General features: G+C 39.2%; 1 protein-coding gene across 3 annotated transcripts; it reads right to left on the minus strand.

Annotated features, from left to right (window-relative positions):
• Nucleotides 1-30986: 30986 nt before the first annotated feature.
• HACD1 (3-hydroxyacyl-CoA dehydratase 1) lies at nucleotides 30987-60069 on the minus strand. 3 transcript variants are annotated; one of them, XM_036459290.2, is made up of 8 exons: nucleotides 59716-60069; nucleotides 42921-43038; nucleotides 42721-42739; nucleotides 42556-42644; nucleotides 39840-39961; nucleotides 38957-39157; nucleotides 34552-34730; nucleotides 30987-31163 (listed from the first exon to the last, which is right to left on the minus strand). In XM_036459290.2, the coding sequence occupies exons 1-8, from the start codon at nucleotides 59970-59972 to the stop codon at nucleotides 31081-31083; spliced, it is 1068 nt and encodes a 355-aa protein (XP_036315183.1). In that variant the 5' UTR covers nucleotides 59973-60069; the 3' UTR covers nucleotides 30987-31080. The 3 variants fall into 3 exon arrangements, with proteins under 3 accessions (XP_036315183.1, XP_045443809.1, XP_036315194.1); XM_045587853.1 differs by having other exon boundaries at nucleotides 38954-39157; XM_036459301.2 differs by lacking the exon at nucleotides 38957-39157 and having other exon boundaries at nucleotides 59716-60067.
• Nucleotides 60070-60948: the final 879 nt, after the last annotated feature.

The following is a 60948-nucleotide window of genomic DNA, read 5'->3' on the forward strand; positions in this document are numbered from 1 at the left end:
AGTAATACAATCGATCTATTTATATTACTTTATTCTAAGGAAATAATTTAGTAGAAGAAAGACTAGACGAAAGTGTTCACTCAGGAATTATTTATACAATAATACAACTATATAATTATAAAAAAACAATTCTACAGATAAAAAGCTGCAGAAGTTGCTCACTGTGTCCTTATTTATAAAAGTGGAGGGGGTCATAAGGATATAAAGCACAGCTTAAGGAATGTAGTCAATAATATAATAACTATCAATATGTGTGGTGGCAGGTGGGTACTAGACTTATCAGAGGGATCATTTTGTAAGGTATATAAATGTCTGACCACTGTGCTGTACACATAAAACTAACCAAATAGTGAATGTCAACAATAAATAATTTTTTTAATTTTTAAAAGAAATCAGAAAGGGAAGCCTAAAATCAAATCAATATCCAAAAAAGAGAAGTTATATAAATAATATGGGTTCCATGACATGATATGGCTATTTTAAATAATCATTCCAATTTCTGTACATAAATATGAGAATGATATAAGTAAAAATATAGGTGACCATGAATATATTACAGAGTGGAATTGTGGGCTTTTTTCTCTTCAGATTTTTATTTAAAATATTTTTTAAAAAGAAAAATAAGGGCTCTTTTACAAACAGCTACCAATCCACAGGCACCTTTTAGTAAAAGCCAATTTGTGTATGTCTATTTTCCTTGAGAAATAAGAAAGTTCTTCACCAACTTTTTTCCTCCTCCTGGGCACCAGCATCCTTCACAATTTGCTTTGCTTCTGTGACTGTTTTTGCCAGTGGAATATCCGTGAATGCCACTGCCATCAACAATTACCACATGCAAATCTGATGTCTCTTCTGCTCTGCTGCCTCAATATACAAAGGCACACTGACCTTGGAAGTCATGTGAAATATGGCACAGCCGTAGGATGGAAGTCCCCTGGGACCCCAAGTCACCGGAGTGAGCTGCACATCAATCCTGTGTGTGTGTTTATTGTTTAAAGTTTTACAATTGTCTCCTTTTTTCCCTGATTGACTCCCCTCCCCTAGCACCAAACCAATTTTGACTGTGAGGTGAGCTGCTGAGACTTCTGGATATATTGACATTGGTGAGAGTAGCTACCTTTACTGCTCCCTGGCCTGCAGTTTGATGATTTCCAATTAGCTTTAGCAAGGAATTAAAGGCAACAAGCTCAGTCAGGCAAACATTCCAGTTAGAACTTTGTAACTCCCACACAGATAACCCTGACTCTGTCTTTCAATAAAAACCTTTCGTTCTGTCATCTGTCACTTCCCCTTCTTTCAGTTTAGACTTTATTTTTTCACCTAAGCAAAAACTCATAATTTTGGTGTCAAATTATCATATCAATAAGCATTTGAAAGCAGCCTACTTCATGTCATCTGGAGGAAGGAGAAGTATAGCCAATGGCATAGGTGGGTGTTGGGTGGACAGAAGTGCAGCTGAAGATTAAGCTGAGGGAAAGGAAGTGTAAGAGCTTATGGCCAACCGTGGCTGGGCGGAGCGATTGTTTGGAGCATTGTCCAGCACACCAAAACAGTTCGGGTCCGATCCCTGGGTAGGGGAGCCTCTGGGAGGCAATCAATATATCCCCCCCCCCTTAAAAAATAGCTTATGGCCATGGGTGCATGCATATGCCAAAATTCAGTCCCTGTGTCTCATGGTTCAAAAGTTTAAAGTCAATGTGATTACCAGATTTCCAGAGTTCAAAGGCTTTGGGGAGAAGGTGAACAAGAGTTTTTGAATTGTCAGAATATGTCATCATCATCAGGGAAGGCAATACTTAGAGACGGGCCAGCACTGGCTCTCTCACGCCCGTGCAGGTATCGCTAATGATCTTGGCATTCTTTCTGGCCGATTCTGCATCCTGGGCACAGAGTCCTCGCAGCTGCTAACAATCAATCAGTTGGATGGTGACATCAGAGATTCTTGTCCTGCTACAAAGGCTGAGAATTTCTCTAAGGATCTTGCAGTTGTAGTTCAAGACTGCTTGCCCTCAGATAGAAGCAGGGACAAAGGAAGTGGCCTTGAAAAGGAGTAAAGAATAAGAAATACAAACTCTTGAACAGGAAAAAGTACATATTTTCTTAAACCTTAAAAATCACAAACTGTACCATTAACTTTACTGGTACAAATAAAATAGGAGTGTGTAAATTTCAGTCTATAGCTATCAATACAAATAATCTAATCAGAAATGATTTGTGATCAGAATCAAAGTTTAGTTTGTTCTTAGCTTAACCTATACTACTTGAGAACTTTTTTTTTTTTTAATATATTTTATTGATTTTTTAGACAAGAAGGGAGAGGGATAGAGAGTTAGGAACATTGATGAGAGAGAAACATCAATTAGTTGCTTCCTGCACACCCCTTACCTGGAATGTGCCCACAACATGCCCTTGACCGGAATCAAACCTGAGACCTTTCAGTCCGCAGGCCAACGCTCTATCCACTGAGCCAAGCCAGCTAGAACTATTTGAGAGCTTTTTAAGAAAAACCATTAATAAATGACACCTGGAATTAAAGGTGGACTTTAATATGGCAACATACATGCATTGTCTGGCCCTCTCCTCCTGACAGGTCCCCGTTCTAGCATAAGGTACCCTGATTGGAATGACCATCACATATGTGTCTTCTGTCTCCTTCTACTTTTCCCTCTGGGCCCTGCCTGTGTTACCATTTTTCATGCCTTTTTAGAAGATACCTTGCGTACCAGCCATGCAGAACTTTCTGGAGTTTCCTACCGCAAACTCCTCTGAACTGCCTGACCCTGCTCAAGCCGTCTCTTCTGCCCAGCACACCCAGCCCCACTCTTCCACACACATGGTACCACATAGCCCGTCAGGTCACCCCCAGCCTGGCTTTTGCAGACTCTTCCCCAATAGCCGTCCCTCTTCTGTGTTCCCATAGCATAAATACAAAGCACTTGGCACTCATTTTTACCTGTAGGCTGACTTCTTGTTGTTGTTGTTGTTTTTTAAACAGATTGTAAGCCCTTAAAGACAGAATCAACCTTTCATTTTTGCATGCTCAGGGCACAGTATTGGCATATAAGAAGCTGTTTAATAAATGTGCCATATGTTGGATGGAGTGAATTCTGCAGCTTATAGCTATTTTGAAAAAGAATGCGAAGATCACCTGCTAACCCAACCCCACGCTTCAAAGCCTTTTAGTTTGTGGAACACAGTCGAGTAATATGATTACTAAAGTATAGTGGAGATTATATTTGTTGAAACTATACTTTTTTGTGTGCTTTGTTATAGCTTATAAATTGTTTACTGGAAATCCTAACAAGTTGCTCATCTTACATATCAGATGCTGTTATTACAGGCACACATTAGCAATGGAAGTGTCTAGTATATACTTGTGGAATTCAGCCTTCTGTTGATAAAAAACACTCATTCATTCATTCAATAAACATTTAATGCCCATTCTATGTGGAGCTCTTCTAGGTGTTGGAGATGCAGCGATGAAAGAAAATAAAAATACCAATAAGCCTATCCTCATTGGTTTACATTCTACATAAGGGAAGACACAAACCATACCAATTGTATTTTGTCACACGTTATGAAAAATATTAAGTGGTGGATCTAGACTGTAGCACAAGAAAGAAGGTTACTATTTCACGAGGTAGTCAGGGAAGGCCTCGCTGATAAAGTGACATTTTGAACAAAATCTAAATGGGAGGAAAGGGGCAGCAAGTGCAAAGGCCCTGAGGCAAGAGCGTGATTGGCATTTTCTAGGGACTGCAGGGTGTCAGTGTGGCTGACACCCTGAGGAAAAAGACAAGGCAGAAGGAGACTGAGGTGGGAGGGGGGGATAGGAGCTTATGCTTATGCAGGGCTTCTAGATTACTAGTATAGGCAGAACTTTGGCTTTCATTCTAAGTGGGGAATTACTAGGAGGTTTTGAGAAGAGGAATGTCATGATTTTACTTATGTCTTAAAGATAATTCTGACTGCCATTAAGAGCAGATGACAGGGAGCCAGGAGTGAATTGGGGAAAGTAGTTAGGAACTACCGCAATGACACAGGCGAAACAAAATTGTGGCCAAATCCAGAACGGTATCAGTAAAGGCAGGATGTAGTTTGAAGGTTAAGTCAAGGAACTGTGAGGTGTGAGAGAAATGATGCATCGCTGGCAAATGCAGGGTGAGGGGAACAGAGCAGATTCACCATTAGCTGAGGTGTGGGATTTCATGATGTGTGACTTTGGGGGAAAAACAGACCATGTCTTCTGTAGTTTTTCTGTTAGGAAAGGTCATACTTATTTTATATGCTTAATTTTCTGAGGATTATTTGAGGGTGTATCTTTTCCTCTTTTATTTTTTCACAGTCATCAAACCTTGAAGTTTGTCCCTCCACATCTCAAAATGTCTCAGCCACCTGGACCCTTTCTCTCACGTCCCCCCAGTTAAGGTTCTCAGCACTTCTGGCTTCCAATCATGCAGCAGCCTCCTAACTGGTCTCCAGCCTTCAGTCTAATGTCTCCAGTCTCCCCCATGATAATGGAAGCACAGATGACAGTGTCCCCATCTTGTTAAAATATCTGATGGCCTTTGCATTTTGAAAAAGTCGTATCTCCACTGGACAAGAGTCCACACAGTGTGCTTTTGTGGCTTTGCATCTATGGCATGGCCTACCACTCATCCCTGGTTTCTGTTGAATATTCTCCTGGCTTCTCAGTTATATTGACTTGCATTATTCCCTTTTCCAAACCAGCCCCAGCCTCTTTCTTAAAAAAAAATGTTTTTATTGATGAGAGAGAAAGAGGGAGGAAGAGAGAGTTTTGTTGCTCCACTTATTTATGCATTCATTGATTGATTCTTGTACATGCCCTAACCAGGGATTGAACCCACAACCTTGGCATATCAGGATGACACTCTAATCAACTGAGCTACCAAGCCAGTGTCCAAACTCACTTCTAAGTGTTCTTGTTGGAATGTTTCCAGTTTTTTAATACTCACCATTCAAATAAAGCCTTCAAGCTTCACCTAAGGAACTAATCTTTCTTCCCCTACATCCTCACACCCTTTGGCCTCTGCTTAGCATTCTGTATTGTTTATATATATAAGTTTCTATATCTTGGAGAAACCAAGATGGCACCATAGGTAAACATCTAATTGCAGCCTCACACAACAATCTCAAAAAATACAACTAAAATACAAAATGGACATTACCCAGTGCTACAAAGTTGACTGACTGGAAATTTTACAACTAGAAGGAAAGAGAAAACAAGAAGAAAATCAGAGGAACTGTAAAAGCCTAAGGTATGGAGACACGGTGCATGCATGGGGAGAGGACAGAGCCAGAGAGGAGGGGGAGGCTGAGTGCCTGGCTGGCATTCCCTAGCGGAAGGAGATAAAAGCTCCGGACTATGCTGAACCCCAATTCCGACAGCACTGAACCCCAGTTCTGGACAAGACCCTGGGGACCCAGGCTCATACAGATGAAATCTGGGCTGTAAGGCAGAAAGAAACTCAGGGGAACGGCGAAAGGCAGTCCCAGACGCGCATACATTGCGCGCAGACTGTTGACTGTGCCACTGGATTGCAAAAGCTCCATACTGCTCTGAACCCCACTTCCAACCCCACTTCCAACTGCACTGAACCCTAGTTCCAGGCTCATTGGGGGAAAGACTAGAGGGCACCTTTCTCTCAGAGGTGCTTGCAGCGAGTACCAAAGGCCAATGAAAAACACTGAGACTCAGGAACCTCATAGGGCGGGGCTGATGGAAGCCAAGGCTGTAGGCTCCACCCTGAAACTCTGCCCCATCCACGCTGAGCACAGAGGCTTTTGCAATTTTCCAAGTTTAGTCGAATAAGGCTGTCACCTGGCATAGACACAGCTGATCTTCACGGCCAATTGACCTGGAGGTCAGTTCCTCTCAATGATACCAACAACAATCAAGACTTAACTACAACAAGGCTGTACACACAGTCCACAAAGGGGTGCACCAAGAGTGTCCACCTCAGGTATTAACTGGGAGGCCAACCCACTGAACCATATAGGACACCTTAGCACACAAAGCCACCCTACCAACTCAAGGAAGCAGTGAAAATGCCAAGACAAGGAAACAGATCACAAATGAAAGAAATGGAGGACAAGTGACTGGATATAGAGTTCAAAACCACGCTTATAAGGTTTTTCAAGAATTTACTAGAAAAGGCCGATAAAATAAACAAGACCTATGAGGATATAAAAAGGGATCAACTAGAAATAAAGAATACATTGTCTAAAATAAAAAATATTATACAGAGTCCTAAAAACAGAATTGAAGATCACAAGAATCAAGTCAAAGATATGGAACATAAAGAGTCAGAGGACACACCTCTGCAGAAGCAAAAAGACAAGAGAATCCAGAAAATTGAAGATAATGTAAGAAACCTCTGAGACAACTTCAAACAAACCAACATCAGAATTATGGAGGTCCCAGAAGACACCAAAACATATTGGAAGAAATAGTGACAGAAAACTTCCCCTACCTAGTGAAATAAATAGACTTACAAGTCTAGGAAGCACATAGAACCCCAAACAAAAGGAATCCAAAGAGGACCACACCAAGACACATCATAATTAAAATTCCAAGAGCAAAAGACAAAGAGAGAATATTAAAAGCAGCAAGAGAAAAGCAGGTAGTTCCTATAAAGGAGCACCCATACGATTGTCAACTGATTTCTCAACAGGCAGGCCAGATGGGAATGGCGAGAAATATTCAAGGTGATGAGTAGCAAAAACCTACAGCCAAAAATACTCTACCCAGCAAAGCTATCACTCAGAATCAAAGGCCCGATAAAGAGCTTCACTAATAAAAAAAAGCTAAAGGAGTTTATCACTGCCAAACCAGAATTATATGAATTGCTGAAAGGGGTTCTTTAGGAAGAGGAAGAAAATAAAGATAAAAATTATGAACAACAAATATGTAACTATTAACAAGTGAATCTAAAAACAAAGGGAATTAAAAAATCTGATGAACAATATTAACTGGTGAATATAATAGAATCAGAGGTATGGAAGGGGAGTGAGCTGACGATTCTCAGGGAAAAGAGGAGTGGGGGGTGCGGGAAGAGACTGAACATAAACTGCACCTATGGATGAGAACAATGAGGGGTGGGTAAAGGGCAGAGGGTGGGGTGGGAACCTGGTGGAGGGGAGCAATGGAGGGGAAAAAATGAGGAACATTTGTAATAATATGAACAATAAAGATTTATTTTTATTTTTTAAAAAGCTTCTATATCTCCTCTTGGACAGTGGCCTATTGTGTGAGAATGCAGACTTTGTTTTATTAACCACATCTCTATAATTCCCAGCAGCCTGCTGCTCAGAAGAGTTTGTCAATAAATATTTGTAGGAGGTTTAAATAGTAAATTGCTACTGCAATGAGAACAGTCTTAATTTTGAAAAAAGATTTGCAGAATTTGGTTGATCTCCATGCATAACCAGTACATACACATACATTATTTTTTAAATGCATTTTCTTTTATAGAGTATCATTATTGTAGTCTGTTTAAAACAACAATTTCACCAAAACAATTTATTTTAAAGGTCATGTTCAAAGACTCATCATAAAAATATGCCTCTCTGGAGAAATATTTAGAACACATTGTGAAATAGATTAAATATTTTGTTTCTCTGAGGTCAAGCATGTTTTCATTTTTGTGTGCAAATAAAAAAATATTGATTTTTCTTTATGGAAAAAAGTCCTTTAAAACATACTAGTCAAATGGCTGATATGCTGCAGCAAGCCAGGTGTCTAAGGGCACTGAAATAGATAAATTAGAACCACCTTTCTTAAGGATATCTGAAAGGAAAACTGATGAATGTTGTGATTTGGCAACTTGAGGCTAGCTGGATATTCTGTTTAATATCGCAAGTGCCTCCAAAACCCATCGCACTGCTGTATATCAATATTATTGGTATAAATGTCTTTTCCTGCTAGGCTGCTACCCCCAGAGCCACACTCATGCACCGCATGTATTTAAATTATTGGTATTTTTTTTCCTTCACTAGATGAAAAATTCCTAGGAAGATATATTCACTCAAGTTATTGGAACTTATAAATGAGCTTTCCCCCACTAGACTTTATGTTCCTGGAGGGCAGGAACTGTCCTGTATGTGCCACCAGCTCTTCCCACAGAGCCTGGCACATAGCATTCACTCAACAGATGTGACACTCATCTTGCCTCTTGGTTGTCTCCTCCATGTGACTTGGTTTCTTTGCTCAAGGACACTGCAGCCTATCCTTCACTCAGAATCCTGTATTACTTCTAATTTGGGTTCAGAAGCTATAAGCCGGCTTCAAAATGACAGCAGTTTTGCCGAAACCGGTTTGGCTCAGTGGTAGAGCGTCGGTCTGCAGAATGAAAGGTCCCAGGTTCGATTGTGGTCAAGGGCATGTACATTGGTTGCGAACACATCCCCGGTTGGGGGTGTGCAGGCGGCAGCTGGTCGATGTTTCTCTCTCATCGATGTTTCTAGCTCTCTATCCCTCTCCCTTCCTCTCTGTAAAAAATCAATAAAATATATATATTTTTTTAAATGACAGCAGTTTAAACAATCGAGGTATAAGCTTGCCAAGATTTGCTCCTCCTGTCCAGTCCACCATTGCAGGTGGCTCTGGATTACCATGAGATGTACAGTGCACCAACCCCCAGGGGACCCATTCTCACTGTGGTCTATGGGAATGGTGCCTGCTGTGCTAAAAAAGACAGAAACTGCACAGCTGTATTCAACAGCCCTGTGGCTGCTCCCTGGTAGTGGAGATCCATGCTCCTTTTGCCTATTGCCCCACTGTTCCCAGGTAGTCCCAAGGTGCATCACGCTCCACGATGGATCACTGCCACCACATTCACATTCTGTTAAGAGCTTACTGGAAGTTGCATGTGTCACTTCCACTCACATTCCATTTCCTAGAATTAAAGTTACACAGCCACGCCTAGCAATAAGGGAGAATGGAAAATATCTTTATTTTCAGTGCCAAGTTGTCACTCAAGGGCTCCATAACTATCAAAGTTGAGAGTAGATTTGGAAGATAACTAGAAGTCTCTATCACAAACCACCTTTCATATTGTCACTTACATTTCTATTTTGGCAACCTTTATTACAACTATCACTTCTTTATTTCTGATAATCAGGAATGCCTTATTTGATGTCTGAACTTTTGCAATATCGTCTGTGAATAATGACCGCTTTGTGTTTTTCTTCCTCATCCTCATGCACTCCCTCAGAATAAGGTAGAACTGAAAATGTACCAATGAACACATTTGTCTTGTTGTGATAAGGGAAACAGGTACTAGACCACCCCTGCTGTAGTAGATACTAATTATTACATTAAGGAAATCCCTTTTATTCTCCACTTGAGGGATAGGGCCTATCTCGGGACCAGCATGACATTTTTACCCTATCCCCTTCCCCCGAGTCCCCAGGTGATGAGCTGACATCGAATGAACAACAACAATAAAACTATGAAGGAAGGTGGGGGAGGGGTGGTGGTGGTGGTGAGGGAGTAAGAGATCAATCAAAGGACTTATATGCATGCATATGAGCATGACCAATGGACACAAATTGAGGGGTGGAAGGGGAGGGGAATGAGGGTATGTACTGAGGGGTAAGGGGCAGCCTGGGAGAGGTCAATGAGGGAAAAACGAGACTTATGTAATACTTTAAACCACATGTGTCAAACACAAGGCCCACGGGCCAAATCCGTCCCACCAGGCCTTGCAATGTGGCCCGCACTGCGCTGTCATCACTGCACTCCGCTGCGTTTCCATCACAATGACAGTTTATGACTGTTCAGTAAACCATTCGGCCCACGATTTAGGCTGGATTTTAGATTTTGGCCCCTTCTCTGATTGAGTTCAACACCCCTACTTTAAACAATAAAGAATTTAAAAATAAATAAATAAAAACTATCCAGCTGAACCCATTCAACTCAGAGGAGGAGGATGAGGAGGAGGAGAAGAAGAAGGAGTGAGAGGAAGAGGAGGAGGAGGAGAAGGAGGAGGAAGAGGAGAGAGAGAGAGAGAGAGAGAGAGAGAATTGTTTAAAGCCGCTGTTTGGCACTACTCCTTTGTGTGTAAAATTAAAAAGAGATTTCTGGCTTGTGTGGACACCAAGGAAAGGGTGTCACTAATATCACTACTAGCCCCTGGGAGAGGTGCAGAAAATGTACCGTATTTTTCGGACCATAAGACTCTCCAGACCATAAGACGCACCAGTTTTTAGAGAAGGGAAATGAAGAAAAAAAGATTCTGAAACAAATAGTGTCCTAAAATATTTTATGTGCATTAAAACCCAACATCACAGTCATAAACACATGTAATCAACCCTGTAAAGTAAACAGCAGCATTTAGAACCATTTTAGAGCCGGGCAAGCACACAGAGACCACACAGAGCCGGGCAAGTAAAAAAAAAATTTTTTTAAGTATATGTGTAGGCTATATTTGGACCATAAGACGCAGTGACTTTTCCCCCCACTTCTGGGGGGAAAAAGTGCGTCTTATGGTCCGAAAAATACGGTAACTAAGACCTGGTCCATAGAAAAAGAATGGACAGCCAATATAAAATGGAATTGCCATGGCCTAGAACAAAGAATATCCTTACATGATATTATTCTACAATGTCATTAAAATTTTCCCCCAGATTTGAGTTACCCCAATTATTGGGGCAACTAAGTAATTGCGGGTTTCACACATATATGGCTTCAGTTGAATTTTTAGGTTTGCAGACGTAGTACAAATGTAAAACACATTTTGTTATTTGATAGTTGGCTATTCAGCTGTTAATCAGTAAAAAAAGTTTTTTGATCTGTTTTGTAGTTTTCGTTTGGCGTTCGTTGAAAAATGGAAAATCAAAAGGAACATTGTCGTCATATTTTGCTTTTTTATTTCCGCAAAGGGAAAAATGCATCGCAAGCTCATAAAAAATTATGTGCTGTTTATGGTGACGAAGCCTTAAAAGAACAGCAGTGTCAAAATTGGTTTGCCAAATTTCGTTCTGGTGATTTTTCACTCAAAGATGAAAAACGCTCTGGTCGTCCAGTTGAAGTTGATGACGCCCTAATCAAAGCAATAATCAATTCGGACTGTCACAGTACAACACATGAGATTGCAGAGAAGCTTCATGTATCACATACATGCATTGAAAATCACGTAAAACAACTTGGCTATGTTCAAAAACTCGATACATGGGTTCCTCACGAACTGAATCACAGTTAACGCAACGCATTAGCAGCTGCGATTTGCTAAAGAAACGTAATGAAAATGATCCATTTTTAAAACGACTGGTAACTGGCAATGAGAAATGGGTTGTTTACAACAATATCAAGCGGAAAAGATCGTGGAGCAGGCCAGGTGAACCAACTCAAACGACATCAAAAGCTGATATTCATCAAAAGAAGGTTTTGTTATCAGTTTGGTGGGATTACAAAGGAATTGTCTACTTTGAACTCTTACCACCCAACCGAACGATCAATTCTGATGTCTACATTGAACAACTAACGAAATTAAACAATGCAGTTGAAGAAAAGCGGCCCGAATTGACAAATCGAAAAGGTGTTGTATTCCATCATGACAATGCAAGGCCACACACATCTTTGGTCACTCTGCAAAAATTAATGGAGCTTGGTTGGGATGTTTTGCCACATCCACCATATAGTCCTGACCTTGCACCATCTGATTACTTTTTGTTTCGATCTTTACAAAACTCCTTGAATGGTAAAAAATTCAATAATAATGATGATGTCAAATCGTACCTGATTCAGTTTTTTGCTAATAAAAACCAGAAGTTTTTTGAACGTGGGATTATGATGCTGCCTGAAAGATGGCAAAAGGTCATTGATCAAAATGGGCAATACATTACAGAATAAAGTTATTTAGTTCCATGAAAAAATTGTCTTTGCTTTTCTTTAAAAAATCCGCAATTACGTAGTTGCCGACCCAATACTTATAATAGTACCTGGAACCCTTGGAGATCAATAAAAAAATCATCTTTTTGGTGCTTGGAGACAAAGGTAGCACATCTCTTGATATTCTAAAATTACAACAGCATAATATACAATTATCCCAAGCAAACTTACAAGTTAACTCTTTGAATGTCTGGCAGCAATTTTAAAAGGACATGAAAGGATTTAATCCCTGCCATTGTGTAGAGGGCCCCCTGGGAAGGCACCTGAGCATTCTATATTGGCCCCTCTTGCTGTTTTGGCCAAGAAGAACCCTCTTCTCACAATCCAATTGCCACAGCTGTTTCCTGAGCTTTCCGTTCATGTCGAGGTTGAAGCCTCGTGATGACTGGTACCATGGATCTGTCTCTCACCCAGTGGGGTGAGCTGGGCCCTCCCTGGAGAAGATATCTGGCTTCCCCAAGATATGTGATCAGTGTTGGGTCCCCACCAGCAGGCGAGGGGATCCTAAGGCAGGAGCTGGACATGGAGGCCACAGGGGCATAGGCTACCAAGGAGACAGAACTGAACCTCACATCACCCTGCTTGGCCCCAGAGGATGGCTGGTTAGCCAGTGATGGGTAACATTCCTCAGGGAAGGAACAACCTAACACAGGCACAATCGAAGAGGGGCCATAAGGAGAGAACTTGGGGGTCAACTGAGGTGGGGCACAGACCCTCACCCCCCCAACTTTGCAGGGGCCTGAAACCTCACCCCTGCTGAGGGAGTCTCCTGCCCCAATGGCTGCTTAACTTCCCATGCCCAGCTCAAATTGGGACCAGGTAAAAGCCAGAGACTTGGCTGACAGCAGCTGCCCTCGCACTATAACAAGACTTGTTTGAGTTGTCTTTTACCCATGGTGTGGGGAAGTGGGTTTTTTATATTTAAATCCAGCCTATCACCAGAAATCTTCAGGGCCTACTCAAGAAGGTAAATAATGCTCTCCCCTAATATTTATGTGGTAAAATAAAATTTGACAGTAAAATAGTAGACAAGTTTTCAGGCTAATTTAAATTGGCTAATTGAAATAAGCGAATATTCTAGAAAAACTAATTACACTGGACAAAAAGCTATTCTTAAAGTGTTAACTAAAATCTTTATTGGTAGTATATCTAAGGATAAAATCTCACAATAGGAAATGAACCTAAAGTAGTCATATTACAGTGCAAAAAAAAAATTAGAAGCTATCAAGACTACATTATAAAATTTTCAAAAGCCTCCTAATATTTAAATCAAAAAGGGGGAAAGTAAAAAATTTTTTAAATTTTTTAAAAAGGGGGGAAAGTAGAATACCATGTAAGGAAAAATATCCTGAAAGTATAATAAATTACATCTAGAAAATTTGTACTTTAGAAAATTAATTGTAATGCTAACAGCAAGACACCCATGAAAAACACACATGCTGTCAAAACAAGCCAGAGGAAAATCATTTGGGCAAAAAATGAAAAAGGATCCCAAGTCAAAATTATAGAAAATATTCCTTTATTAACTTTTGGTCAAGAATATGTTTGTATATTTTCAGAAAACAACTCTGAGACCATGTGGGTTCTGGCAACAGAGAGGAATTGACAGGACTACTTCAACCATGAAGACAGAAGAGAAGCAGTCCAGAGATGGAAGATGCTGATGATGCCTTGCCATAATAGCAGTCAGCAGCTGGGTATCACTGCAGGTTGCCCAGGACCAAACCAGAGAGGGTTGGACCTGCGTTACCACCATTTGCCCACTATCCAGAACTGAAATACCATTGCTGGCATGTGCACATAAGGAACTGTTTGACATTGAAATTGGATCTCAAAAAACTGGTGGCCCAGAAAGAAGCTCACTGCAGACTGATTCATATGCCTTTCAGCATAACCATTATTGCTTGTCTCATTTTTTATTCTTGTAAGTATATTTCCAGTAGGACATGATCTCACTCATCTGGAGGAAATGGTAAACAACATAGACTGATGAACAAGAACAGACCCAGAGATAAGGAGCCATGGGTCAGACTGTAGGACCTCAGAGGGAGGGTGGGGATAAAAGGGAGAGATCAACCAAAGGATTTGTGTGCACACATATGAGCCTAACCAGTGGTCAAGGACAATAGGGGGGTGGGGGCATGAGTGGGAGGGGTAGGGAATTGGAATGGGGAGCTGAGGATAAATATGTGATACTTTAATCAATAAAGAAATTTTTAAAAATATATTTTTAAAATAAAAATAAATTAAAAATATATAGACCAATAGAAAAATAAAATAAGATATAAAGCCACTGTTTGGCAGTGCTTTCTTAATTCAGAAATGTATTCTAGAAAAATACTTCTCATTCACATTGCAATTCACTGCATGCAGTCTTGCATCTTCCACCAACTCTCCAAAGAATCTGTTCCAGTAAAGCTCATAATGTAACAAATCATGGGGAAACCTAACAGGCTCCTTCCCATTCCTGCCTTACTAAAACGTCTGACATGTTTAATGACTGACCGCACCTCCCTCTTTATTAAAAAAAGAATATGAGTAATACTTCAACATTGTTCAAAATCTAGATAGTTTAAAATTGTTACCAGCAAAACATCTCCCTCTATTTCTCTCCATGCCTGGCTAGATCCACTCCCACTTCTGCCCATAATAGAAAAAACTATCCTTATTTTCTTAGATATCTTTCTAGAGTTTGTATTATTTACATACAAATACACATTTCTCCTCCTACTGTTTTTTAAATAAGATATATACCTTATACACACTGTTCCACCCCTTGCTTTTTTCCCCATTAATGATATATCTTGGGGATTTTCATATGTAGGAAACTCAATTTTATAATCATATTTCTTAAAAAAGAAAAAGAAAGAAAGAAAGAAAGAAAGAAAGAAAGAAAGAAAGAAAGAAAGAAAGAAACTTCTACCATATTGCTAGTTCTAAATTAAAATGCTGTTTGTCCCACTAAAGGATTTCTACACAGTCCATCAAAAGATAAGAAATTTTAGGATATATGTGGTTCTCTTCTATCTCTAGAATCAGAAATGAATAAATATACCATTTCTCATTGAGATCTGCCCTTATAAGAAGAAAAAATAATCAACAAGTAGATCTTTAATGGATTTTTCCTATAATTAGTTCTGATTGTTATGTAAGTGGGTGGCATTAAGTTTTTGATTGCTGAGACTTCCATTTCAAAGACAACCATCTTGTATATACACAACCTGCCACTCCACCCATGAAGTTCCACTTTTTATCAAATCCTAGGTGAGTCAGATAACTGACCATTTGACAACTTGCTTTTCATTTCCCATGCTTTCATTTCTGTTTGTTTTAAACTCACCAATGAAGAGTAAACCCTCAAAATCCTAGGGTTCTAGGAGGAACCCCTGGTCCGGGCTCTCTCTCTTTGTGCATGACCTTCCTGAGTGGCCTACAGGGCTTGTTTTTATCAAACTTCCCTAGTGGTTGTTACTGGGAGGCAACTTGCAGTCATGATAAGAACCACCTCAAGCCGAGACCAGTTTGGCTCAATGGATAGAGCATTGGCTTGGGGACTGAAGGGTCCCAGGTTCAATTCCGGTCAAGGGCATGTACCTTGGTTGCAGGCACATCCCCAGTAGGGCGTGTGCAAGAGGCAGCTGATCGATGACTCTCTCTCATCGATGTTTCTAACTCTCTATCTCTCGCCCTTCCTCTCTGTACAAAATCAATAAAATATATTTAAAAAAAACAAAAACAAAAACAAAGAACCACCTCAAGGGCCTGGTCCAGCCACATTGGCTCTGGGCAGGGTGCCCCAGGCATTTTAAACCGTTAGCATCACTCTCCATAAGTTGCCACACAAAACACACCTTCACCCAACAAGTATTTCCATTCTAAGTGAAGAGACTTGGAGACAAAAAATAGAGGAAAGAATGGGAAATGAAACACACAGATCCCCTACACCTGTGACAAGTCCAAGAATCTTTTCCTTTGTCTCATAATAAGAATTGTACATTCAAGTAACTTTGGAATGAATGGTCCCCCTGACACGCATCACAGGCAACATTTCACTTCAGTGAGAGAAAAGCTGCATTCAATGAATACTGCTATAAAATAGGGAATTCATGCAGGTGAAAAATACATAGATCCCTACCCTACACTGTAACACTCAAAATTTCCAAAGAAAAGAAAGTTAAACAACCCATAACAAGTATAGGAATAAAAGAAAATGTACTTAAGATTTTGAGGTAACTAAGTTTTTTTAAAGCAAACTATAAAACCAATGAAAAGATTGGCAGATTTGGTACATAAAAATTTAAATCTTCTATAAGACAAAATCCATCATAAACAAAGCTAAACATAAGCCCTTGGTGGAAACATATGACAAAGCATACATATACATGAATACAATTTTTATGCACCGACAAAGCAATAAAAAAGACTACCAATTCCACATAATTGTGGGAAAACAATATGAAAAGGCAATTCACAGAAATATACAAATAACCAATAAGCATAAAATATATTCATTTATAATAAACAAATAAATACAAGTTGGAAAACAGTTAAAAGATTTACACTATTTAGTGTAACAATATAAGAAAATAGGTGCTTCCACACTTTGATGTTAAGTTTGAATTGATAAAGTTTTTTGGAACACAATTTAGCAGAATTAAAAATGGTGAAATGTTCCCTTTCATCTGACTATCTTACACCTACAAATCTCTTACATGCATACAACTGTACAAAGGTACAATGTTCTTGGGCCTATTACTAACCTCTTTGAAACTAAAAATCTTCATTGATAAAATGTTTATTTTAATAGTGTATACTATATTTGGTTGTTAATTATGAAATAAATTAGCACATGCCTGGTACATACTTTCAATAAATGTTATCAGCTAATATTACTATTATTATAGTTACAACTTTATTATAACACTAGAGGCTCGATACACGAAATTCATGCATGTGGTAGGGGGTGTCCCTCAGCCTAGCCTACACCCTCTCCAATCTGGGACCCCTCAAGGGATGTTTGACAGCCCTCTCACAATCTAGGACTGCTGGCTCCCTGCCTGCCTTCCTGATTGCCCCTAACCACTTCTGCCTGCCAGCCTAATTACCCCTAACCATACCTATGCCAGCCTGATTGATGTCTAACTGCTCCCCTACCAGCCTGTTTGTCCCAAGCTACCATCCTCTGCCAACCTGGTCACCCCTAACTGCCCTCACCTGCAGAGTTGATTTCCTCCAACTGCCCTCCCTTGCAGACCTGGTCCCCCTCAACTGCCCTCCCTTGCAGGCCTGGTGCCTCCCAACTGCCCTCCCCTGCTAGCCATCTTGTGGTGTCTACATAGGGAAAGGAATTTTGACCACACGGGGGCAGCCATCTTGTGTGTTGAAGTGATGGTCGGATTGCTCTTTTATTAGATAGGATAGAGACCTGGTGCAGGGTGGGGGCCAACTGGTTTGCCCTGAAGGGTGTCCCAGATCAGGGTGTGGGTTCTCTTGGGATGTAGGGTGGCCTGGGCAAGGGGCTTGTGGTGGTTTGCAGGCCAGCCACAACCCCTGGTGACCCAGCAGAGGCCTTGGTATCTGGGATTTATTTATCTTCTACAATTGAAACTTTGTAGCCTGGAGCAGAGCCAGGCCTCCTGCTTGCTCCATGGCTGCAGCCATTTCTGTTTGGATTTGTTTACCTTCTATAAATGAAACTTTGTATCTTTGAATGGAGGCCTAGGCTGGCCAGGGCAGGTGGAAAGCTTGGTTTCCTCCATTGCTGGGGGCAACCCTAGCCTGTTCTCTAGCTCTGTGGCTGCTGCCATTTTTCTTGGGATTTATCTTCTATAATTGAAACTCTGTATCCTTGAGTGGAGGCCTAGGCTGGCCAGGGTGTGTGGAAAGCTTAGCTTCCTCTCTTGCTGGGGAAACACAAGCCTCTCAACTGCTCTCTGTGGCTGCAACCATCTTGGTTGGGGTTAATTTGCATACTCACCCTAATTGGCTGGTGGGCATGGTTGGTGGGCATAGCATAGTGATGTTAATTTACATATTACTCTTTTATTAGGTAGTATGCAAACAAAAATGTTCATCAACAGAGAAATACAATACATAACATGTACATATATGTGCATACTTGAATCTCCAAGACATTGTGAAAAATCATATGAAGTATGTATAGATTATTTCTATTTAATTCTCTGTGTGTGTATGTGCAAAGAAAAATAGAAAGGATGAATCTGTAATGATCTGAAGATACCAAGCTGTTACTAATGCTAGTATTGGAAAAAATGAAACAAGTGAAGAGAAGCTTACATGTTTTACCCTGTGTCATTCTATAATGTTTTAAATTTGACCTTTCTACCGAGACCAGTTTGGCTCAATGGATAGAGCGTCGGCTTGGGGACTGAAGGGTCCCAGTTCGATTCTGGTCAATGTCATGTACCTTGGTTGCAGGCACATTCCCAGTAGGGGGTGTGCAAGAGGCAGCTGATCAATGACTCTCTCTCATCGATGTTTCTAACTCTCTATCTCTCTCCCTTCCTCTCTGTACAAAAATCAATAAAATATATTTAAAAAATAAATAAATAAATTTGACCTTTCTGATCAGCCAAAAGAAGCTGCAATGTTCCTTCTAAACCAATGAACTCACCTCATCTGCAACCAAAACATCTGGGCCATATGACTTCAGTCAATTCTAGCCAATTTTTTCATCTAGTTTTTCAGATTAAAAACAATAGAAGATAACTTATCTATATTTTGCACACCATCTGAGATAACAGAGATATACATCTATTTTTAAAATGGGGACATAAGATGAACTTTTTTGAAAAGTCATTGCTAACAATGGCAGATTAATGAGACATTTCTGAATAAAATTATTTCATTATATTCTGATTAAGGAATTCTTCATTTGAGAACCCTATAAAGCTTTTATATTCTTCTATTAATAACAGACATAAAAATTATTAATACCATGCAGTTACAATGGAATTTTCTAAAATGATCTGTTTTAATGATAGTGGTCATGTCCTCCCATCCCTGATGCTCCTATCAGGAGATCTGAGCCCCCTCTTCCTTCACCACAAGCCCTACCAGGGGTCCAGGCTGGCTGGAGAGTTTTTCACGGAAGCCTCTGCCTTGTTGGAAACACTATCTTAAGGCCCAATCATCAGGATACCATACATATCCCAAAGGAGAACAATTTATAGGTAGCTGCTTTTCACTGTTCTACTACTAAATGAAACTACAGTCTTCTAATTCAAGAAAAATAGTTCCACATAAGCAATCTTTCCAACAGATCAAAGTAGAGAAAATGTAGGAAAATAAAATTATACTAAATTCTCTGTAAGTAATATTGATTTCTACTGAAGAATCAGGATGGCATGGCTCAGTGGCTGAGTGCCAACCTATGAATCAAGAGGTCACAGTTCAATTCCTGGTCAAGGCACATGCCTGGGTTGTGGGCTCAATCACAAAAGGGGGCCGTGAAAGAGGCAGCTGAAGAATGATTCTCATCATTGGTGTTTCTCTCCCTCTCTCTCTCTCTCTCTCTCTCTCTCTCTCTCTCTCCTTCTCCTTCTCCCTTCATCTCAGAAATAAATAAATAAATAAATAAATAAATAAATAAATAAATATATTTTTAAAAAAATTCTGCCCAAGAAATAGTGGGTGTGGTATGACTTTAGAAATTTCACCTGGCAAAAAACAAACAAACCAAGATGGTAGCATAGGTAAACACCTAAACTGCTGCCTCACACAACAGTTTCAAAACTACAACTAAAAGACAAAAGGTCTATCACCCAGAACCATGGAAAGCTGGCTGAGTGGAAGTTCTACAACTAGAAGGAAAGATAAAAGAGCATTGAGACATGCACAAGCTGAGGTAAAAGGCACGCAAATCTTGCTGGCAGCAGGCAACTGGGTGCCCTGATTTTTTCAACCCAAAGGGAGATAAGCTCCCAATTACTCTGAACTCCAGATTCTGGGGAGACACTGGTGAACCAAACTCCTACATGGAGAAACTGCACTGTCTGCCATGGGGTCAGAAAGTGAGGGTGGCTTACTTGCAGTGGTGCACTCAGCAATCATTGTTTACTGCGCTGGGGCATGGGACGTGGGGAATTGGAAATGCAGAGATGCAGAGACTGCTAACTGGCAGCCATTGCTATTTGCCATGCCCTAGCCTAGTGAAGCCCTGAGACTCCACCCCGCATAATTTATAAACACACCCAAGCTCCACACAGTGGTTTTTGCATATAAATGGCATGCCCTATCACAACTTAACCTAACAAACTACAGCTCTGGTCAGACAGCTCCAAAACATCCAAACCCCAAGCAAAAAGGAGAAAACTGTAGTTCTCGCTGTAGCTCCTGCTGGGTGGCCTCAGACAGTAGCTGACTTGCACCCCATTGGAGAACCAGAAGCTAGTGTATCTAGTGGTCAGTGTGAGAAAACACCAGATTTGAACTATTCACATCCATAAGTGACATATTTAAGAGGCAAACTCAGTGAGCACCAAAGCCCCAGGGAAACAAGTCCTGCCCCATAAGGTGTCTCCAGTGCAGCAGTTCTTCCATTATAGATACAGTGGGTCCTCGCAGCCAATTGGCCTGAAGGTCAATTCCTCCCATTTATACCAACAACAATCAAGACGTAACTAATGTCAACAAGGCTATACATATAGTCCACAGAGGGGTGCTCCAAGTAACTGGGAGGCCAACCCACTGGGCTACCTAGCAAACAAAGCCACTCCATCAACCTAAGGAAGCAGTCAAAATGTGGAGGCAAAGAAACTGATTACAAATGAAAGAAATGGAAGAAAACAAATGACTGGATATACAGTTCAAAACCACAGTTATAAGGTTTTTCAAGAATTTCCTAGAAAAGGCCAATAAATTTAATGAGACCCTCAAGGATATGAAAAGAGACCAGCTAGAAATTATACATACACTGACTGAAAAAAATACTATACAAAGACCCAATAGCAGACTAGAGGAACGCAAGAATCAAGTCAAAGATTTGAAATACAAAGAAGAAAAAAACACTCAACCAGAAAAGCAAAAAGAAAAAAAGAATCCAAAAATTTGAAGATAGTGTAAGAAGACTCTGGGACAACTTTAAGCATACCAATATCAGAATCATGAGGGTGCCAGAAGAAGAGAGTAAGACACTGAAAATCTATTTGAAGAAGTAATGACTGAAAACTTCCCCCACCTGGTGAAAGAAATAGACTTACAAGTCCAGGAAGTGCACAGAACCCCAAACAAAAGGAATCCAAAAAGGACCACACCAAGACACATCATAATTAAAACGCCAAGAGCAAAAATCAATGAGAGAATATTAAAAGCAGCAAGAGAAAAACAGTTAGTTACCTACAAGGGAGCACCCATACAATTGTCAGCTGATTTCTCAATAGAAACTATGAAGGCTAGATGGGAGTGCCAAGAAATATTCAAAGTGATGTATAGTAAGAACCTACAACCAAGATTACTCTACCCAGCAAAGTTATCATTCAGAATTGAAGGTCAGTTAAAGAGCTTCACAGACAAGAAAAAACTAAAGGAGTTCATCACCGCCAAACCAGAATTATATAAAATGCTGAAAGATATTCTTTAATAAGAGCAAGAAGAAGAAAAGGTAAAGATAAAAATTATGAATGACAAATACATATCTATCAACAAGTAAATTAAAAATCAAGTGAATTAAAAATCTGAGGAACAGAATAAATTGGTGCATATAATAGAATCAGGGGCATAGAAAGGAAGTAGACTGATAATTCTCAGGGGGAGAAAGGTGTTGGGGTACGGGAAGAGACTAGATAAAAATCATACACCTATGGATGAGGACTGTGGGGAGAGGTAAGAGAAAAGGATAGGATGGGAACTGGGTGGAGGGGAGCTATCGGGGGAAGGAGGGAAACAATTGTAATAACCTGAACAATAAAGATTTATTAAATTAAAAAAATTTTTCACCTAGCACAATATCTTATATAATAAAGAAGTATATGCAAATTAACCCTCATGCCCTCACAAGATGGCTGCCTACAATCAGACTGGCAGCGGGGTTAGTGAGGGACTACCAAAAACCTGAACAAACAGGCTGTGTGGAGCAGCCAGACCAGCAGAGGAGGGCAGTTGGAGGGTACCAGGCCAGCAGGGGGACAGTTGAGCAAAGCCTGGCTAGCAGCAGAAGGTAGTTAGGGGTGACCAGGCTGGTAAGGAGGGGCGGGGCAATTGGGGGCAACCACGCGGGCAGAGGGAGCAGTTGGGGGTGATCAGGCCGGCAGGTGGGACAGTTAGTGGTGATAAGGCTGGCAAACAGAGGCAGTGAGGGGCGATCAGGCTGGCAGGGGGGGCAATTAGGGGCAACCATGCAAGCAGGCAGGTGAGCAGTTAGGAGCCAGAGATCCAGGATTGTGAGAGGGATGTCTGACTGGTGGTTTAGGCCTAAACTGGAAGTCAGATATCTCCTGAGGGGTCTCAGATTGGAGATGGTGCAGGCTGGGCTAAAGGGATCCCCCGATACATGCACGAATTTCATGCACTGGGTCTCTAGTAGTTATTATAAGTAAAAAATTGATTAATAGATATCATTTAGTGAGTACTTACATTTGTTAAGCTCCAGGCTACATAATTATAAATGTTATCCCATTTGCAACTCAGACAACTTCTTACCCTGTGTTACAGATAAAGGATCTTCAAGCTGAAGAAAATTAAGTACTCTCTCCCAAATTAGTACAAGTCTCACTCCCAGGCCCCAGCCCTTAACCATTCATCACACATGTCACCATTCCACCAATGAATATGACTAATGAGACAGAATTTTATATGCATCATTAGTCTAATAATATTGATATCCTAACATATACTTTATAATTTCTATTTTACTAGTATTTTCCAATAAATAAATCCATTTACTCTTTAGAACTAAAGAAATATTTATAACTTTAATCTATTTAATTTTACTACAAACTAGACTTGGTACTAAACAGCTCAGACCTAATTCCACAAAACTTTCAAATAAATGTGGTAATTTCTTTTTTCTTAATGTTTACACAACAAAAAACATATTTTAAAGAAAACTCAATGCATGCTTGCAAAGTATATGTGCTTTGTAAAGTTAATTCACAGAAAATACTTTTAAAATGCTTCCTCAAAACTATATGAATGCCACTTACATAAAGCAGTTAACCTCATAGCATAATTAATAACTAGGAATTTTCCATGGCCAAAAATCCTTCATAACTATGAACATGGTCAACCTGTAAAACAACCAACATTTTCACAATATAACCATTAAAGCCTTTCTTCTAGCCATGCCTATACTTAACTTTCACTATTTAACACACTGTAGCTCATACTGATTACTAAAATCTCAACTCCTCTATAAATCCAAAATATTTTCATAAAAATATGTATGCTTTGAATGCTACAAATTTAGTTTCTATATAAATTAGCTCATATATGTTGATTTTGGAAATGAAACAAAAAAGTAACGCCATATTTTGAAGAAAATATTCAAGTTGTAAATTAAGTTTTGAAAATAATTTAATATTTGAGGCTTTGAAATGTACATTCTCCCAGATAAAAATTGTTTTAAAGTCTATTTTTCCCCTCAAGTACACTTAAGGTAAATTAATCTTTCATTTCCTCTATTCATAAAATTTATTTCAATTCAAGGGACTTAAATTTCAATTAAAGTTTAACTTTAAAAAAAAAAACAGCTTATGAACATAGCTATTTTGCCACAAATCTATTTTAATCAGCTTAACAATAACCCACAACCTTCGGACCAACTACAAATCTATTTTAGTCAATTTAGGATTCAATTAAAAATCATTCAGGCAAATTATAATTACTCCCTGTCATGCAGATTTTTCGAAAAACTTGATCATGTATATTTTCCACAATGTTGAATTTATTCCTAAAGTGTTTTATTTAAAAAAAAAAAAAACCAAAACAAACCATTAGAAGTTCTGTTCAATTAACAATACTACTAAAGAAAAATCTTTAACAGTTTCTAATTATAATGCTGTCCATTTATTTCATGTAATTAAATCCAACACAACACAAAACCTGACTACTAATCTGGATTTTACTACTGTTACCTATCTTATGCACTACATTGCTTAAGTGAATGGACAGATCAATTGTACGGCTACAAAAACACATACAAAATGTCTTACTACTCCATATTTGTAAATACCAAGTTTTTCATAGTTATAAACTTAAAACGATGGCGTTCATTTTTATTATAATGACATAGGAATGCTGATTTTTTCAGTTCTGTATGTACATTGAATATGGGTTTGGAAAAATTCATGTCCCTCCACCCTGATGTTTCACTATTGCAGTGTTTCTCAAAGGGTAGTGAAACAACTAAGCTGCCTGCATCATAACTCCCAGCACCTTGCCGAAGATGAGTTCGCAGCCCCATAGCCACTGAGGCAGAATCTTTAAGGGAGAGACTCTGGGGTCCTCAGATGACTCATAAAAGCTGTAGTCTGAAAATAATTGTTGTATAGTCATTATCCTCAATGTACCCTAAAACCAAAAAGTGTTAAGTGGACTTAAGAATAATTTTCAATTTTCAAATTGTACAAATTGCATATAAAAATACAGGGGTAAGGCCCAGTGGATTGAGCATCAAGAGGTTGCTGGTTTGATTCCCAGTCAAGAGACATGCCCAGGTTGCTGGCTTGATCCTCAGTAGGGGGTGTACAGGAGGCAGCCAATCGATGTTTCTCTCTCCCTCTCCCTTTCTCTATCTAAAAATCAATTAAAAATTAAAATATATATTCATAGGGGTAACACACCATTAAAAACCAAGAAATAAAATGTGTTTTTACAAGAATTTCAATCATGCATTATATATCATTTTAGTAAAGCAGAATACTATGGTAAGGGTATATAATAATGGAGAACAGAATGCTGCAGTTATAAATTATAAAGCAAAACCAAAGTGTATTAATTACTCAGAGTTTTACAATCCAGCAGCATAAAAGCCAATATAAAGGTGAGTTAATAATATGCCTGGATCCCCTGACCAGGCTGGCCGGACCCCACCCATGCACAAATTCATGCACCCGGCCTAATCCACACACACACACACACACACACACACACAGAGTGGCCAGATTATTGTATGTTCAGAGATCATAGTGATCTGGCCACTCAGTCTATTTTTCTCTTTCATAGATGCCATGTTCTTTGGAAACTTGTTTAAACCAAGTTAATGGCCTTTTAGGCTTCCTCCATGTGAATAGGAGCTCACTTTTTGAATAACAAGAATTACATGCCATGGGGGGCGGGGGGGGGGGGGGGGGGAGACACACATCAGGATTTTAGAGATGCTTAGGTGGGGCATGGCCAAAAAAAATGTTGGGAACCACTAGTCTAAAATGAGCCCTGACTTTTGTTTACCTTTGTCAAGAATGGGGGGGATGAAGAAAGGGGAGAGTAGGGAAAAAATCCTACCCTTAAAAGTCCCAGGGATGGTCAGCCCTACTTAGGTGTTTGCCATCTCTATAATATTAACCTTTTTCTTGTGTATGATTTAGAAATATCCTTTTACTAAAATAAACAAACAAATAAATAAATAAAATGCCTGGAAATTGCATGTGTAAAAGAATTTACTACATTTTAAGCATTTAAAAAGACATTAATTTTCATGTATCAGAGCACAGGTATATTCAGGTAAAAAATAAAAATCCCAGTGTCATATGCCAAAGTCAAACTCCAATGAATTAGGCCAAAAGGCCTTCTACTAGCATGATACCTGTTACTCTGCAACAAAAATATTTTTTAAAAATATTAAAAAACACAAACACTAAAACATCAAAATTAGTCTCATTAGTAAGTGGAACAAATCAAATTCCTGCTCAGGAGTGGATAACTTAAATATAGTGATGAGACGACATCAAACAAATCTGAAGGAGGGACTTTCTATAAAATACTTATCCAGTTCTTTTGAAATGTCAGTCATGAAACACGGAGAAAAAAACAAGGATCAGCTCCAGGCTAAAAGAGATAACTAAAGGTAATGCCTGACCTGGAGTGGACCTGGTCCCAGAACATCCTGCTGATGAGATGTACCTTAAAGGATTCTATCAATGTTAATTTCCTGAGTTTGATCACTGTACTGTGGCTATGTCAGAAAATGTCCTTATTCTTAGGAAATATACACGAAAGCAATTAGGGGTTAATGTTTTCACTTCACTCAAATGATTCACAAAATATTATAAATATATTTGGAGAGAAAACAACAGCAAATCGAACGAAATGTTAACGTGCGGAATTCAAGTGAAGGCTTCTTACACTTTTGCACCTTTTCTGTAGTCACAATTGGAAAGTGGCCTGGCCTGTGTGGCTCCTTTGGTTGGTCCCATGCACCAGGAGGTCGCTGGCTTAATTCCTGGTCAGGGCACACACCTGGTTTTGGGCTCAACCCGCGTAGGGGATGTGCAAGAGGCAGCCAATGTATGGCTCTATCCCTCTCTCCATCTCCTCTGAAATCAATGAAAAAATAGTTTTAAAAAATTGATTAAAGATTTTTTTTAAAATATATTTTTATTGATTTCAGAGAGAAAGGCAGAGGGAGAGATAGAAACATCAATGATGAGAGAATCATTGATTGGCTGCCTCCTGCACAACCCTCATTGGGCATCAAACCCATAATCCAGGCATGTCCCCTCCAGGAATCAAACCAAGACCTCCTGGTACATAGGCTGAAGCTCATCAACTGGGCACACCGGCAGGGGGATAAATATATTTTTAAAAGTGGTAACAAGAACACTAAAAAAAAAAAAAAAGCTAAAACTTTTAGAATATATTTTTAAGCTTCATATTTAGAATTACCTATTTAAGATGTTTTGTAAATTTAGCCTAAAAATATGAACAAATTGAACTTTCAATTCCATTTAATGCTTTCATAGTAGAAATTACATAACTGTGTTGCTCATATTTTTATACTATTAAATGTAATTCCAGATCTACGTATGTTAAAGAAAAATACCTCTATCTTTTACACATTCGTTTACAAAATATTTTAAATGTTGTTTACAGTTATTTTCCTTTAAATTATGACAATAATTTATCAGTTTTTTAAAAATATATTTTTATTGATTTCAGAGAGGAAGAGAGAAGGGGAGATAGAAACATCAATGATGAGAATCATTGATTGGCTGCTTTCTGTATGCCCCACACTGGGGATTCAGCCTGCAATTCAGTGCCCTGATCAGGAATCAAACCGTGACCTCCTGGTTCATAGGTTGATGCTCAACCACTAAGCCAATCTGGCCAGGCTATTTTATTGGTTATATTCAATGATTGTTTTTAGTTTGTTTGGATGTAGTTTTAAACCAGAATGTTATCTATTTAGTGGTGCTCTGATACACATATTCATGTATAAATAACAAAGAACCCTGTAACAGATTACCAATGCACTATATTTTGTTAAAGCATAGATAATTATTTTGCAATGTGACTTCCTAACTAATTTAAACTGGTAATTATGTCAAAGGTTTGAGTAGAGAAAGGTATAAACAGGAGGAAGATGGTAATTCCCTACAATAGTACTTGACAGATGGTGGGCACAAAATAAATATTTGTTAGGGGGTGGGGAGGGATTACATAATTTCATATCATTTGCAATATATCATTAGAAACAATGAGTGTTGAATGATAATTAGATGCTTAAAAATCTAAAGCTGCAAAAATAACCTTTCTTAAAATCAACAGAAATCAAATCAAAAAAGCTTTTGGTGAAAATGAAATTTTAAATATTTATTTTGACATGCTGTTTTTATGAAGCTATTACCTAGCAGAGGTGTCGATGTATTAGTATCAAATTAAGACTAAGAAAAATAAAAGACACATTGTATATATTGTATAATACATCAAGCTATGAAGTTATTAAAAATTTAAAACCAGAATTTGAAGGAATGTCACCAAGCTAATAGAAAGTTGCTAGTATTAAAACTTGTTGATACATGTCTACAAGACCGAATTCAGGTTCTACTGTATTCAAGCCCTGACTCAACACTTATGATGACTTCAGAAGCAATCCAAAAAAAGGTATAGTCCACAAGAGACATGTGCAAAGGACTTTCAAATACTTTATTTTTTAAGATCAAATTACCATTTAAGCACTTTATTTTCTACATAGAATTAGTTGAAATAGCAGATACTGAAGATAAACTAAAGTTATGCATACTAGTATTTATGCATACTTTTGAGTATATTATTATAGGACACTGAATAGTATGATGCATTTTTATCATTCCATACGAATTTATTGAATACTTTCACACATACTGCAGTGTGGGCATACAGATTTAGTGTAAGATATGCCCCGATCTCTTTGAGTTTGTACTTTTAGTTTTTAATTTTATTTTATTGAATTTATTGAGGTGGCATTTATTCAGATGTACAATTCTATACACATCACCTGTATATTGTATTGTGTGCTCACCAGCCCAAGTAAAGTCTCCTTCCATTATTCACCCTCTTCTACCTCCTCCCACCCCTTTTATCTCTGGTAATCACCATACTGTTATGTGTGAGTGAGGTTGTTGTTGGTGGTGTGTCTGTGTGTGTGTTTTTGGGGATTGTTTTTTTTGCTTTAATTCTTTCATCTTTTTCACCCAGCCTCCCAATCCCTGGCCCTCTTATAGCTGTCAGTCTGTTCTCAGTATCTATGAGTCTATTTCTGTTTGTTAGATTAGTTTATTCATTAGATTCCACATATAAGTGAGATCATATGGCACTTGTTTTTCTCTGACTGGTTTATTTCACTTAGCATAATACTCTCTAGGTCCATCCATTCTGTCACAAAAGGTAAGATTTTCTTTTTTTTTCCTTTTTTTTCAGCCAAATAGTATTCCAGTGTGTAAATGTACCACAACTTTTTATCCACTCATCTGCTGATGGGCACTTAGCTGGTTCCAAATATTGGCTATTGTAAATAATACTGCATTGAACACAGGGGTGCATATGGTCTTTCCAATTAGTGTTTTTGGGTTTCTTCAGATATATTTCCAGGAGTGGAATTACTGGATCATAAGGCAGTTCCGTTTTTAATTTTTGAGGTAACTCCATACTGTTTTCCACAGTGGCTCCACCAATCAGCATTCCCACCAACAGTGCACAAGGGGCATTTTCATTTCTAGTTAAAATTAATCACAATTTCTACTTCAAGATATTCCACAAATTAAGGGGTGAAGGGTTAAAGAATAGTACAGCTGCTCAAAGGAAGCATGAGATGAATTAATACAAATTTCAGGAAAAGGATTTGAAGTATTTTTCATAAGACAGGAATCTAGCAAGATAAGTATGTGAACATTTTATACTATAGTACCAAAGATAAAATCTCCCTGAAAATCTCTTCCATATAAAAATTCAAAAGAAAAAAGAAAGAAAGAAAACTGATCAAGCCATGTTAGCAGAGAATGTGCATCACCATTTTGAGAATTAGTAACCTAATACATAATTGCTCATTAAAACATTCAGCTGCACAGGAAATATTACAATATAATGTAATAAAAGAAACAGCACCTTGTAAAATTCAAGCTATCTAAAATGAGAGTTTGAAAAACTATTCTGAACTACAAATCACGTGACATCATTTGATAATAACGTGGTCACAAAATTTTGAAGTGTAATGTTACATGTTGAGGTAAACACAAGCAATAACAGAACATTTAAATCCAAAATTATGCCTATATATCATGGTAGGCAAAAATTCCTTTTCTTTTTAAGTCCCATATTTAATGTTCTCTCTAAAATGGGTTACTTAGCTTACTTGACTAAGGAGTATACCTTAACATAAGGAAGAAAAATTTTAAAGACCCTACTTAAGAATTAAAACAATATAAAAGTGTATCTTTCAGTGTATCATTCTATTAAACACATAGAGAGCTTTATTATAAGACTTGCTTCTCAGTGGAATTCAGATAAAATGAATCTGCTTCAGGCCATAGACCAAAACTTCTTACCTCAGTACCTCAAAAATGTTGTTATAATTTTTATTAGACAATTCCATGGTATAGAGCAGCCTTTCTCTGCCAGAGTTCTGAGTATAATATTACAATCAGACCTAATGTCTTTATTTTTTAACTAGAAGCATGGTACATGAAGATTCACGCAAGAATGGGCCTTCCTTCCGCTGACTGCCAGCACTGCCTTCTCTCTGGCCAGAGCAGCCTTTCTGCTTTTGCTCCATCCTGGAGCCACCCTTCTGCCTTCACTCCTGACTGGAGCTACCTTGCCACCTTCTCACACTGCCCAGAAGCCTGGAGTGGCTGGGGTGGTTCAGAATGCCTGCATCATCGCCATGGTGATGATGCAAGCAGCCTGCCCCTGGCCATTTGGTGCCTGTGTATGCAAATTAACCCACCATCTTTGCTGGGTTAATTTGCATACTCATTTTTGCATTTTTCTCTTTTATTGATGTAGATGAGGGAGGCAAAGTATATACTTATGTTGTTTCTAATCCATTAAAACCTTTTGCATTGAAAAAGTTGTCTTTGAATGGCTAATTCAAATAAAAATAAATTTGCCTAGTAGTGTAAGTAATTTCAATGGCATAGATATATTTTCAAATAATATTTTCCAACTGTGACATCTATATCAAAAGTCTCACAACAGTAATGTATATCCATGCTTCCAAAACCTGTTATTAATCAAAATGCTCTCTTATAACTTTAAAAAAATAGCTCTTGGTTTCAAGAAACATCAATACATTATTAATGAGCTATTATAACTCTGTATTTACTTTCACTTATAAATATCACATAAATTACAACTGGCAGGACTATAATGTTAAATCACTAAACTAATTGCTAAATATTGGTTTTTAAAGCTTTGTTGCAAAACAATTTAGTGAAACTAAAACACATACACATACACATACACACACACACACACACACAAAAAAAAACTAACAAAAGGGTTTTTTGCAAGTAATACAATGATAGGAGTTGATAAATACTTGCATAGTTCTTGTAGAAAATGTACCTGGCACAATGGAAGACAAATATTGGCAAACACCACATGTCTCAAGTTATATTTGAAGAAATAATACAATCTGTAGTATTTCATGAAGTTGTTTATTCTTGTAATTAAAACTTGGACTCAGGTAATCCTGGTTATTCTGGAAAAAGCACCTTGTTTGTAGAGGTCATTTAATCATCCTTTTCTACAATCACCTCTCCATGAAGCACCTTTCTTCTTTGACGTAACATGTAAAAATAGAGCTGTGGAAACACTTCATGGAAAAAAAGAAAACAAAGCAAGATAAGCTATTGTTGGAAATTATTTAAACTTGAAATCTCTTAAAGGTGTCAAAATTTGAAAGCAAGCACATCAGAGGCCACTGCCACCCCCTAGTATTTACAGAGCTCAGGGAAGAGTACAAATGGAGGCCAACGACCATTGGCCTAAATACTCTAATGCAAAAGCTGTGAGGTCTCATAGCAAACTTTAATACTACCTTGACAAATACACTTTCATAATGACCTGGAAGGCCATGTTTGAATTTAGTAACAATTTGAAATATTGTGCCAGAATATTCCAGCACAGGAGAGCTGCCTGCCTGGCCCCTGCTCTCCATTCCATTGGCTGTCCTGTACCACAAGGGGTATTGTGAGTATATGTGTGGATATGCAAGCCCACACAGTTCATACCTCCATCCGTACCCCTCGCAAACAGCTTCCCCTAGCTACCTCTGGATTTCAGGGCTGTGTACACTGCCAACATGGTAAACCCTCAGGAGAACAAACTGAGGAGGAGGCCTATGTGTGCCTAGATGTACACTCAGTGCCCTGTGGGCAGCAAATTCCATGGCCCCAGGTTTCCAGATTGTGATCTAGAAGGCGGTGGGTGGAGAGGTGATCAGTGGTCAGCCAGAGCAGAGGCCCCTCTTGGCTGGGTATGGGAGTAGTCATTTTATACAAGCACATACATGTGCATGTATTACATCAGACAAACTGTCATCTGCCCTATCAAATTTGGAGAATTATTCTGAGTCAATGTGAATCAATGATTTAAATTAACACTGTAAGCGTTAATGGATGAACAAATTCACATTAACTATCAACAATACAAATGTAAAAATGTCCCTGAAAATGGGCACAGAATAATCAAACCAATGACTTTAATGACAAAACAAGCTTTGAATATCTAGCTTCAGCAACTTCAGATAACTCTTTTTAGACCTTGGCTCAAATGGAGCAAAAATGCAGGTACTATTTAAAATGTAGGTACTATTCATCTTAATATACGTGACCATCATTCTATACCTAGGGATCTCAATATATTCAGGTCATATATACCAAAAGCTAACTGACCAGTGATTGCAAATGCTTCTCTAACACTCCGAGTTTAGTAGAAGTGTAGACTTGAGTTCCAATCCTGACCTTTTTTTTACTAGTTGGGTGACTTTTAATCCATCCACTTAACCGCTCTATTCTATAATGTCCTCATGATAAATGAGAACTAACAATATTTCTTTTGAATATTAAAATAAGTACTCAAAAAGTACTTTTAATACTTTTAATTAGCAAAAGAATTTAGTAAGTAAAGCACCATTATTTATCATCACTAATAATAATAAAGAAGAGAACATCCCCCCGGCTGACTGATCTTCCAGCAAGTGGGCCTCTCAGGTAAATGTCAGCATAATAAACTGAGAAGCTGCTGCTGGCACAGGAGAGGGTCTACGCTTCCCAGGACACCTGCAAACACATGGTCGAAAGTTGTTAGTTTGCTGGCTTCCACCGTGATCTATTGAGCTTTGGGTTTTCTTGCAGATGTCTCAGTGGTCGAAAGGAATGAGAACCCAACCCCTGAAACTGCAACTATGATATGACAGACACTGAAGCAAGTTCTGGCTCTGCTCACGGTGTGCTGCCATTCACTGAGTGTTGGGAAAAGCAAGAGATACAAATAACTGTCATAGGTGTACCACTCCTTAGCTCTCCTGAGCTAATGCTGGTAAAAACCTAACGAGAGTCAGGCTGAAATGGTACCAGTGAGGGTAATAAAAACACTACCTGACCAAAGCCAATTTTGATTTTGAAAAGCTTACAAATTGTTTGGGCTGGGGTGCCTCAGTGGTTGAGGGTTAACCTATAAACCAGGAGGTTGTGGTTCAATTCCCAGTCAAGGCACATGTCTGGGTTGCGGGCTCGATTCCCACCCAGTAGGGAGCCTGCAGGAGGTACGTGATCAATGATTCTCTTACTGTTGATGTTGCTATCCCTCTCTCTCTCCCTTCCTCTCTGAAATCAATAAAAATATATTTTTAAAAATTGGAGGCCTCCATGTGCTGGCCAGTTTTTATGTTCATCCCCTTTAGATGACGTATTTTATACTGAGTCAATGTAGACTTTAGATTTTATAAACTTTTCTTATTTCCCTTTCCCCTCACTGACACCAATCTCTAATTTTATTCAGAAGGGTAACTAACCACCTTGCTTTACATTATTTCCTGCTAGTAACTATCAAAATTTGACCTAAACATTTATCATTATTAGTGCTTAAATGAAGCAATTAAAGCCTAATTCATTGCAACTACTGAAGGGTGATGAGAAATGAGAGGAGGCTGAGTTACTAAAAATATTTTAAGAAAAGTTAGCTTCATTATTTTCCAGAGCATAAAGCAACACATAATGGTATAAGACTAAAAAGTACTCCTAGATGATTTCTCCAAGTGAATAGATAAAAATGACCTGGCATTTTCTAAGATAAAATGTTTCTATTAAATACATAACTCTAAATACTTACAAATAATGCACTGGCCCATGCTTTATCTTTTCTTTAAAAAAAAAAAATCATACTTAGCTTATTTTTAAGTAATTTTGAGAAGGTAATCATTTGTATATTAATTTACTTACCTTTCTTCTCATAACTTGGAAAAAGCCTTTTCTAACTCACTAACTCTTCAATTATCTATATAATAAACACCTAAGTGACCCTTACAGTGGAACTACCAAAATGACCAGTCACTCTGATGCGCGCTGATCACCAGGGGGCAGATGCTCAATGCAGGAACTGCCCCCTAGTGATCAGTGAGCTCCCACAGGGGATGCGCTGCTCGCCAGAAGCTGGGCTCATGGCTGGCTGGCTGGCGAGTGCAACAGAGGTGGCAGAAGCCTCTCCCACCTCCAAGGCAGTGCTAAGGAGCAGCGAGCAGATGGGCAATACGGAGCGAGGGATCCCCGACTGCGAGAGAGATGTCTACCTTCCAGCTTAGGCAGACATTCCCCCGAGGTCTTGGACTGTGAGAGGGCACAGGCCAGGCTGAGGGTCCCCCTCTCCCCGCTGGCCAGTGCATGAATTTCATGCACCAGGCCTCTAGTTTCATATAAATGAATATATGTGGGATTGAAGAGGTATTTTTTTATATAATTTATTGAGGTGTAATTTTCATATCATAAAATTCACCCATTTGAAGTGTACAGTTTTAGTTTAGTAAATTTATACAGCTGTGCAACCATCACTACAATCCAGTTTTAGAGCATTTCCATGAATAGAAGTTTTGATGCATTTGTAAGCTGTTACTTCTCCTTGCTTCTTAAGCTAGCAATTATGATATCTCTCCAAAAACTTTCATAGCATATGTTAAATCAAAGTACTAATAAACACATACTTACATGGTATATATGAGGCCATGGTTATAAGAAGAAAATAATAGTAGTCAAAAGAGATATTGTATTTATTAGGAAGTCTTATTGAATACATTCCACTTTTCTTCACATGTGGTAAGGCAGCATATATTGTGAGAAGTTCACCGGCAACTCCAACAGGATATAAGATGATAAAAAAATTATATCTGGAGGGAAAAAAAAACCTCAAAGTTATTTTTCTAGAATAAGTATTGAATTTTGTATCATGGTTCTTTTGCTACTGCTATGTTTAAACTTAAAAATTCTCCTTCCTATACATATTTACAATAACTTCACATAAAAAGGTTAATTTTTTCCTACTTTAATCATTTGCTTATTAATTTAATTATCATCCTTTTTCTCATAGCAGTCTCCATTTCAAATGGCAAGATCATAAAAAAAGTCAACTTACTTTAAAGTAGTGTACATTTTTTACATGTATATGCAGTTTTAAACTATTTTGACCAGTTAACTGCCACGATATTTTGAATTTAATTTAAAAAAGTCTGCTGCTTGCATCTATAGATGCTTATGGCATACAAATGGTTAAAGTATGTAAGTACTGATTTGTAAAGCATATGCAAGCTTGTAAGGTATTTTAAAGGTAACTTCTTTGACACCTGGAATCATAACTGATTTTTTCCCCTTGCAGCTACACATTTATTGTTCAAATGCTGTGCTTTAAAAGACCAGTTATGATCCTAATTTTACATCTAAACCTTGAAATTACCTATTTAAAGGAATTTGGAAAACCCTTTGTGGTTACTAATTAAAAGAGAATATTTCAGAAAACTGATTAATAATAACTAAAGCATCAGTAACCAGTAATTGTCTAAAACTACTTTCACAACAAAACAAGTAAAACAAGCTGTTCCCTGAATTCCCACATCCTATATAATAAAAGGCTAATATGCAAATCAACCAAATGGCAGAACAACTGGTTGCTATGATGTGCACTAACCTCCCAGGGGCAGATGCTTAATGCAGGAGCTTTCCCCTGGTGGTAAGTGTGCTCCCCCAGGGGGACTGGGGCAGTGAGAGCTGGCCTAAGTCATCAGTTGGACAAGGGCTCCCCGACTAGGAGAGGGCACAGGCTGTGCTACTGAGCTCCCCACCCCTACCCCAGTGCTCGAATCTCATGCACCAGACCTCTAGTTAATAAATAGTTTAGGTAGCCTGGCCAGCGTGGCTCAGTAGTTGAGCATCAACCTATGAACCAGGAGTTCACAGTTAAATTTCCGGTCAGGGCACATGCCTGGGTTGCGGGGGTGTGCAGGAGGCAGCCAATCAGTGATTCTCTCTCATTATTGATGTTTTTCTCTCTCTCTTCCTCTCCTTTCCTCTCTGAAACCAATAAAAAAAAAAAAAAATCCTTTTAAAAAAAATAGCTTAGCTTGCTCAAAACAGAACTAAGAAAGTTCAATTCAAAATCCAAAAATCAGTTTGTTCACGTGGACTGTGGCAAGTTCCCTGACACAGAGCAGGCCAGGCATCATTTATGCTACAGTTTGGGCAACAGTCTCCAAGTTCCCACTGGTCCAGGAGCAGCCGCCTCAAGGACCCCAGGCTTTAAAGAAAATAGTTTTTCTCCAAGTCAGTCATTATGTAGCTGAAAATTAAGGTCAAAATTTTGCTGGAAAAATAATCCATATTTTACTTAATCATTTTGTTGGCATTAAGAAATATTTGTAAAGAAAAGTAAAATTTGTCAGTATGACAGAAGCCTAGAGACAATCTTATTCCTATAATAGAGGCCTGGTGCATGAATTCGTGCACCAGTGGGGTCCCTCCGCCTGGTCTGTGGGATAGGGCTGAAACTGGCTCTCCAACATCTCCCGAGGGATCCTGAGTTGTGAGAGGGTGCAGGCCAGGTCAAGGGACCCCACGATGCACAACTGGTGCCAAGGAGGGATGCAGGAGGTTGGCCAGTGGGGGAGGGACTGCAAGAGGGCTTCAGGACACGTTTAGCATCTTGCTCAGACCCAATCAACCAGAGCCCAGCAGCAAGCTAACCTACTGGAGTTCCCCCAGGTGGTCAGCGCACGTCATAGCAAGCAGATGAGCGGCCACAGCATATCATTAGCATATTATGCTTTGATTGAATGGCTGACCAGCCGACCGGACACTTAGCATATTAGGCTTTTATTATATAAGATGTCAGTTATATAAGGATAAAAGATGGTGGATAGGGACAGAATTATTTGCCAAAAGAGATTAACTAGTAAAGACAGAAAAATGGCCCAGCCAGCATGGCGATTGGGTTGCAGGCTGGATCCCTAATGTGAGGCGTGCAGGAAGCAGCCACTCAATGATTCTCTCTCATCACTGATGTTTCTATCTCCCACACCCTCTCCCTTCCACTCTGAAATCAATAAAAATATATATTAAAAAAGAAAGAAAAAAAATCCTTTTCCTGTCCCAGTTTACCCCCTCCTTTCCTTCAGTATATCTATCCTGGTTTCTTTTCCAGTAGCTATTTGCATATCATTTAAATCAATCTTTTCCAATATAATTTTCCTATCTCAATTTAAAATCATATAACTGAACATATTATATTCCTTTTACAAGTAAAACATTCAAACTTATTTAAGTCATTTTTTATAAACTTTATGTTATTCTCAGCTTTTTTTTTTTTTTTGGTAGCATTGTTCTTTAATAGGTAATAAACTCATTTAAAGCGTTTAAGAGTGATTATTTTTAATAAAATGAGAATAAATTATTTGACTTTATTTGTATTTTTAAAAGATTACATCATCCCTCTCTAAGTTCTGATGGCAGTATAATTTACCTACCATTCAGAAAAAGACATAATGTTCCTTAAAGATTCCTAATTTTCATCTAAAATTTTTTGAAGGAAATGTATTTTTTAAGTTAAACTGGAAATCAATATGAAAATATAACAATATACAATGATCTGTTTGGTGGACTTTTCTAACGACACTTTTAGCACAAATAGGATCAAGTTATATTCAAACTGTCACAGTAGGCTAACTAGTAATAAATAAAAAGGCATTTCTAAAGTAAAGCTTTATTTGAGGACAATAGCTTTAATATTTGAACTTAAGTACAAATATGATTTTAGGTTCCCTAAGGGTGTTGGCAAATGTATACATAAGACAGTTGGGATCTTTATAATTTTTGACACAAAATAGAATTCATGATTATAATGAACTGACATGATGTATTATGCTAACATATGCATTTCAAATTTGAGAGGTTTTATAGTGCCTTGTTTAACATTAAGACAATTAACATTAAGGCAAATAACATCCTATGGCACAGTTGTGAACTTTTCCAGAAATTCAAAACATGCAAATGCATGCCAAAAGGCAGACATGCAAAACATTCAAGACCACTATCTTCCACAAATGTTATAAATACAGCAAATTTAAAAAGACTATAAAATGAATTTTTATTTTTGAAGATGTTAGACGTCGGAAAGAATGAGGTCATGCTAAATGGCACTCACAAGCATTCTAGGATTAGAGTACGGCTTTCAAACCGCCAACATTAAGATGGGCCCAATCACCAAAGTTTTCAGATACAACAAATGGAATAAAACACACCAAATACATACAAAGGGTAATAGTGCAACTTTCTTAAGACATACAATTAATTTAAGCTCAAATTATAATTTTAAATAATCTTATTACATACAAAATGGTAAGCCACAAATGTTGAAAAAAGAACTAGAAAATATTTTAAAAGTCTAAAAAGTTATATAACACAACAGTGATTATCCTTGTGCAGGGAAATTGTAAGACATTTAAAAGGTTTTTTTTTTTCCTTCTTTTTGGTTTATATATATTCTTATTTATTATATGTAAACATTCATAATATGAGTTATAAAAAAGGAGTAATCACTAAAGAAAGAGTGATAGGCTTTTAATATATAAAGATCACAAACAAGTTAGGAATGTGTGAGTATAAACATCAGAGTTTTTAAAAACAACAGAAATATGGATATTTGAGATGCCATATTTATAATATTTGAAAATTATCTAAATTCTAGCAATATAAAACTGGGTCAGTCATACTATGGGATATTAAAGAGTTAAAGAGCTAAATCTAAATATACCTATAGTGATTTTAAAAAAAGAGAGATCTCCAACATATAAAAAAAACAATATAATGTCATCCTATTTATGTTTTTAAAAACTCACACTGTGTTCAGATTTTTGATAATATGAAAAAAATCTGGACGGGTAAACACCACACTTTTTCCTTCTGAGGGGTAGGGAGTGGGTCAGGTAAGAGCACAGAGAGAAACTTTCTGTGTTTATGCTAAAACTTCTGTGCTAGTTGAGCTTTTTACAAAGAAAACATTATTTCTATAGTTTAAGAGACAAATGTAAAGAAGTGGAAATACTGTGAAACCCTTTTATCCTACCTAATGGGACAGATGTATAGGAGATGCACATCCCTTATCCTGTGCCTCCTTGAACTCCTTACTCCCTGGCATTGCACAGAGCTGTTAGTGGTTTCGTTCTGCCTCCTCCATCTTGAGTGGACAGAGATTTTGTTGTGCCCATGCCTGCATTTCGACCATGCAGTTGGCACAGAGCACATTAAGTTGTTATTGATGTTATTGCCACTATAAGTACAACAGAAAATGCAATGAACAAATCTATGCTTTGCGGTCTGTTCTCCAAAGAACAATCTTGTTTTTATAATAATTTTGTAAAATATCAACTGCTCAAAGAATTCAACCTTTAAAAAGAAAAAAAATATTTTGCTTTAAAAATTAGTTTTAGGATATATAGGACCTTTGAAATATAAATGTTGTACCCAGTCCAAATAATACAATTTCAAATAAGCATGACTCTTTAAATGTCTTAGTATTTTATACATACAAAAAAAAATTGATGTTTAGTATGTATAAAATACTAAAAACTGTATCTTATACATTTTTGTCATTTAAATCAATGATAATTTAAACCAATCAGACAAAATGCCATGTTTTTGGCACACTGTTTATCTAATATAATTTCCAAAATGTATATTTTGCTTTTAAAGAAAAATGAATGACCAATTTAGAGCATAAGGATACTAATATAATTTATCTTATATTGATTTCCTAAAATATATATATTATTTCTCTCTGATCGTTAATTTAAGCCTTTAGAATGCAAGTTATAATGTTTTGCTAAGTATGCAAAACAACAGCACCCTGGCTTTACAGGGCTGAAACACAAATTTTAATTCTCTGGAGTTAGCTCAGCAACAAAACACGCATGCACAGGACTGTGAGAAACTAAATTACAAGGCATCGCCACCTGGCCCATTTAATGAAGTATGGCAAGTGGTTGAGAAGACTGAATGTGTAGAAGGAATAGCGAGTAATCTCTGTCACAGTCCACGCGACCAGAAAAAGCACCACACTCTCCTCATTTTGGATCTGCAGAATGACATAGAAATCCACAGTGTCGTTTAAGCTCGAGCTTTTTTCTCCATGAAGATATTTTATCTTAATTATCTACTGTGTGTCTTTTATTATAATGGAACGGTAGGGTTAGACAGATGTAATACAGAAAACGAATGCAGTCACCATTACATAATTCATTATAAACACACAACTTCAGTGTATCCTCAGCACAGGAACGGTCACATTTGTCCTGGATTCTCTCTCACAATTCACTCCAGCCAGTAACTCAGCTATCCCAGGGCAGCATCGCCCCCTCAAAACAGCATGGAACAATCTAACCCTCCGACTTTCTCTGAGTCATCAAATCAGACCCATTCCACTGTAGCACGAACTCTTGAATCTGCCCACTCATCTTTGGCCCTGCTACTACCAATTGAATCCAAGGCCTCGTCATCTCTCATCCAGACTATCGTGACAGCCTCCTAAAAAAAAAATCTCTCCACTGCTTTATTCTCTTCATGGGTGAAAGTTTTCTCTTAAAAGCAAAACAAAGAAGCAAGCAAACAAAAACAAAACTGGGGGCAGGCAGCCAGTCTTGTGGTTTAAGTCTCATTGGATTCCCACTATTTGAGAGGAAATGATACAATCCTACCACCTGAGCAAGAAGTTCAAGGTTCTTTATAATCTGAGCTCAGAAATCTCTCCAACTTCATCTGCAAACACTTGACCCAGCCCCACCCAAATCCCCAACACGTCTCTCTGGTGACAATAAACTTTGAATTCTTTCCAGAACATGCTCTGAACACTTATGCCTTAACACATGTTACTCCCTCTAACTAGAATGCTAATCCCATAGAAAACCCCTTCTCACCTCATATTTTAAGATCCAGCTAAAGTATCGCACCCTCTAGAAAACTTTCCCCAAACAAGTCCTTTCACCCTGAGCAGTCATTTGCTCACTTTCCTTGTTCTCACAGTATTTTGTTCATATCTGTATTATAACATTTGCCAATTTTGAACTAAAATTTGTCTGCCTGGCTCTGTCTACCTATCAATACTCAACTCATACATTCTTTCCTCAGGGAGACTTCCTTCACTTCCTAGGTCAGGCTGAGTCCCGAAGTATATTGCCATGCAGGCTGGTCTCTTGGTTCAAAGCACTAACGTTAATATAATGAAACAATTATTTGTGTAACGGCTTGTCTAGTGTCTATGCCAATCACAGGCTCTGTGAGGCAGGTACTATATTTGCATTACTAATAGCCAGGTCCCCAGCATGTTGGCTGGGACTGCCTCATTCATCAGAAATTAACACCGTGCTCGGTGTATAGAATGCACTCAATAAATGTTGGTTGAATTAAAGAGTTAGATAAAATTAAATAGTAGTAATAAAGCAGAGATAAAATTAAATAGTACTAATAGTACTAATAAGGCAGAGATCCTCTGGAGGATAAAAGAAGAGCAAGCAGTGGACCTTTTTTCTCTTGGGTACTAGCCACCGTAAGCTTGTTTTCAAATTCTTTTCTCCGGTTAATGTTGGCCACCCTGTCTTTTCTTTCTTCTTTCTCAGGCTTCAGACTCTTTGCGGTCCTGGCACAGCTGTCATATTCACTCCCTGTCCAGAATAGTCTCTCTTTTATTCTGTTAATGTCCGACACCTTCTTTTAAACTACACAGCAATCTGAATTAAAAGTCTGGATCTCCATGTGGCATGCACTCAATGCTCTCCGTATGGCAGTCATTGGTTAGGGACCAGATGGATAGAGTAAGTTGAGTGAAAGATACTGGTCAAGAGGGCTAGAGTGTAGAGTAATAAGAGGGCACAAGGTCAACAATCTGTCCCCATGCAGAAGAGGGGTGGGGAGGGGGGGCACTGAGTCTTGCAGGCAATGGAAGGGAGGTTAAGTATCATCCCAAGTAGAGAAAGGCATCTGAGGAATGGAAAGGAGGCCAGAGATCTGTCCTCAAGTAGACAGGAGACTCCAGAGGCTGACAAGAAGGTCAGAAGGGCCCCTCTGAGAAATGTTTGTCGTGGGTTTAAAAGGCCCAATGTCTTGACATAGTAAGCATGTGTTTGTTTGTCTAAATGGGTTTAAGCCATTAACTAGATTTGGGTCTCTCTCCTGTCATGCCTTAATAAATAATGTGCTTGTTTTCCATAAGTTCCTTAGCCCTTCTATCTTTTTATCCTTGACATTTATTTGTATCTCCAGAACTACATTTACTTTTTATGTGTGTTGCTACAGCACTCAGTGCTAAATGAGGACAAATAAATGGTTTACATGGACAAGTTCAAATTACATAAGCAAAGACAATATACATAACTTCAGTAGAAAATTTTCAGTTAACCATTTGACAGAACAGTAATATTATTCATTTTAAAAACTGGAACACACCAGAGGAGAGTAATTATGAATATAAAATGCTAATATTTGGTTTTGCTTGTGCTTCAAAGTTATTCTACTAATTCGTTGAGTCAATGGACAAACACACTTAAATCAAAACCCAAACTTTATTTTGCCCAATGATTCTGCTTCCTGAAATATACCAGTACTAATATTTTAGATGCCTATTAATAAGAGAGCTGTCTTGCAGGCTCAACTAGAGAACACGTTCGTGTCACTTACTGGTTTTATGCTATGAGTAATGAGCCACACCATAAAGATTCTGGAACTGACTTGGACCCCAGCCACAAGCACAGAAGTAGGTACAATTCCTTAAAGAGAAAAAGAAGTCAACCATTGTCTTCACGGTAATTTATACCAAACATAAAAGTTAAATAAAAAGCTCACCAATTAAACAGTGGACTATCTGTAAGCAAATAAAAAAAAAAATCACAAGTCAGTACCATACAACATAAAATAAATCCCTGTTGACATTGGTTTTAAATGAATCTGTAGGTGGTATGTAATCAGTAAAATTGCTTTTGCTCAACAAATGTATTTTCAAATAAATATTACAATGACAAAAAACAGAATCACTAAAAACTTACCTCAAGCAAGGCAAATGTCTGGAAAAATTTAAGTGTCTTCTGAATACTTTTATATAAACCTTTGTGTGTTCCTTTTTCCATATAAAAACGCACCATAGTAATAGCTAGAACCAACCACCTAGAGAAAATGAAAGTATTTTATAAAGTTTTGTCAAAATAAATCTTCCTATAAAGAATACCATAATTTAAATAATAATAACATGTATGTCTTATGCTCTCAATTTGTTATTATGTTTTTAAAATCTGAGGAAGAAATAATAAATATCATCTTCAAGGGGATGAACAGAACATATTTAAAACCAACTACATACAAATGTCAAACAATGTCCACTGTATCTTTGGTTCCACCAGATAAACTGACAGACTGAAAAAAAAAAAAATCAGGTTTATTACCAAAAATGAACTTATTATTAAGCATTTAGTAATCAAATAGTGACTTCTTAAGGTAAAAAGCTGTGTAAATATGTACTTTATTACAAATACATAATACATAACTATATGCAATTATAAGTAAAATCATTAATAAGAATCAATATTTTTACAATTTTCATTAAATAAAAACAATTGTTATGTTACACAACAACCTCTAATATATGGGACACATCAAAAGCAGCCCTGAGAAGGAAATTTATAGCATTACAAGCCTACCTCAAGAAACAAGAAAAAGTTCAAATGAACGATCTAACCCTAAAACAAAAAGAATCAGAAAGATAATAACAAGAAAATCACAGAGTACATAGAAGAAAAGAAATTATAAGAATCAGAGTGGAGATAAATGACATATAGACTAAAAATAAAATAATAATAATAATAATAATAATACAAAAGATCAATAAAACAAAGAGCTTGTTCTTTGTGGGGGTTTTTTTGTTTTGTTTTGTTTTGTTTTGTTTTTTAAATATATTTTATTGATTTTTCACAGAGTGGAAGAGAGAGGGATAGAGAGTTAAAAAAATCAATGAGAGCAAATCATCGATCAGTTGCCTCTTGCACACCCCCTACTGGGGATGTGCCCGCAACCAAGGTATAAGCCCTTGCCCAGAATCGAACCCGGGACCTTTCAGTCCACAGGCCGACGCTCTATCCACTGAGTCAAACCGGTCCCCGCAAAACCAAGAGCTTGTTCTTTGAAAAGATAAACAAGATTAATGAACCTTTAGCCAGGTTTATTGAGAAACAAATAGAAAAGATTCAAGTAAATAAAATCAGAAGTAACAACTGACATCACAGAAATACAAGAGATTTAAAGAAAATGCTATGAGCAGTCATATGCCAACAAACTGGACAACTTGGATGAAGTGGACAAATTCCTAGAAACAGACAGTCTTCCAAAACTCAATCAGGAAGAATCTGAAAACCAAAGTAGGCCAATGGCAACGAATGAAATTGAAGCAGTAATCAAAACACTCCCAGCAAACAAAAGTCTTGGATTACATGGGTTCACTGGCAAGTTGGAGAACTAACACCTATCCTCCTCAAACTATTCCAAAAAATTCAAGAGGGAATTTAAGCTCTTTTGACAAGGCCAGCATTATCCTAATTCCAAAATTAGATAAAGATACTACAAAGAAAGAAAATAACAGGCCAATATTCCTGATGAACATAGATGCTAAAATCCTCAAACAAATATTAACAAATCGGATCCAGCAATACATTAAAAAGATCATGACCAAGAGGAATTTATTCTGGAGATGCAAGGCTGGTACAATATTCACAAATCAATGAATGTGATACATCACATAAACCAAATGAAGGATAAAAATCACATGACCATATCAGTAGATGCAGAAAGAGACTTCAACAAAGTCAACACCCATTTATGATAAAAACTCTCAGCAAAGTGGGAATAGAGGGGTCATACCTCAACATAAAAAATCCATATATGACAAACCCACAGCCAACATCATACTCAATAGGCAAAAATTAAAAGTGTTTCCTTTAAGATCCGAAACAAAACCGGGATATCTGCTTTCACCACTCTTATTCCACATAGTACTGGAAGTAGTACTGGAAGTCCTAGCCCCAACAATCAGACAAGAAGGAAAAATAAAAGGCATCCAAATCAGAAAAGCAAGAGTAAAACGGTCATTATTTGCAGATGACGAGTATACATAGAAAATCTTCAAGACTACACACACACACACACACACACACACAAACCCTACTAGATTTAATAAATGAATATGGCAAAGTATTAGGATACAAAATTAATATCTAGAAATCAATGGCATTTTTATACACCAGTAATGAGCTATCAGAAAGAGAAACTTTAAAAAATCCCATTTACCACCACAACAAAATAATAAGATACCTGGGAACAAACTTAACCCAGAAGGTAAAAGACCTGTACTCAGAAAACTATTGTATAAGACACTGAAAAGGGAAATAGAGGGAGATACAAATAAGTGGAAACATATACCTTGTTCATGAATTGGAAGACTTAACATCATTAAACCAAAAAACAATCTATGCATTCAACTCAATCACCATTTAAATACCAACAGCATATTTCATAGATCTAGAACAAATATTCCAAAAGGTATATGGAATCACAAAAGACCCCAAATAGCCTCAGCAATCTTGAGGAAGAACAAAATGGAGGGATCACAATATCAGACATCAAACTATGCTACAAAGCCACTGTAATAAAAAAAAATTTTTTTTTTAAAAGCCTGGTACTGATGTGAGAACAGGCATATATGGTAGATCAATGGGAAGAACAGACCCCAGAATTTGACTCACGCCAATATGTTCAATTAATATTTGACAAAGGAAGCAAGAGCATACAATGGAGTAAAGATAGTATCTGCAATAAATGGAGTTGGGAAAATTGGACACATACATGCAAAAAAATGAAACTAGACCAACTTACATTATACACAAAAATAAACTCAAAATGGATAAAGGACTCAAATGAAAGTAATGAAACCATAAAAATCCTAGAAGAAAACATAGGCAGCAAAATCTTAGACATCTCACATAGCAGAATTTTCGCTCATACTCACAGGGGAAGAGAAACAAAGGGAAAAACTTAACAAATGGGAATACATCAAGCTAAAAAGCTTCTGCATGGCAAAAGAAACCATCAAAATGAAAAGGGAACCCAAAGTCTGGAAGACATACTTGCCCATGACACATCTGATAAGGAATTAATTTCCACAATATACAAACAACTCATAATTGAACACCAGGAAGATAATGTTCATCGAATGATTATCATGTGATTACATCGAATTGCACACGGTAACTGGTTCGGTTTTCCCGTGGTGTGACTTTCCATAGCAGTTTTAACGCATTTCAGCTTATGTTCCCATGGGCACTATGCCACCCCCCAAGAGTGTGTGTGTGTTTACTCACAGTGACTGATGAATGCATACATTTCTAGACCTGTTTGGCCTAAATGTAGATTACTGTGACACATACAGAAAACTTTTCTGTGAAATTAAACTTTTGATACTTACTTTTAATTACACAAATGTGTCTACATAAGTAAAAACTAATCTGTCAATTTCTTAACATACATATTCATAAAACCTAATTTATTATATAATGTACTTTCAGCTTTAACAGATACCCCCTTGCCTGAATTAATCCATTATATCCAGGTTTTACTATATTTTTAAATAGCATGATATAAAAATCCATGCATTATAATACTATAACAAGTTTTACTGTTGCTCTATAGGTGGCAGTATTGTACTAACTAGTATAGTATGATAACACACCTGTTTAAAATAAAGGAAATTAACACTGGGGGGTTAGAAAGGGCCACCGAACCATCTATGCCACATGTGTCAAACACAAGGCCCGCGGGCCAAATCCGTCCCACCAGGCCTTGCAATGTGGCCCGCACCGCGCTGTCATCACTGCACTCCGCTGCGTTTCCATCACAATGACAGTTTATGACTGTTCAGTAAACCATTCGGCCCGCGATTTAGGCTGGATTTTAGATTTTGGCCCCTTCTCTGATTGAGTTCGACACCCCTAATCTATGCTAACCTCTCATCTGTTTTTCAGTAAATATGCTAGGAACTAATCTGAACTAATTAGTGCTCTCTCCTTAAGTCCAACCATCCAACCTCTCCTAAGTGCCCTACCTTTACCTAATTTTGGACTTCCTATATCCATCAATTTAGTATGTGTAATAAAACCAAAAGTATTCCAAAAACAATGAGAACTTCTGCATTTAGAAATTCTTTTCTGAAAAGTTGTTTGTTTTTTAATATGCCAGAGCTACTGATTACCCAAACACAAACCCAAATAGATATATTCAGTCTTTGATAAGATACTCTTGTGGAAAAATATAAACATATATTCCATTTTTAGAAGGTGCTTTGCTTACTTGTTTAATTCATCTGTGTATTCATTCATCTTTAGGTTCAACATTTATTGCTGAGCTAGATAGAGTGCTAGATGCTGGGGAATTAGAGGTAAACAGGATAGCTCTTACCTCAAGGAACCAAATTAGTAAGTGGAGACAACAGAACAGTGCTGTAACAGGAGATATATGCCATCACTTGCTAAACACAGGGCCTTATTCTCATGCCAGAATGGCTATAATGACCCTGAAAAACCCTATAGAGAGAGGAGCTTTCCTCTAGCTGTCTTCTCATGCTTCTTTCTCTCCTGAGATTTCCTGGAGATCACCTGCTCCTTGAAGAACTTGATTATCTATATCTCCATTTTTTCTTAAAAAAATTAAACACTGCTTTTTAAATTTTTATTACAATTTCAAACATATACAAAAACATAGAGAATGGTATAATGTGCCCTTTGCCCACCTTCAAACCACTGTCTATATACAATCTTGTTTCATCCAAACCTCTATTCATTTCTCTCCCCACTATTACTCTTCCCTCATTATTTTGAATCAAATCATACATCCTATAATTCATAAATATTTATTATGCATTTCTAAGAGCATTGGTTTTAATCAACATATCCCATTTTTTAATCTTCACTCAAGGGTATGTTTTTATTGGGGGGGAAGAGAGAGAGAAAGAGAGCGAGAGAGAGAGAGAGAGAGAGAGAGAGAGAGAGAGAGCGAGAGAGCGAGAGAGAGAGAGATGCACCCCAACTGTGCATCAAACCTGAAACCTTCTGGTTTACTGGATGCTCCAACCAACTGAGACACCCAAACCAACTGAGCCAACCAGCCAAGGCTACCACTATCCCACTGTCCCATTTTTTTAAATAAACAATAACTTCTTAAATCACAAAATAGTCAGGATACAAATTTCCTTGATTGTCTCATAAAGTTTTATTCATGATTAAAATGAAAATCATACATTGTAATTAGTTGCTATAAAAATGTTTTTAATCTTTACCAGAGGATATGTTTTCACTGATTTTTTAAGGGAGAGAGAAACTTTGATTAGTTGTCTCCCATACGTGCCCCAACCTGGGATCGAACCTGAAACCTAGGTATGTTCCCTAACCAGAAGTCGAACCCAAAACTTTTTAGTGTACAGGACATGCTCCAATCAACTGAGCCATCTGGCTAGGACTAGTTGCTATGTCTTTTAAGCCTCTTTTAATGTAAAGGTTTCCCCTCATTCCCTCTCCCTCCATTCACTTTTCCTCTTACAATTTTTCTGTTGAAGACATGGAGTGGTTTGTCCTGTAGAGTTATCCTCAGTCTGGGTTGTGCTAATCAAATACCCACATTTCATTTATTATATTCTTCTATCTCCTATAATTCTGATAAATTGATAGTTCTAGGAGTTTGATCATATAGATTTACATTCCAAGCTAATTCATAGGCTGTGTTGTGTACTTCTCTAGGGAGTACACAATTTCTTTTTTTTTTTTTAATAAATCTTTATTGTTCAGATTATTACAAATGTTCCTTTTTTTCCCCCCTCCATTGCTCCCTTCCACCAGGTTCCCACCCCACCCTCTGCCCTTTCCCCACCCCGCATTGTCCTCATCCATAGGTGCAAAGTTTTTGTTCAGGGGATACATAATTTCTGACTGTCTCTCTTGTCTGTGATATTAGACATCATTGATAATGATTGTCCAGATACATTATTTTAGCAGTTATTGAAAAATGATATTCTAAATTTGTAATTTCTTCTTTATACTGTATCTCCTTTAAAGTAACTGCTAGAGCCAAACCGGTTTGGCTCAGTGGATAGAGCGTCGGCCTGCGGTCTGAAAGGTCCCAGGTTCGATTCTGGTCAAGGGCATGTACCTTGGTTGTGGGCATATCCCCAGTAGGGAGTGTGCAAGAGGCAGCTGATCGATGATTCTCATTGATGTTTCTAACTCTCTATCCCTCTCTCTTCCTCTCTGTAAAAAAAAATCAATAAAATGTATTTTTTTTTTTAAATAAAGTAACTGCTAGAAGTCTTATATTAGCCATGGTCTTTGACATTCATACCATCCGTACTTTCATATATTATTCACTGACAACTCTAAATTTCCTTTCCTAAACTAAACTGAAACTTTCACTTAGCAATCAATCCATGTTTCAACCTTTAAGACCTTCTGCTGTTTGAAAGACACAATGAAGAGAATGAAAAGCTAAGCCACATCTTGAACAAAATATTTACAAGTCACATAATTTGGTAAAGGACTTGTATCCATACTAAAGTATTCTCAAACTTAACAGAAAATGAAACAACCCCATAAAATATGAGCAAATGATTTGGACACTATACCAAAAAAGGTAAACAACTGTTAACCACATGTGCGGTGTCATTAGTCCCTAGGGAAGTGGAAATTAAAACCACAATGAGATAACACAGCATACCAATTACAATGTCTAAAACTATGACAGACCACACCTAGTGCTGGTGAAGATCTGCAGCAACTGGAGCTGTCATTCACTGACCATGAAAACGGAAAACGGTACCACCACTTTGGAACACATTTTGGCAGTTTCTTCAGAAGTCAAGAATGTGACTACCACATGACCCAGCCATTCCATTTGTAGACATTTACCCAAGAAAACTGGAAGCAGGTGACCATATAAAACTCTGTCCATGAATGTCCACAGCTTCGTCACAGGCCCAAACAAGAAAGAACCCAAATGTCTATCAACGGATGAATGGATAAACAAGTTGTGGTAAATCCATGCGTGGTTCTGTCCTCAGGAATAAAGATATGTCTATTACTTATCACTTTGGAAAATTTATATAGGGTGAGGCAAAGTAGGTTTAGAGTTGTGAATACATCAGTTTATTCTTGCACTATTATTTAAGAATTACTGAGTTTTCAATATGAACAACTGTAGCCTGAACTGCGGGTTTGGTGGTCTAATACAGCGTTTTTCAACCGCTGTTCCGCGGCACACTAGTGTGCCGCGAGATGTTGCCTGGTGTGCCGTAGGTGCAGACAAGACAAGAATTTTATAATTTTTCACTATTTTGTTTACTTAATATTTCATAATAAAGTAATTATAAAATACTTTCTTTGTGTTTATTTGATTCTTATTCAAGAGAATTACTTTATATATAGTCAATATAGGCACAGAGTTAAATTTTTTAACATTTTCTAATGGTGGTGTGCCTCGTGATTTTTTTCATGAAACAAGTGTGCCTTTGCCCAAAAAAGGTTGAAAAACACTGGTCTAATAACTCATATTATGTTTACTGTGAAAATATCTTAAATAGTTGCTCTTTCTGCAAGAAGTGCATTTTTGAATTAACCATTAGAAATAGGAATGACCATTTTTAAACGTCCACTGTGTCAAGAATTTTGCTGAACACTTCATATCCATGATATGTTTATTCCTTTGTAATAATTTAGCAAAGCTGTGCTGCTCCAATTTTACAGATGAGAAAACTTAGAGTCACAGAGGTTAAGTGATTTATCTGAGGTTACCCAGTTAACAAGGAGTGAAACAACCTTGAATCAGCACCTTTCTGAACTGCTTACAGATTAAATCCAAACATGTTAGCAAGGCATTTAAAAAGCCTTTGCAGTGGCCCAAGCTACGCCTCTATCTCCATTTCCCTCTCTATATTTCAGCCCTTCTGTTGCTGCCTCCTCAGCATGGCCAGCCATGGTAACTCCATGGTCTGCAAACGGTGGCTCGAGAGCCACATGCAGCTCTTTGGCCCTTTGTGTGTGGCTCTTCCACAAAATACCACGGCCTCGGTGAATCTATTTTGAAGTGGCGTAAGAAGTTTAAAAAATTTGGCTCTCAAAAGAAATTTTTTTTTTAAATCTGGCTCTATTGATTAATGAATTTGCTGACCACTGCCCTAACACATGCTATCTCCCCATCCATGCCTAATAAATCCTACTCAGCCTTCAAAGCTCAGTTGAAATGCAGGTCTCCCCCACAAAGCTTCTTTTCTCTGATTCCTCTGTAGAGATGTATTGCATTTGTCTTTTATTGCCATACATAAATGCCTCAGGTGACACTTCTTCAAGGACAGGGCCTAAAATATTTATCCTACGTCTTACTTACCTAGAACAATGCACTTAACAGCTTCAAAAGCATTTGTTAGTCATGCATACTCATTGTGTGTAGTGATAGAAGCGTGTATATATTTAATTTGTCTTTATTGTTGAAAGTATTATAGATGTCCCCTTTTTACACACCCCCCCCCCCCCATTGACCCCTTCTAGCTCACATCTGCCCCCTCCCTCCATCCTTGGTCCAGGCCTTCCCCACACTATGGTCTGTGTCTTGGGTCATGCATATATGCATATAAATTCTTCGGTTAATCTCTTTCCACCTGCACACCCACTCCCACCTTCCCTCTGAGATTAGACAGTCTGTTCCATGCTTCTATATCTCTGGATCTATTTTGCCCATCACTTTATTTTGTTCTTTAGATTCCACATATGAATGACATCATGTGCTACTTGTCTTTCTCTGACTGGCTTACTTCGCTTAGCATGACTGTTTTACATAGTAAACATGCAACAAATACTTCTTAAAATTTTTTAAAAGTATTTTTTGAAAAGTGAAAAGAAGAAATGCTCACTTTCCTAGCCAAGTACCATAAAAGTCCTTACATCCTTTAAATGTATAATTCTACTTCTAAAAACTCATCTTAAGCAACTAATTCAATGGAAACAAATAAAAGCAACATGTCATTAGAGCACGATTTTACAAAACTCTATACACTCCTATATAATCAGGAACAAGTGTATTTAAGAAAATTATATAGAAAGAATAGCGAGAACAGATACTATAACTAATACTCTATAATATATATTCATTCACAATAAATATTTATTGAATGTGTCAAGGAGTTTACACTCTAATAGGGGATGACTGATAAAAAGTAATAAATTAGTAAAATAGATTGTAGTTATATGGCAACTAGTAGCCCTGTGCACAAATCCATGCGTCAGTAACTCATGCTGCCCTCCAATAGCTCTCCGCCCACTGCCCCACCTTCCGGTAGCTTCCCTCCCCTCCCCCAGCCCGTGCTCATAGCTTGCTGCCCTGCCCCCTCCTGCAGCTCTCCGCCCCACCTCCTGCTGATCCATGATCCGATGGTGATGAACGCCTTTCTTTCTTTTACATCTTTATTATATAGGATAAGTGAGGTGGAGAAAAGCAGGCAGGGGCAATAAGAACGTTTGAGTGGGGTTACTATTTGAATGAAGATAGCCAGGGAAGGCCTCCCCAAGAATAGAGGTTTGAAAAAAACCTGAAGGAGGTTACTCATATGAAAAATAAGGATAAATGAAAGGTCGTGCTAAGCTTAGAGAATTAGGCAAGTTCTTTTATATATTTGTGTAAAATCTTTGTTTCTTTTCTCATTTAATAAATCTTTATTGTTCAGATTATTACAATTGTTTGTTCTCCCCACAGCTCCCCTCCACCTGGTTCCCACTCCACCCTCTGCCCTTATCTTCCCCGTCCCCCCCCCCCCCCCCCCGTCCTCATCCATAGGTGTACAATTTTTGTCCAGTCTCTTCCCGTACCCCCACACTCCTTTCCCCCTGAGAATTATCAATCCACTCCCGTTCTATGCCCCTGATTCTGTTATATTCACTAGTTTATTCTGTTCCTCAGATTTTTAATTCACTTGATTTTTAGATTCACTTGTTGATAGATATGTATTTGTTGTTCATAATTTTTATCTTTTCTTTTTTCTTCTTCTTCTTAAAGAATATCTTTCAACGTTTCATGTATTTGTTGTTCATAATTTTTATCTTTTCTTTTTTCTTCTTCTTCTTAAAGAATATCTTTCAACGTTTCATATAATTCTGATTTGGTGCTGATGAACTCTTTTAGCTTTTTCTTGTCTGAGAAGCTCTTTATCTGCCCTTCAATTCTGAATGATAGCTTTGCTGGTAGAGTAATCTTGGTTGTAGGTTCTTGCTATTCATCACTTTGAATATTTCTTTTTTTTTTTAAATAAATTTTTATTGTTCATATTATTACAAATGTTCCTTTCCCCCCCCCTACTCACCCCCCCCATTGTCCTCATACATAGGTGCACAGTTAATGTTCAGTCTCTTCCCACATCCCCCTCTCCCCTTTTCCCCAAGAATAAACAGTTCACTCCCCTTCCATACCTCTGATTCTATTATATTCAACAATTAATATTGTTCCTCAGAATTTTTTTTTTTTTAGTTTCCTTGGTTTTTAGATTCACTTGTTGATAGTTACGTATTTGTTGTTCATAATTTTTATCTTTATTTACTTTCTCTTCTGAAAGAACCCCCTTCAGCAATTCATATAAATCTGGTTTGGTGGTGATGAACTCCTTTAGCTTTTTTTTTATTAGTGAAGCTCTTTATCTGACCTTTGAATCTGAGTGATAGCTTTGCTGGATAGATTATCTTTGGCTGTAGGTTCTTGCTATTCATCACCTTGAATATTTCTTGCCATTCCCGTCTGGCCTGCATGGTTTCTGTTGAGAAATCAGCTGACAATCGTATAGGTGCTCCTTTACAGGTAACAACCTTCTTTGCTCTTGCTTCTTTTAATATTCTCTCTTTGTCTTTTGCTCTTGGAATCTTAATTATGATTTGTCTTGGTGTGGTCCTCTTTGGATTCCTTTTGTTTGGAGTTCTGTGCGCTTCCTGGACTTGTAAGTCTAATTCTTTCACCAGGTGGGGAAAGTTTTCTGTCACTATTTCTTTCAGTATGTTTTCGATATCTTGCTCTCTCTCTTCTTCTGGGACCCCCATAATTCTGATGTTGGTTCGCTGGAAGTTGTCCCAGAGGTTTCTTACATTATCTTCAACTTTCTGGATTCTCTGGCCTTCTTGCGTCTGCAGAGGAGTGTCTTCTGGCTCTTTATGTTCCAAATCTTTGACTTGATTCTTGCGATCTTCCATTCTGTTTTTAGGACTCCATAAAATATTTTTTATTTCAGACAATGTATTCTTTATTTCTTGTTGATCCCTTATTATTTCTAGTTGATCCCTTTTCATATCCTCATAGGTCTTGTTTATTTTATCGGCCTTTTCTAGGAGATTCTTGAACAACCTTATAAGTGTGGTTTTGAACTCTATATCCAGTCGCTTTTGTTCTCCATTTCTTTCGTTTGTGATCTATTTGGTTTAGGCATTTTCGCAGGCAGCTTTCCTGATGGGGCAGGGTTTCAGGGTGGAGCCTACAGCCTTGGCTTCCGTCAGCCCCGCCCTATGCGACTCCTGAGACTCAGGGTCCTTCAGTACTTGTTGTGAGCGCCTGAGAGAAAGGTGCCCTCGATTTTCGCCTGCTGCCAAACTGTCTATGCTCTCCCCCAATGAGTCCGGTATTGGGGTTCAGTTCAGTTGGTAGTGGGATTGGAGGTGGCGTTCAGAGCAGTCTGGAGCCCGTCTCCTTCCTGTCAGGGCAATCCCGCGGCATAGCCGGCCGGCCCTTCTCTGTGCGCAGTGTGCGCGCCTCCGGGACCTCCTTTCGCCGCTTCCCTGGAGTCCCGCCTTACAGCCCGGCTCCCTATGAATGAGCCTGGGTCCCCGGGGTCTGGCTTAGAAATGGGGTTCAGAGCAGTTGGAGCTGGGCCCAGCACAGTTTGAGCTTTTTCTCCTTCCCGCTTGGGACCGCCAGCCAGGCACTCGGCCTCCCTCCTCTCCGGCTCCGTCCTCTCTGCGCGCGCCGCGTGTCTCCGTACCTTGGGCTTTTACAGCTCCTCCGCGCTTCCTTCTGGTTTTCTCCTTGCTTCTTGTTGTAGAATTTCCAGTCAGTCGACTTTCCTGTAGTTCTGGGTAATGTCCATTTTATATTTTAGTTGTATTTTGTTGAAATTGTTGTGTGCGGCTGCAGCTAGTTGCCTACCCGAGCAGCCATCTTGGATTCTCTCTCCTGACTGGCTTTTTTAATCTGATCCACTTTGAATATTTCTTGCCACTCCCATCTGGCCTGCATAGTTTCTGTTGAGAAATAAACTGATAATCATATGGGTGCTCCCTTATAGGTAACTAACTGCTTTTCTCTTGCTGCTTGTAAGATTCTCTCTTTGTCTTTTGCTCTTGGCATTTTAATAATGATGTGTCTTGGTGTGGTCCTTTTTGGATTCCTTTTGTTTGGGGTCCTGTGCGCTTATGGACTTGTGAGTCTATTTCTTTCACCAGGTGGGGGAAGTTTTCAGTCATTATTTCTTCAAATAGGTTTTCAGTGTCTTGCTCTCTCTCTTCTTCGGGCACCCCCATAATTCTGATGTTGGTATGCTTAAAGTTGTCCCAGAGTCTTCTTATACTATCTTCAACTTTTTGGATTCTTTTTTCTTTTTTGGTTAATTGTTCTTTGCTTCTTTGTATTTCAAATCTTTGACTTGATTCTTGCTTTCCTCTACTCTGCTGTTGGGTCTCTGTATAATATTTTTCATTTCAGTCAGTGTATGTTTAATTTCTAGTTGGTCCTTTTTCACATCCTCGAGGGTCTCGTTAAATTTATCGGCCTTTTCTAGGAAATTCTTGAAAAACTTTATATCCGTGGTTTTGAACTCTGTATAGTCATTTGTTCTCCTCCATTTCTTTCTTTTGTGATCTGTTTCCTTGTCTCCTCATTTTCACTGCTTCCCTGATTTGTTAGGATGGCTTTGTGTGGTAGGAGTCCTATATGGTTCAGTGGGTCAGCCTCCCCAGTTACCTGAGATGGACACTCTTGGTGCATCCCTTTGTGGACTGTGTGTACAGCCTTGTTGTAGTTAAGTCTTAATTGTTGTTGGGAGGAATTGACCTCCAGGCCAATTGGCTGTGAGGACCCGCTGAATCTATAATGGAAGAATTGGTGTATTGGAGACATGCTTATGGGACAGGACTTGTTACAGCGGGGCTTTGGTGCTCACTGAGTCTGCCTCTTGAATGTGTCACTTATGAGAGTAGTTGAAATCTGGTGTCATCTCACACAGACCACTAGATACACTAGCTTCTGGATCTCCAATGGGGTGCAGGTCAGCTACTGTCTGAGGCCACCCAGCAGGAGCTACAGCGAGAACTAGTTTTCTCCTCTTTGCTTGGGGTTTGGATGTTTTGGAGCTGTCTGACCAGAGCTGCAGTTTGTTTGGTTAAGCTACAACTGGGCAGGCTATTTATATGCAAAAGCTGCTGTGTGGAGCTTGGGTGTGTTTGTAGATTGTGCGGGGCAGAGTCTCAGCGCATCACTAGACTAGGGAGTGGCAAACAGTGATGGCTGCCAGTCAGCCTTCTCTGCCTTTCCGAGTTTCCAATTCCCCGCATCCTGCACCGCAATAAACAATGATTGCTGGGTGCACCTCTGCAAGAAAGTCACCCTCACTTTCCGACCCGATGGCAGACAGTCCAGTTTCTCCCCGTAGGAGTTTGAGTCCCTCGCATCTCCCCATAAACTGGAGTTCAGAGTAATCGAGAGCTTGACTCCCTTCAGGTTGAAAAAAAGCAGTGTGCCCAGTTGCCTACCACCAGCCCAACTCAAGTGCCTCCAAACCTCAGCTTTTCAGTGCTTGTGCACGGATCAAGGCTCTTTTCTCTTTTCTTCTAATTGTAGAACTTCCACTCAGCCAGCTTTCCTGTGGTTCTGGGTGATAGACGTTTTGTCTTTTAGTTGTAATTTTGAAATTGTTTTGCGAGGTAACAGTTTAGGTGTTTACCTTTGCCACCATCTTGGTTTCTCCCAAATTTTTGTTTCTTAATTATAATTTTACTAGAGGCCCGGTGCCTATTCGGGCTTTCCTTCCTTGGGCTATAGGCAGCTGGCCCCACACCCACCTGCCACAGCTTGCCATCCATGCAGTGCTGCCCCCACCTCTCCCCTACCACCAGTGGCCTCCCTCTGCAGGTGACAAGCTGGGGTGCAATGGCTTGGCTGGCCTGGACCACCCTCTTTCTTTGCTGGGGTGTGGGGCCAGCCCTGTGAGGGGCCATCTGCCTATCTGACTGCCCCTAACTATTCTGCCTGCCTGCCTGATTGCTTCTACCCTCTTGCTTGGGGGTTAAGCATGCTCTTAATAGCTTTTGAAAAGAAGTCTACACAGAAATCACTTTGACAGGTCTCTGAAGAACCACAGGCACTGTGTACCCTTAACAAACTCAAAGGCAGAAACAAAGGAACCATCTGGTCTCTGGTCATTTCCGTCATGACTCCAGCCTTTTATCATATAGGATTGTTTTCAAAAATATTACAAAAAACTAAACACTCCAAAATTCTGCTAAGAGAAAAACAAAATAAGCAAGTTCAATGAACAAACAAAAAGACCCTCAACTAACCTAGCTCTCCTATCCACCCCATTAAATGTAAACCTTGGTGTCCCACTTTCAAAATAATTTCTCCAAACTTATCTATCTGTCATTATTCCCCATCCTTCCACAAGATAATATACCAAGCTTTCTTACATTCCATGCCTATTTACAGAATTTATCTCACTTGAAATATCTACCCTCTACATATGCAAATCCTATTCCTTTTTCAATTCTCAATATCTCTAGAAAAACCCCAAAGAATTAGTTATGTAGATTATTCTATTTCAATTATCCTTACCTTTAAACAGAGATGAAAATAACAAGAAACCTTCTCACTATAGGCAGGGAGACAGACAAGTTTCAGACAAGCAGTACTTTGCAGGGGCAGGAAGAAAGGAGGGGAATGAAGTGTGAGAACACAAAGGAGAGAGCATTTAATTCTGCTCCAGGTCAAGTAAGAGACCTGGAAAACTTCAACGAGAGTCACTTGGTTAGAAGTCATGGGAGATATACGGAGGATATCAGCCTGAGCAAAGATGGAGAGAGCCATGAAAATTAAAACGCATGGTGCTTTGAGGGCATTGTGCATTAGAGGAAATTTCAAATGCAATAAAACTGAAAAGGGAAATCCAGAAGCAAAGTGCAAAGGGCCTTGAATAGCACACAGCCTAAATCCCTTCAATTATGGCAAGGGTAATGGCAAGTCACATAAGACATTACATTGGAGTTAAGCATTGACTTTTGTTTCGTAGAAGGTCACCTGGCCTTCTAAAGAAAGGCTGGACTGGAAAGAGAAGGGGCAGCAGACCAGTTAATATATGGCAGGTGTTCCACAAATGTTTATTAACTGGATGAGACTATCACACAGAAAAAAAAAATCTTTTAAGCTCCACATTTAAAGTCAGCAGCACGAAGTGCTCTCCAGTTGCTTTGAATATATTAGTTTTCCACTTTCAAGATCATAAAATTTAGTAAAGCAGAAAGGTGAAGAAGAAACATGGCTCCAGAGTCAGACTTGGCTGAAGTCCAAGTCTGAAAACTGCTGGTTGTATGATTGTGAGCAAGCTACTTAATTTCTTCGGTCCCAGTCTCCTAATCTGTTACATGTAATATTGTATACTCCTCACAGGATTGTAGAGGATTAAAAATGAGATGGTACCAACACAGTGCCTCGCACATAGTAAATCTTCAATAAGCATTATATTCCTTATGGGCTGTATTTAGTGTTCAGGATGATACTAGTACACTAGGCACATAATAGGTACTCAGGACTGTGTCAAGTCATTTATTAAATCTCTGACAATCACATTTTTCTATAAACTTTTTATAAAAGTTTATAGAAAAACGTCGTCGTCCCCCTCCCTCCGCCCCCGCATTTACACAGGTTAGATTAGGCCATATGGAAAACAAATTCTTTTTAAAGGCAACGCAACTGAGAAAGAGAGGAGCATGCTCTTCACAGCTTCTGAAAAGCAGTCTACACAGAAGTCACTTTGACAGGTCTCTGGAGAGCCACGGGCACTATGTAACCTTAGCAAGCTCAAAGGCAGAAACAGAGTACATACAGGGGATCAATAACCGAGCACGGGGCCATCCAGATGCCCCTGGGCACCGGTGACATGCTCCACTAAGGCAGGGTTTTTTTGTTTGTTTTAAGCCAAGTAAGCTCTGGACTAGAGAGCACTATGGCTGGAAAAAAAAAAAAAATCGTGGTGACATTAACAGTTAAGAAAACTCTACCCAGCGACCTGCAACACGAGGAAGAGCACGCTAGGGGCCGGCGGAGGGGAAAGCCGGTCTGGGCCACCGGAGGGACAGGTCAGCGCCCCGGGGCGCCTGCACCCAAGGGCGGCTGCGGCGGCCCCGCATTCCGGCCCCGGTCTGTGGTCTATACTTAACCTCCGGCCCGCGCCGCCGCCGCCCCGCCGGGCACCGTATTAGGCAATGCCCGGGGCGCACGGCGATCCCCGCCCCGCTCCATTCAGCCCGCCGCCGGCGCCCGCGCCCTTCCCCCACGGCCGCCAGCGGGTCCCCGCGGCCGCCCCCGCGCCCCCCGCGCCCCGCCCCGCACACACCCCCGCCCGCCCCAACGCGCGCTCCGGAGCGGGGGCCCCCCACCAGCCGGCGGCCGCCCCGGGCGCGGAGTAGCAGGCGCGGCGGCGCGGGGAGGGCCGGTGCGGGGGAGCCGGGAGCCTCGGGGCGCACGTACCCCGCGGTCATGGCGATGTTGTAGAAGGTGAGCCAGGCGGTGGCCGCCCAGCCCAGCCGCCTCCTCCTGCCGGGGGCCTCCCTCTCCTCGCTGGCCTCCGAGGCGCCGCCGTTGGAGCCGTCCTCCTCGCTGAACGCCATGGTGGCCGCGCCGCCGGGGGAGGAGGCCGGGAGGGGAAGGGGGGTGCACGGGGGCCCTGCCGAGCTCGCAGCCGAAGCGCCGCCGCCCGCCGCCGCCGCCTCGGTCCAGCGCCCCATGTGCCGCGCGCAGGGGGCTCGGCGCCGCCAGCCCGGCCGCTCGCGGGGGGAGGAGCGGGCGCCCCCGGCCGGCACCCCCGCGCCCCGCCCCCGGCCGCGGGAGCGCGCGCGCGAGGCGGGACCCGGCCCCCCGCCCGGAGCGCGGGAGCGATGCCCCGAGTATGATGTCGAGGTTTCCACGGAAAACCCATCCCCTCGCGGGCCGGGGAACCTCCTCTCCGGAAGGCGCCCCGGCGATCGTGCACCTGGCGACGTGCGCCCCGCTGGTGCGGGGGGACGGACGGAGTTCCCCGGGGCTCAGAGGGGTTGCGCCCGCCCAGCGTTTCCCAGGGTGGCTTCTAGACGGGGAGACAGGTGCTGGGGTCTTCCTGCCAGACGCAGTTTAAGCGCTTTCGGGGAAGTTGTGTCCACTTAGCCCCGTTGCACTTTCACTGGCCAGTGGGCATGGATGGCGGAAAATCAGGATTTGGCCAACTTGTGTGGATTCCGTGGAGCCAGGGGTTCTCAGGGCATTCATTTAAATGCGCAGAATAATGGGCGTTAGGGGAAGCTAGCGGAAAGAGGACAGACACGTCAAGTCACCAACGGAGAGAAGTTTGAATAGATATAGACAATCTACAGACGTAGGGCTAACAAGATCTCTTTTTTCCACAGGAAAAATAGTAACCTGCTGTTCTCCACCCTATATCTCTTTCCTTTAAAAAAAAAAAATTGGTTTTGCCTCCAAGTACCCACACTTTCTTCTAATAACTCTTGACTATTTTTCCCTTAAAGCACACAATTAAGAAGGAGTCAGAGTACTGAAATTCAAATTCCAAATTTCCGGCTCCACCGGTTTAGTTGTGGGCAACTAAACCTCTCTATGCCTCAGTTTCCTCACTGGGGAGAATTTAAAAACCTACCCCAAATCAGCGTGTTAGCACTTTTCTGGTGGTTCCTGAACTCCGTTGATAAAAGTTTATAAAGTTCTAGAAGA

The sequence above is a fragment of the Pipistrellus kuhlii genome, unplaced genomic scaffold, assembly GCF_014108245.1.
Source record: "Pipistrellus kuhlii isolate mPipKuh1 unplaced genomic scaffold, mPipKuh1.p scaffold_m20_p_1, whole genome shotgun sequence".
Classification (NCBI taxonomy): Eukaryota; Metazoa; Chordata; class Mammalia; order Chiroptera; family Vespertilionidae; genus Pipistrellus; species Pipistrellus kuhlii.

Excerpts from the sequence above, each read along its gene's own strand:
- HACD1 (XM_045587853.1), bottom strand. The coding sequence starts at position 59,972 with ATGGGGCGCTGGACCGAGGCGGCGGCGGCGGGCGGCGGCGCTTCGGCT. Across the intron at positions 43,039-59,715 it reads AACATCGCCATGACCGCGGG|GTGGTTGGTTCTAGCTATTA; the intron begins GTACGTGCGCCC and ends CATTTTCTCTAG. Across the intron at positions 34,731-38,953 it reads CTATACATCTGTCCCATTAG|ATATAATTTTTTTATCATCT; the intron begins GTAGGATAAAAG and ends TTTTCCCTCCAG.